This window comes from Mercenaria mercenaria, chromosome 16 (assembly GCF_021730395.1).
Source record: "Mercenaria mercenaria strain notata chromosome 16, MADL_Memer_1, whole genome shotgun sequence".
Classification (NCBI taxonomy): domain Eukaryota; kingdom Metazoa; phylum Mollusca; class Bivalvia; order Venerida; family Veneridae; genus Mercenaria; species Mercenaria mercenaria.
Genome location: NC_069376.1, coordinates 25,704,477 through 25,776,565, shown reverse-complemented (window position 1 = coordinate 25,776,565; position 72,089 = coordinate 25,704,477). Strand labels below are relative to the sequence as shown.

General features: G+C 33.9%; 3 protein-coding genes across 3 annotated transcripts; 1 reads left to right on the top strand and 2 right to left on the bottom strand.

Annotated features, from left to right (window-relative positions):
- Positions 1-17,172: 17,172 nt before the first annotated feature.
- Positions 17,173-20,415, top strand: LOC123540791 (putative methyltransferase-like protein 7A). Its single transcript, XM_045326075.2, has 2 exons — positions 17,173-17,761; positions 18,514-20,415. The coding sequence occupies exons 1-2, from the start codon at positions 17,258-17,260 to the stop codon at positions 18,751-18,753; spliced, it is 744 nt and encodes a 247-aa protein (XP_045182010.2). The 5' UTR covers positions 17,173-17,257; the 3' UTR covers positions 18,754-20,415.
- Positions 20,416-28,107: 7,692 nt separating this feature from the next.
- On the bottom strand, positions 28,108-41,036 carry LOC123540823 (extracellular serine/threonine protein kinase FAM20C-like). The gene is made up of 9 exons (XM_045326138.2): positions 39,225-41,036; positions 38,707-38,834; positions 35,338-35,416; positions 32,942-33,034; positions 30,774-30,886; positions 30,223-30,385; positions 29,221-29,348; positions 28,767-28,848; positions 28,108-28,390 (listed from the first exon to the last, which is right to left on the bottom strand). The coding sequence occupies exons 1-9, from the start codon at positions 39,662-39,664 to the stop codon at positions 28,108-28,110; spliced, it is 1,509 nt and encodes a 502-aa protein (XP_045182073.2). The 5' UTR covers positions 39,665-41,036.
- A 1,573-nt stretch (positions 41,037-42,609) lies between these two features.
- On the bottom strand, positions 42,610-61,172 carry LOC128549538 (uncharacterized). The gene is made up of 14 exons (XM_053526440.1): positions 61,021-61,172; positions 54,371-54,450; positions 53,923-53,988; positions 53,243-53,272; positions 52,860-52,892; positions 51,999-52,028; positions 51,615-51,647; positions 48,790-48,822; positions 48,440-48,472; positions 47,341-47,358; positions 46,768-46,854; positions 45,388-45,480; positions 43,656-43,786; positions 42,610-42,999 (listed from the first exon to the last, which is right to left on the bottom strand). Exons 2-14 carry the CDS (start codon positions 54,423-54,425, stop codon positions 42,703-42,705), a joined length of 939 nt encoding a protein of 312 aa, XP_053382415.1. The 5' UTR covers positions 54,426-54,450; positions 61,021-61,172; the 3' UTR covers positions 42,610-42,702.
- Between the last annotated feature and the right edge of the window lie 10,917 nt (positions 61,173-72,089).

The following is a 72,089-nucleotide window of genomic DNA, read 5'->3' as shown; positions in this document are numbered from 1 at the left end:
AAATATTACAGTTATGCGATTTTTTTTTTCAAGATAAACGATTTCAATATAGGTTCCGGACGCTAACTTGTGAGTTTACACGGCTCAGATAGAACACTTAGTGAGATGGTCGTAAAGCGTTTGATTATTTTCTAGAAGGAAGCTAGATGTAAAATGGTTGGGAAAAAGTATCGACCGTCATTATGGAATCGATTGTTTCATTATTTTAAGTAACAATTACTCATTCATGGGAATGCTTACTAAAAGTTAAAATACTTTTATCTTCATACATAATCAATTGAATATAAATGCCTCTAAAATGCACCTGCTTAATCAGAAAATTCCTTCTATTCAGAAAACATACCCAGGTGACAAAACAAATTACAATGCGAAACTGTCCCTTGACACCCGTTTCGAGTGCTTCGTTCCATATCTTTACAAAGAATCGGATCCTTTCACATGTTCATGTTTTTATAACCTCTTTATGCAAAGTATTTAGATACCAGTGCTTCTGTAAAAATTTTTCATCGTTGAAATCTCACCTTATAACGAGTTTTTACATCTTATTAATTATCCGCATCTCTTATGACTTAGCAAGTGGTTTCCAACCAGAATGCATTCAATTAAGGGTTCCACCCTGTGGAGCGATTCAAATAATTATGCTATTAAAGATATAATATAACATAAAACAGTGGTTTGGAATCATTATTTGGAGTTCAGAAGAGAAGGAATTATGAATATAATAACACGACAATGATTTTATTAAGAGCAAATCGCTGTTTGAGAACAATTTCGATTTTAACAAGTTATCGTATTATGTTCGTCTTCGGCGGCATGCATCAAATCCTTGAGTATTCTGTGTAGGTTATTTTATGTGTTCCGCCCTGACATTTGACGCTATGACGTAATAAACATGACCTACAGACAGTGAATTGTTCTATAATAACAAACACACTTTGAGTCTTCTTTGTTTAACAGGAAACAAAATCCGGTCGTGTTAGAATGATTGATAATCAAATTGATTCTATTTTCATCCTTGCATGCTGCATCATTAAACAGAACGACTTTGATATATGATCATTATTTAGTCATGTACTAACCTTTATTGATACATTTATTCTTCATTTTAAGCATATAAAATTCCTTTTTTAAGGTGTTGTTCTGCTATCGTAAACATTATCTCTACTAAATATATCAATAATGGAATCATAACTTCGTTTTAAAAAGAGGATGTTGCAACCACTAATTATTCAGCAGTCAATAATATTCTGCTGTTCTTTTTCTGGACAGCAAAACATTTTTTTCATTCGCGTGACTGAAAAGATACGTGGAAAATCACGATAACTTACTTATATCTAAAACATGGTATCCTTCTCTTTATTTCTAACTAGTTTTCTCACCGCGGACGGTATCGAAAAAAAACCAACCTTGAAGTAGATATTGAGAAAGTTAATAAATAGCCCTTTTAGTTAGAAAATGATTTTGAAGCATAGGCACGAACTGTTAGAGTAAAAATCGTCACTTTGATTTCAAATGTTACATAATTATGACATCAAAAGCCTAAAATTGACAATTCACAGTAAAATACTGCTGACTGAGACTTTTCTTTATTCATAATTAATAATTGTATTCTTTATGTATAAAAATAGAATATAAAGATATATAATTACCAGCTCGTTCAAAATACAGTGATGGAGATGACGCAGACAAGAAGTCAGTCTCGTTTTTAGTTGAACATCCAACACATAGCTGTGCTTCCGGCTGATAAAACACTCCGAGACACGAAGGATATGAGTGACAGATCCTTGTGCAGTGTAAAGTACTCAGACTTTTCTCGAGCTCGAAAACAACGTAACTCTCAGAGCACGTGTGTGCTTTTAGCAACATTATTCCGTTAAACTGCGACGCAACAGAATTTGTAAATATTTCTTGAATTGTACTGTAAATAATGAAAAACCATAGTGCAAAGAATGTACGTGACATCCTATTGTTGAGTATGCGTGCTACCTGAACTATAGTCAGCTCAGTATCCGGTATACTGAGATGTTAATACCTAATTCAAGTCATCATTAGAATTGACCATACATTGTATTACAATGACATACTGCATTATTGATAAGTTTAAGTCATACTGTATTCAACGGAATAATGGTACTGCAGCTGTAACATCTATTTGTATTGTTTAATGACAAAAGTTCGATATTATGCATGAGTACTCAAACCATGTAAAGATTAGACGAGTCACGGGGGTATTCTCTGCTATTTTTAGAAATGGCGTTTATGCATGATCAAGTTTTCAGTCAGTTCTTTACTTCTTCCAATTATACCATTTTTAACAGACTAACTAAAACGACATTTTACCATTGTAAATAGGTACAAAGAAAAAACACACTTATAGGAATGTTTTGAAGGTCCCTTGTACAGATAATAGTTGTTGTTATTAGTGTCAAGGTCTTCGGGGTCATAGTTTTATGTCACTGACAACCACAATTCTAGCATGGATTTTTACCGAATAATTCCCCTTTTGGATTTAGAAAATTCCTAGTTAAGGTTTTGCGTGAAAGTTCGATCTCCATAACTACTGAATGTATTCACTTGAAACTTTATACGAATCTTCGGGATCATAATAGTACACCACAGACCAAGACCCATAACTCTAGCATGGATTGTAAGGGGCAATACATGTTTTTGTTTTGTCAAACTCCTCGAAAATGAATGGAAAGGCCATTAATCTTTTCTAAATGATGTGAAATGGTGACAAATGCTAAAACCTCTTTAATTTCTTGTATTTTTGGAACTTAGATCCAATTTTTGACCAGGTGGCTCTATTTTGGTCCGTTTTAGACCTCCTAAATGCATTTTCTCGCATTTTAGCACTACAGTTGTCTAAATATCATTGAAATTAGCATTTTTCTGAATGAAAATGACAAACATCGTAACGATTAAATGGATCTTGAATGAAAATTCCACGAACAAGGTAGAACAAATTGAAATAATGGTTGCACAGGGCTAAATTTCTCGTATTTTTGGGGACCGGGGTGACCTGTAATGAATTGTCATTTCTCTAAGTTTTCTTAATATTTTGCAACAAAAATAAGCAGAATCATTGTATAATAGGTGTACCTTGAGAATGAATGCAAATTCACGGAAAAATCAAACATTTTTTTTTCTTATAGGATGATCACTACTAAATAGAAAGTAAGCTTCCGCGGTCTAATCACAAGTAGTCCAAATATAAATAGTACTAATCTTTCTTCCTTTCCTAGTGCCTCTTCTCAACAGCAACGTGCTTACTTTACCCTACCGCGTTTCAGGATGTATCACTTTGCATTCTATCGAAATCGGCATGTTCCTGCCGCATTCTATGTAAAAATGACGGCGTAAGAATCTAATGTTTTGAAAAGAGAAATTGGAATTAGCGAAAAGGAGTAAATTTAGCGGATTGTATTTAGCGAACTGTAGTTTTTTATTAAAAGTTAACATCGCTTTAGTCTGTTTCTTTCTTCTAAAGTACGCATTATACGTTCTTTATAGATATAAGTTCTGAAAATTGATTCTGAAAATCGAAACTTATGTGAGTGAATTTTATTTAGATCCCGGATAAGTGTGTTCAGCTAAAGCTACAATTTATTTCAATGAGTGTTAAACATGTACTTGACTAAATTATATTTACATGTCACATTAATTTGTATTTAAGTATAAGTCAATATCACTAGTATTTTCAATTCATTACTGAACAAAATGACATGACTAATGGTTTTTTTAAATGACACAAAACTAATCTATGATTGCATGGAATGTTATCATACATCTCAATAATTTACGTAGAATATTGTAATTACTTGCAAATGACCGTAAGCGTTTTCGCGTATGCCTCATATATGTTACACTGCTTCAACTTAAAGACTAAATAATAATAATGTATTACTAAATTGTGTAAATCCTGCAATTTAGAAATTTACTACCGATCTCAGAACTGTTAGAAAAATACATAGGAACTAAAACTTTTTACTGTTACACACGGAATACTATGGACATGTAGTTTATAAAATTCGGATATTAAACATAGCCCTTATTTTAATCAAATATTTGTAAAATTGGTAAAATTGGTTAAAAAAGTCATCAGTAGACGAATCGATACGAAAATCGTGAAGCACAGTGCATGTTTAGTGATTGACCCCTCTACAGTTAATTGCTATGCTTTCCTATTTGATGGTGCGATGAATAAAGTGTAGGACTCCATGATGCTTTTCTCCTAAATCTTAAATACAACGGACGGAGGGAGTTGATGTTTGTCTTACGGTTTTCTTAGTCGTGCCCTTAAAAGTTAGGCTCTTGTTGCTCTGACTTTAGACAAGTTGTTGAGTATATTGGTGTAAATATACTTTAGATTTACCTTAATTTTATGTTTTGCTTTATTTATCTGTTATTTTAGCACTAATGTTAGAGCCTATCTCAGCCGGGATTTTATTTACATTGTGTTATTTAACTTGTTGAAAATAGGGTAAGTACGAGGTTGGCATACCCTAAACGCGTTTAAACCCCTAGTTTCCTTTATATAGGTTACTGACCGTTCCAAGGCGGTTCCCCTATTTTCAACTGTTTGTTTTGTCTGTTGCGTATTGTCTGTTGCGTATGTTTTCTTGCTTGTTGTAAGCGTTTTTCTTCCTCTTTACTCCCCCTATTGCCCCCTCCTATCCCTTGCATTTATGCTACTTTTTGAATCCCCTCCCCCTTTTCTTTGAGTAAGTTTTCATGACTCCCCCTTGTTTTGGCAGCCGGAATCCTTAGACGGTACTTGATTGGTTTTTCCTACTTGTGTTGGTGAGTTTGTATGTTTTTGAGTCTATAACGGTGCCCTACTGTTTTATTTTGTGTTGTTTGTTCGTTTTTCTATGTTATTCAGTTGATCGTAGTTGTGTGTTTATCTTTGGTACATGAGTATCTGCGTTATTGTGGTTTACGTTGTAGTGTGACTGTTATTAAAGAACATGACATGCCCTTGTATATTCGTCCTTGTTCAACTTTCCCCTTCGGGTTCCTCACCCCACCCCCTACCATTTTCTTCCCCTCCATCTATATTTAGCATAAATTAATATATACTTGTTGGATGTTTGAAGCAACCCGTCTGAAATATTTTTCCATTACAGCTTCCTTTTGTTATGGGAATACTATGGAAATCCGTGGCTCTGGGGCTGTGTTTTTAGTGCTCTGTGCTTCCGAGAAATTTACCCTTACCTATTATCTTTTGCACATTTACTGGTCTTTGCGTTTTATCCCTTAGTCGGTGCCTCATCAATCGATTACCAACAGATTGTCCGCTAATCTGTAGTATCTTATCGATCACATGAACAACTGTATCCAGTAGAGTATAAGTATGGAAAGGTTTCAGGTCTAGATTCTTGAGGACGTTTTTCAACTGACACAGTGACAACAAATCACGTGTCGTAACAGCAAAAAACAAAGAATTTCCTTGTATTTAAACCTTTGATTGAAATATTCAACAATGAGTGAGGTCCTCCCATTATTTGAAGATGCTGTAGGAAAATAAGTCGGCACCACACCAACAACCTTTTCCAGCTGTGTCAACGTGAGAAATTTAACGCACCTCTTCATTTCGATTGTCTGTTGTTAACTTATCTGTAATAGAAAAAGATTCAGACTTTAAATGATATGTTCAATCATGTGATTTTACTTGCACGTGAAAGTACTACAAAGCCACACAGACATGTGACGTATCAGAACATAGCATACTACAATGGGATTGAATTGGGAGTAAGCACCAGCATTTCTCATCTACTGACGAAAAACACAAATCTGCGCATGCCAAAAATAATTACATGTATGTGGAAACTGACTAGATTAAAATGACTTTAAATACAAGAAATAGTTTTCATTGATTAGCTAGCATTATACACTTTGAATATTAAGGTATACCAAACATCTGTCAATGCGTTTCAATCATTAACAATGCAGTTTTGCAAAATGAGCAAAACTACTAACCTTTTAGAGATCTTTGTCAACGTCAGCCATCTTCCACGCACGTTCTCGAAATGCGCGCCAATATTACACCAAAGATACAGGTCATAAGTCACAAGTCAAAAGTCATAAGTCGCAAGTCAAAAGTCTTAAGTCATTAGTCGCAAGTCAAAATTGCCCTCCAGGGCTTCCATAGTACACCTTCAATATTGTTTTTTTTTTTTAACAGACGGCGTTGTGGGGTTTTTGCCTTTGTTGTTCATCTTCGAGTTTATCTGTTTTTTTGTCATGGGGGCAACCGCTTTCAAAATTTTTTCATGCATTCATGCAAGTTAAAAGCCACACTCGTAAATGGGAATGATGGGAGAAAAAATAAAGATTAAAACTTTGGATGTGTATTGGTTTTATTTGTAATGTACCAAAAAATGGTGCATATACGTTAAAAGTGCTTGCTGCTATGCTTTATCCCGAAAGTCAAGATAAATTGAAATTTACAATGCATATCATCGATGTATCGTTCAAATAAGAAACTGTGTTATTGAAATTAATGACAAAATTATTGAGTGACTTCATAAGTCAACTATGCAAGCATCAACAATAGAAGGAGACGAATCATTTTGCTATATTAACGGGTGAAAAATAATCCGCTATTCGAAAATATTAGGGTTCATAGATGTGTGAACGCCATGACTAAAGTCAATCGCGAATTCAAACTATTCGTGTTTATTCATTAGAGGCGACTATTCAAAAATAGTCGGTCATTCCAGTATACTAGGAATTTATATGTGTGAATGTCTTGGCTACACCAATAAGATTGCTTAGATTAGTAGATACTTGAATTATATGCAAGTGAATGTATGCCATATGGCAATTATACTCAACTACAACTTGCATTATTCTTGAAGCTACTCTTGAGTCCGCTTCCTGGAAAAGCGTATGTAATATGAGAAGACGTGGTCGCGACCCCAATCGGGCTCGAACACGCGACCTTCGTGTTGAGCGGCCGACACCTTAACCACTAGAGCATCGCTCCCCTTTAGCAGGTCTTGGGTTCAATCCCTGGCTACTTAATGCTAAAGATGTAAGAATGGTACCAGAAATTCCCTTGCTTTGCGCTCAGCATTAAAACGGAAATAGGCTTCCCCTCTCTCGTACACTCACGGCGGTGGATATCATCAGGAAAGAGGTGTCGAGGATGATTTATCTAAGTTGAAAGAACTTGTTTTACGATAGATTTAAAATAAATGAGTATGAATCAGATCAAAATCAAGACCGGAAATGTTGGAAATGTTCGTGATTTCACCGAATGTCGTGTTTCTCAAGCACATGAACTTGTATCAAGTCCCTGAAATACTTCCAGTGTCGAGATCCTAATGGCATATGTTTCAAATACGCAAGCTTTTAAAGACACTGATTCTGGTATGCAAGTTGTGTGGCCTATGGTCTGCGTATTGGCAGTAAGAGCCAATATACAAGACTGGACGATTGATAGACTTGCTTCTGTTTATCATATTAAGCTACTGTATAACTACTGTGCAGTACATAGATTGCATGTGATATTTTTCACCTTTATAGCAAACCAGTTCTCATTTTTATAACGAGTTTAGAAAGCCTGATTAAATTGGGACTAAACAATCTAAGTGATAAAATACAATAACATAATTATCTATTTTTCAATTAACCAAGCTTTATAAACAATTATATCTCATTATTGCTTGATTTTTATATAAAAAAGAAATAATAAAGAAAGAAAATGCATTTAGGCACATTTTTAAAAATAATGAATAATTTATCTATTAATAAATCATGTGTATTTTGAACAATGATATTTGTTTATTGCTGGATTTCATCATGAAGGTCCATATTTTTTTCATTTACTGAGCGCTTCTTTAATTCCTAATAAAATCCAGCAATATTCAATTTTTCTGTTTTTATTTTGTTACTTAGATAAAAGGATCATAATTAATTAATAACTGGAGAAAAAGTTTGTCATTTCTCTTATTGAGTTTTAAATAATTATTTCATTTTTTTTTCATTAAATAAAGGTGAGAGTTTCCTAAAATGGTGAAAATCGTCTTGATGTAAGAATTGTATTTAATTGGTCAGGACATTACTCAACAAGAATGAGTCATTACAATTAGTATATTATCAATTAAAATCATTTTTTGCATAATCTGAAAAAAAGCTGCATTTCAATCAGTGAAATGTGTAGCACTGGAAATAACCAATTAGCTTTACATATCAAAAAAAATTTATGATCCTCTGACATGGACTACATGTCAAGTCTACAGGGGTTTTATGGACCCTTATCAGACTGGACCAGACAGAATCCTGTTTATTGGGGATTAAAGTGTCCGGCATTTAGGGGGTGGGGGTCACTTATATAGGAGATTGTCTTTGTCTTTAAGTGCCCAACTGGTTCAGTTATCCAAAGTTTCCCCAACTGTTAAGCTCATTTCTGCAATAAGGGAGATGCGATTGATGCAATATTCTACTTGCGATAGACTGGCCCTTTAAGTGTCATTTCAAGAGCTCTCTATGACCGCATACTTATAGGGGCAATATGGTTTTTCTACGCCATCTTTCGATTGGTCACTTTTCATAAACAAACCACCATGATATTTGTTAGGTTGCTGGCTTGCTCTTTGTAATTGAATGAAAAAGCAGGGCGCCAGGCATTGGAGATGTTAGGCGTATAAGATAGTTTTAATAGTAAAATCCTATCGTGATACTGGCTCACTTGGAGGTCAAATAAAAACAGGGTAAGTGAAGTACCCATTGAATATATGAATATATCAATGGAACTCCATTTACCTAGCATTTGTACCCCATAATTGGTCAGCAACAGGACTAACTCCGTGAGCAAACTTTGTGACGTTACAAATACTTACATGTTAATAAATACATGTAGAAACCTATGCCTTGCTTCTAAGAGGCATCAAAATAGGAATGATTGTTTTTCTGTTGTGAAGCCGACACACTGTACAGAAAATTTTCAGCTACAATTCTGAAAGAAAAAACATCAGGCTTCTTCATAAGCTATTTCAGTGTCGTGCAAGTAATATATATCATATACTGGATTCTAACCTGTAGTAGTTTTGAGGGACAAGTACTTTGCAATCAATGAGAGGACACCCTCACGACAATAATCAGCTCTCAAAGATATTTATAGCATTATACTGCTCCTGCGCACAATTTGCATAATCACTACACACGCGCCTCGCTTTAATATCATAACCATGCATGCAATGAATGCAAACACGTTTTGTTTGTTTGTTTTGGGTTTAACGCCGTTTTTCAACAGTATTTCAGTCATGTAACGGCGGGCAGTTAACCTAACCAGTATTCCTGGATTCTGAACCAGTACAAACCTGTTCTCCACAAGTAACTGCCAACTTCCCCACATGATTAGTCAGAGGTGGAGGACTCATGATTTCAGACACAATGTCGTTTATCAAATAGTCACGGAGAACATACGCCCCGCCCGAGGATCGAACTCACGACCCAAACACGTACATAATACGAACGATAGTATAACAACGTTAACTGTGTCCAGCGGATACTGTTGACATAGCTTAGGAGTAAACGTATTTTAAACTAGACAATGGAAACTGAAGAAATTCACAGTTTTCCTTTCTGCAAAACATGTACTGAGATGCATGTACTAAATATAAAAGTAAAACCGTAAAATGGTCTTGCTTGGTTCTTTATGAAACCCGCTTGGTTTTCATGTAATATTTAAGAAATTATAAATATGTCTCTATATTTGATCAGTTAATATAATATGGGCAGGAGTTCGGATGCGTAATAATTAAATCACGAGCGCGTAGCACGAATGAGCAAGCATGAGAAAGGATCAAGCTGCAAGACAAACTGTGGAAGATAGGGCCTATGAATCTAATTATGCAGTGACATTAATTATAAATGCTAAACGAAACGTGGCAAAAACAAATTTAAACAAGATCAAAGCGGAAAAGACTAGACTTTTAATTGTTAATATTTACATTCACCCTATTCTTTTCCATTTAAACAAGGTTCTGTCCTAGGACCGAAAAACTACATCATGTACACAAAGCCCGTTGGTTCAATCTGCAGAAGCCATGGACTGAATCATCACTTTTATGCCGATTACTCACAACTATACTTAGCGTTTAAGCCATAAAATATTTCCCACCAACACGAAGCCCTATCTCGAATTGAAATCTGTTTCAATGACATAGTCTCTTGGATGCATGAGAACATGCTGGAGCTCAATACTGACAAAACTGAGGTCATTTTGTTTCACACAAGTCACACAAAAATACCCGAAGGTATCTGCGTGAAAGTAGGAGCCTGTCAGATTAAACCATCAATTTTGTGTGAAGAATCTCGGTGCTAGAATGGATTAAAACATGGTCATGACACAGCATGTTTACACTCTTTGTATAGCTAGTTACTGGCCACATTAGGCAGTACATCACAGCTGATGCTACAAGGTCTCTTGTGAACTCTCTGGTTACATCGAAAGCAGACTACTGTAACTCGCTGCTGTATGGAATTTCCAAAGACTCGCTGCAAAAACTTCAATGTGTACAATCTTCAATATGTAAAACACATCATAACCAGGACTCCAAGATACAAACACATCACGCCGGTCTTGAAGGAGTTGCATTGGCTTCCGGTTTAGCACCGCATTGAGTTCAAAATCTTGACACTTACTTACAAATAGAGAAATGTGGAAACTTTACAGGTCGCTCAACACGACAAAAACGAAAATGTTGCAGGCTCGGTTTGATTGAGCCTGTTCGTGGACGGTAGTGGAAATGCATGCTACCGTCCACGCCCTCCAGCCCCGGGTTGAGCATAACTCAACATTTACACATGCTAAAAGTACAAAAAGCAATTTAGAGACATCCGCAGATGTATTCAAACGGCGGTGAACATGGAACCTTCAATGATACACGTGTTGAGGCGTGTAATTCCATGAAGAGCGGCGCTTGATCCAAGAAAAAAAAACGGGGTTTGCCCCAAACGAGAAAACAATGGACAGAACTAAACAAACTGGAATTTAGGAAGGGGATCTTAGGTTATTGAGTCTGCCTGCACAATAATTCTCCCAAGTACATTGTCGATATGCTGGACATGTACGAGCCTCATAGAGACTTAAGGTCGACAAATGGCCCGGTGTATTTGGTTGTACCGAGGAGTCAAACGGTAAAGTATGGTGAGAGAAGTTTCAAGCATGCAGCTCCAAAGCTTTGGAATGTCCTCCCAGCAAGCATCAGGGATTCAAGCTCACTGTCCGTATTTAAAAAATCTTTGAAAACGCATCTCTTTCACACATGTTATAAAAAATAACAATATCTGAAATACTGTTGGAAATGGCGTTAAACTAAAAACAAACATGAAAGGTTTGTTTCGAATTGAGAAAAGGATTGGTCTCGTAATGTAATTTAACGTTGAACATAATTTATGGATGATTTTGCTTTAGTTATTAATCATTTTGATTTTTTACCAATATATTTTCATGTATGTATGTGTATGTATGTGTTCCTTATGCTTTTGTAAAGCACTTTTGAACGTACATATTTTGTATGAAAAGAGTGCTATATAGGTGTAGTATAATAATAATAATAAAATGTCAGCGATTCAACCGAATGTCAAGTGTTTTTCAGGTACATGAAAAATGTATCCAGTCTTTGAAATATTTCCAATGTTGAGATCATAATGGCATTTGTTTCAAATACGCAAGCTTCTAGGTGCTCAATTGGCTCAGTTACCCAAAGTTTCCCTAACTTTTAAGATTATTTCTGCAATAACTGTGATGTGATTGATGAAACATTCTCCTTGCGACAGATTAATCCTTTGCGTGTCATTGAGCTCTATATGAATAGGGGCAATATGCTTTTTGTAAGCCAGCTTTCGATTGATCACATTGCATAAACAAACCTTCATATTTTTAGGTTGCTGGCTTTCTCTTTGTAATGAAATAGTAGGCGGGAGCCAGGAATCGGAGATGTAAGACGCATAAGGTAGTTTTCAAAGCAAAATCCTTCTGTAATACTGCCTCGCCCAGGCGAGTCAGCAAAATGCAATTTATTCTTAAGTCAGACTGTCACTCACTATTGTACAAACATATAGCGAAAAAATCGTGCTATTGGTGGGAAAAGCATCAAACTTGTCAGAAAGACAGGATATGATGTCCTTAATTCAAAAGTGAAAGGAAGTTCGAAAAAATCAAAATGGCCGAAATTATTCAAAATTACCGCCATTTATAAAAATAATATGAAGAAATGTAAGGATCAAACACAGCCAATAATTTTGTTTAGCCAGTAAATCTGTGTTTTATTCATTTTTATGCAAATGGTGATTATAGACACTTTTATGAATAGATTTCATTTATTATCTGTTTTTCTTTACTATATAATTACAGAAATTGAGTTACTTCCCTTTTTTGCAGTTTCGCTATTTATACCACATACAGCTTGATCTGTTAAAATTCTTTGCAGAATATTAAGAATTCTAAAAGATCGATAGGAATAATAGTCTGAATCCAAAGTACAAAATAAATTTTAAGAAAGATATTATCCGAACATTTTCTGATGCATACTGTAGAGAATACAACTTAATATTCGGACTAAAGTGATTGATGTGTGTTGTCATCTAGTTTGTTTTCGCAACATAATTTGAAATAAACACCTTTTCTTATATATTCCAAAGATAAAGACTAGTTTTCTATCATGTAGTAATATTTCCATAGAACGTATCATGTGTGTTAATTAATTTATAATTTCAAAGATGTGGGACATCAAAGTGATCAAATTGCCTTATCAAGGAATGAGTCATTCAACTTCTGTAAACTATTTAAGAAAATAGATAGAATAATTTGAATATAATCTATATATTGCTTTTAACAGACATGTAGATACAAATGTATTAAGAAAGTACTGTCAAAATACATTAACATGACTCAGATTTACTTCATCAAACTACACCCAAGCCCTAAACGTGATAAAATTCAAATAGGAAAGGTCACAGTAAAAGAATGCAGCCACCCATACACCATTCAAACATTGCCTTGATCTACTTTTAATATTAAAAATGTGTTATGTACAAAGAATAGATATAATAAAACCTTTCAGTGTCCAACTTCGATAAAAAAAATATACCGCCAAACAAACTTAACCAAAGTTCCGTTTTCAATGAGTTTTGGTCAGTGAGATTCAGATGATTGTTCCTGTTGTCATACATCAAGGTTGAAGAATGACACAGTGTCTTTTGATCTTGTGTCCCTGTTCTACCCATAAACTTCTATCACGTTGTAAATAATAAGACTGAGGAAGACTGAGTAGAAACTTTCAGGTTTGAGTATGTATTTTGTATTGTACTACATATTTTGTATTTCGCTGCAAGCCAAATGGGTCTCCTTATACACAGGGGTAATCTGACTATGCTCTATGTTTAATCGTGATAATGCGAGCTGCTGTATTCTGTACATGTTGTTGTTTGTGTAATACGGTGCCACGAATTCCATGAAACAATGCATTGCGATAGTCAAATGCGAGGTAGAAAAGCAATTCGTAAAGGCGTTGATTGCATCACAGGTTAGGTACCGTCTGATCTGACCTATTATGTGCAATTGTTGATATACAGCCTTGCATGCAAAGTTGGACATGTTAAAGTCTAACATTACCTGAGATTCATTATTCCTCACATACAAAATTGAAGAGTCACTGGTCTTCCTCAACATGTTAACACTGTACCTGGAATTATGCAATTATGCTTTGATATCAACACTATTATTTTTGTTTTATCAGCATTGAGTTTGGGCATGTTACAGTATGTGGGAATACCAAACTGTAGTTTTTATCGGCTTAAGGGAAAAAAGAAAAGAACAACTGAGAGGCGTTGGTGTAGTAACAACAATTAATTCCATAGCATCTCCATTTTTCACCAACGGTTAATACATGTAACTTTTTGGATTTAGTTTGTGACCTGTAGATACACTGTATTTCGTCAACATAGGTGTCGGTAACTCTCCATCTGATAATGATTGCTTAGGTAAATGACACCCAACCTTCAAAATGGTGGTGCTCAAGTCAGTGCAACACAGTCAGATTGTCAGTGGTCATGGTTCTAGTAGCTTGTAACATAAATGTTGTTTGGTGAAGAGGCTGAATATTGTCGTTCAGGAACTTTGTTATGTCAACCTGGGGTTTCATTTACGCATATTCAGATAAATGTTTTTTTCTTTTTATTACATGTCTCTATTCTATTGTTTCTCTGATTAGCTGAAAACGATTCAAAAAGTAATGAGTACATATCATATCAACTTATCTTGGGCTATAAATAGTACGATGATAAAAATAGATTAAAGTAGGTTCTTGGAGAACCAATATCAACCTGATTTGGTCTAAATTTATTTCTTATCTCTTTATTAAAGATACAAATGTAATAACAAGACTGACTAAACATTTATTCATGTAATAAAACAATTATTGACTTTTTCATAGGTTGATATCAAGATTTATCAACCCTCAAAAAGTTATATCCACCTCGCCTTCGGCTCGGTGAATATAACTCTTTTCGGGTTGATAAATCCTGATATCAACCTATGAAAAAGTCAATAATTGTATAATGTAGACTGCAGTGTTCTATTCTGGATGTTGTTCTTACTGGATATCAGCTATTGTCTCCAAAACCTTAACAATGAGTGGGAGACGGGATACAAGCATGTAGTTTTTGTGGCTGTTGGTTCTAGCCTAGGTTTCCTTAACATAGATCTTATTCGCACATGCTTAAATATATTTTGCTATAATTTATGATAAGAGTTCCTCAAGGAATTTCTTAAAATGTCATATCTGCATCTTCTGTTGCACGAGTTGAATCAACAAAACAGTTTGTTTTATCAAGACGTTTTATAACATTTAGAATCTAACCGATTTGATCTTAGTGATATGGCTTGTGTAAGTGTATAGCATTCCGTATGTTTTCAGATTAACTGATACAAAAGTCGATGTCGAAATTCTATTCAGTGCAAGTTCCTTAGCGGGTACTCAAAGGAAATAGCAAGATGAAGATCACAACTGTTTGTTTGTTTGTTTGTTTTGGGATTAACGCCGTTTTCAACAGTATTTCAGTTATATAACTGCGGGCAGTGAAGCAGTTAACCGAACCAGTGTTCCTGGATTTTGTACCACTACAAACCTGTTCTCTGCAGGTAACTGTCAAACTTCCCCACATGAGATGAGTCAGATGTGAAGCACGAATGATTTCTGACACAATGATTTTTTATTTTATAAAAAAAGTCGTCGGGATTGAACTCACAACCCCGCGATCGTAGATCTGCGCTCTCCCTATTGAGCTAAGCGGGCGTGCTAGATGACTACTGTCTACCTACAGATTTTTAACGTGTTGGAAAAGACCTATGCAGAATACTTATCTGTTCTATTCTGATATTACCCATCACTCTATATTTTATTATTCTTTGTGCTTTTGAGTGTACGGTTCAAGTTTGCTTTTTACAAGTAAGTGAAAGTCGTTTTTAGTTAGATGCAACTTGGTCGGAATACTACTATTTTAAGCGGACAAGTGAATGCTATCTATCAACTGTTAGCACTAGCTGTTTAAATACATATACACCCACTAGCTAATCAACATGAGGCTGTGCATTGCACATGCATATAATTAGAGGGTAGTTTTGTTTTCAAAACAGTCATATGACATGTTGATAGTTTGATAACAAAGACTAGGATAATTAGCTGCATACACACTGAAAACACACCTGTAATTATAATAGTTTGTGATCAACCCCTATGTGGACTTGCCTAAAGAAAACAATAGATTTGGCTAGACACTTGATGAAGATGAGTACGGTTTAATATTTAATATCTTTGTTTTTCAGAAATGCTCTTGAAAAGACAAATATTACCTCATCTGCAAAAGCAGTAATGCTATGTATAGCTATTTGCCGATGTGGTGGTAATTATGACAACGGCTGATAAACTTATAAACTTGGATAATAAACATAATACTCTTTGCATTTTCAAGGTACATTGTACATAGATAAAATTAATTTGGTAGGAATCAGCTGCGTAAAATGGTTTTGTGTCTTTATAATCTTTCCCATATAGATATGATAAGATTTGTTTTTATTTATTTCTACATAAAATTCATATTCATGATCAATTTTTAATTAACAGTAAAATGATCGTTCGGTTCAAGAAATAAATCACGACTTAATAATCATATTTTGGCGGCCATTTTACTTTTGTTGGCCATTTTGATATTTTGATAACACAGTAACATCCAATAAAATTTAATGTCAACAAATATAGTATGCAGCCATAAATATCACACTGTGTAAATATTGAGTATTCTTTTCGGTTTTTTTTTTTTTTGTGTTTTTTTTTTTTTTTTTTTTTTTGGAAACATTTTTTTAAATAGCCGACTAGTCTATCATCTTGGACATTACAGCAACTTCCTTTCGTTTTCTTATATAGATAATACCCAGTAACATTTGTACCAAGTTTGATGCTTTTCCAACAAATGGCACGATTTTATGAAATCATGCCACCATATGGCTGCACTACTAGGAGGTAAACAGGGTAAGTGAAGTTCCCAGTCAATGTATCTATCAAGTGAACTCGATTTAACTAGCACTTTTAACCCCTTAATTGGTCAAGCATAGGACTCAACTCCATAGCTCTAAAATGTTTCGCATTAAGCCCGTTATTCTTCAATCTCTCAAGAGATGTTCACTCTATTTGCTGCACATATTCACTGAAATGAAACAATAAGCGTGTGCATGACCAAATCCAGTAGCTCCAAGTTCCAATAATATCTGAGGAGACTTTGTGTTGTTAAAAGTACTTACATGTTAATAAATACATGTAGAAACATATACCTTGCTTCTAAAACACGATTAGTATGAGGCGATTTTAATACGAACGATTGTTTCTGCTGTGAAGCCGACACAATGTACAGAAACAGTAAGCTGAAATAAAAAAAAAAAATCAGACTCCTTCATTATTTGTTTTAGAGTCGTGCAAGTAAAATATCACAATTTGGATTCTAACCTAAAGTAGCTTTGAGGGACAAGTACCTTGAAATAGATGAGAGGAAACCCTCGCTCTCAAAGATATTTATAGCATTAATCAGCTCTTATGCACAATTTACATAATCACTACATACGCGCCTCGCTTTAATACCATATTCATGCATGAAAGATCTCATAGTACATATTTTATAACAACTGGGTCGGGCGGGTAGTGTGTAGACATAGTTTAGTAGTTAATAGTTGAAAATTTGAAACCAAACGATGGAAACCGAAGAAAGTTTTCCTTTCTACAAAACCGCTTTCGTACTTGTGGTTTTAGCAATAATCTGGTTTTTTCGCGAAACAATTATTTATAATAGCTATAAGAAATACTTTGCATGGATTTCAAATAAAATCACCGAAAATGTTAAAGAAGGATTAAAAGACGAGAAGACCCGGCTGTTTCAGGTTCTACATGATTATAAAGATCAACAGGAGAAAAACCTGACGATACTTGAGGTTGGATCTGGCGCAGCTCCTAATTTGTCCTTCTACCCAGCAAATACTAAGGTGGTTTGCCTGGAACCAAACCAGCACAATGATAGTTACGCAAATGAAAACATCAAAAAAGAAGGAAATTCGATCTCCGTAGATTTTGTACATGGATATGCAGAGGCTTTGCCATTCGAAAATGAAACTTTTGACATTGTAGTGTGCACATTAGTGTTGTGTTCTGTTGAAGATATGAAGAAGTGTCTGCAAGAAATCAAACGAGTCCTGCGACAGGTATTGATTTTAACTTTTAACTTATTAATGCTTACAAACACTTTAGCATGTATGCTATGTTGCCTTGACAAAATCATTAATTTGGTGTGTGGGTGTGTGCGTGCGTTCGTGCGTGCGTGCGTGTCTTTTTCAACAATGTTTCAGTCATATAAACGATGGTGTCTTCTTGTAGCACAATGCCCAACTTTATAGTGCTGCTTCACTGGACTATCACGCCGTAGACACGTGACATGATACCCCACCTATTCCCATTGTACTGACTACTGGCTGACCAGTCCTAGCGCTGAGCGCCAAGCAAGGAAGCTACTAGTACCATTTATGACGCTCATTATTTTGGAGGGAGTCTGCTCTTACAGTTTAAAAACCTACCCACTCCGTCCCCTCCCCAACCCCCAAAAAGAGATAGTAACAATATGTTTGTTCAGTTGCACGTACATATATCTTTTGCAAGTTATGTATACAGCGCACTCCAGCCAGATAAGAAATATCATTACATACTTTACGCGTGCGCGTTTAAAAGAAGCAGTTAATGTATATACAGTTCGTTTTCAAATAGTGTTCAGTCTTTGATAAGCCAGTTTGTTTGTTGTTGTTTTTTTTTTCTTCGTTTTTTTTTTTTTTTTTTTTTTTTTTTTTTTTTTTTTTTTTTTTTTTTTTTTTTTTTTTTTTGCTATTGGAAAAATCAAATTAAGAGTTCAATCATTTTAATATTTGCTTTAAATTAGAAAGTAACAATATAACGTATTTTGTAGGGCGGGAAGTACGTCTTCTTGGAGCATGTGGGATACGAGAACAAGAAATCCTGGGCGTGGACGTTACAGTGTGTAATGAATCCACTACACCGGGTGTTGTTCGATGGCTGTGAGACACACCGCGACACAGAAACCTACATTATGGCTGCTGGATTCTCAGATTTCAGTGTAAACCGGTTTACACACAAGCCGTTTCCGAGTTGGATCAGACCATGCATCAGTGGATTTGCTACAAAATAAATGAAAAGGAATGATGGAAACTTACTTTCTGTAATGTATATAGATTGTGAAATAAGAATTTAAACTGTTGGACCCGTCATATAAATTAGATTTGGTATTTTCTACTGTATTGTCCATTTCTTTGCTTATGTTCTGTGTACCAAGAGGGCGAGGGACGAACTTCAATTATAATTCACATGTTATTGCATTATGTGACAGCAAATGGATTGCCTTTTAGTTGTGGTTTTGATTTCGGCCAGAACTCAGAACAAGTTATTAAGGTGTAAAAGTTTTGATTTACACGTATTTCACTTTGACCAGTGTTCTTTACATGATGAAGCCATTCGAATGAGCGTTCACTAACATGATTTAGTTTACAAAAGTATTTATACGAATAATCTGGAACTAAATTGCTGATTGATGTCAAGTTCATTAATACCTGAGTATATAAAATTCAGCACAGTTTAATCATGTTATTTCATTGAGCATGTTACACAGAAACGTGATTTATTTTCCTACGAATCTGAACTCTGTGGTAAATCAGACAATAATCTACGTGAAGAACTTGATAAACTCGTGTTAAAATAAGTTTATGTCGTCTGCATATCATAACCTTAAGTATTGCATGCTTGGTTATCGAAATAATCGTTTTGATTAACTGGGTCTTCTTTTACTAACGTAACCTTGCAGGAGTTTTAACTTAACATTATATTTTAAAAAATGCGCTCGGTTGAGCGCTCTTCTGTGAGATAAGGCGAATAAATCAACAGCTGTCCTGTACAATAACTTAAAGCATCTTGCTCATAGTTTAAATGGGAAACTTTGAGACAAGCATATATTTGTTATTGAGGTGAAAATTGCTACGAACATGTTTAAAAACTCTGTATTTATGTATAATGTTGAACGCATACCTAAATCATACCTGTTTGTGTTACATGATAGATACATGCTCTATAAAAACTTCGGCGATATAGGACCATTTTGTGTCGATTCGCCGTAAAACGCAATTCACTCACTCACTATCAAAATATCTATAAATTTGATGCAGGTTAGATATAAATTGTGTAAATTGCTCTACGCCTGTACAAGAGTAAAGGCACAATGTAATTACAGAACTAAGTGTCGACTTTTATACTCGTAGAAAGTTAAATTGTTAAATGTTGCATTCATAACATTTGTCATACCTTTTGACAACATAAAGGTACTGATTTACAGATAGGAAGCGCCGACTAAGATCCCCGCTTGCGACTCATTAAAATGGTTGCACGCTTAATCATGTATTATTAACGTATTAACCATGTGTTGTTAAAGTATTAACCATGTATTATTAAAATAGGAAACGTCCATCGCAGAAAAATTCGCCTTGTTAAAATGTCTAAATTGTCAAAATTGTTTCATCTATCGTCAGTTATAATATCTTTTTGGTCATCTGAGTTGAGAAATTTGGTGTCGAATTTCATTATTTTGTTTTAAAACATATCAGTGTCAGATAGACAGGAAAACCTTATCACCTAAATTAAGTAACTCATTTCAATGGAACATGAAACTTTAATTTTGTGGCTGGCGTTTTGAAAGTATGAACGGAAAGATTCAAACTGTGTGTACTGTATGTTGCAAGGAGAACAAACAAATATCATTTGAAAGAAAAGGGGCTTAAAACAAATAAAATGATTATTGCTTTAACAGTCTCGAAGTTGTTGTTGTTTCCAGTTTAGTAGAAATACATAGGACATGAAATAGTTATTGTCAAAATTAATAAAGGTAGCAAGAATAGAAAAGAGAGTTGAAAAGTACAAATTAAAAATTGATGAAATGCAATTAATAGGAAAAATGATGAGGGGCATGTAAAGTTATAGGACGTTTTTTTAACATAAACCTTTGCCACATTTCACATAGATAAACATGAACAATATTTTACAAACTTAAAACTTATCCCTTGTAAGGTCTAAAAAAACATTTGGAAAATAGAAAACAATCAAACAAAATAAGCAGCACCATGAGAAAACCAACATAGTGCGTTTGCGACCGGCATGGATCCAAACCAGTCTGAACATCCTCGCAGCCTGGTCAGGATCCATGGTGTTCGATTTCAAAGACTACTGCAATTAAAGAAACCGTTAGCGAACATCATGGATCCTGACCAGACTGCGCGGATGCGCAAGCTGGTCAGGATCCATGCTGGTCGCAAACGCACTATGTTGGTTTTCTCATGGCACGGCTCAATTTATTGGAGACTTGGATTGACTGATTTATTCTTTTCATAAGAGGAAATGGGACGTGCAACACCCTACACGAAGCGGAATTCTATCAAAAAGATATTGAATGGACTTCATGATATCTAAGCAAATCATGTTCCTAAAACTAATTGTCACTTGATCTAAAAATCAGTTTAAAGCCTTTGCGGCTACTCCGTTCCGTCAAGTACTGGAGAAGTGAACTTTTCTGACCAAATATTCCAGGTAATTCTTAATGATGACAGCTTAGACTTAACCTAGTAAAAAAGACCGATGTACATACTGGGCAGTACGTACCATTGTGAAAATATAATAATTATATTTAACTGTTATGTATTTAATTATGTTACTATAAAATACCCTTACAAAATATCTACATGTATAAAGATTGGATGTTTTACTTTATCAAAGAAAAAACAAGAAAACATTCAACGCAGCTTTCACGTTTAAGCAGGAAATGGTTTGTCGTGGCAATGAATACGAAGTTTCTTTGACAGTTGGATTATCACTGTTAAGATGTACATATACTTACCACAAAGATGTATTTCATATACAGGGTGTACATTACATATATTTAGGAGATAGAGCAAAAATGTTTAATCACAAAAGACTAAAGAAAATTGAGCCTGTTCTTATAGCTATACAAATTGACATTTGTCTCCTTATGTGACTATAGTGACATCGCAATATTATAAATTAAGTTTCGCAATTCATTGGATTTATATTAACATATACACATATTATATGCAGTTCAAAATGGATTTAAAAATTAAGAGGACTCTGAGCGGGCCCCCTCAAAATTCATTTGGGGGATATTTTCGTTAGTCTCGTTTTACAAACCGTGTTTTTACATAGACGCTATATTTTATACATGATATGTTTAAACCAGACGAAGTGAAACATGATATCACCCGTCATATATGCATTGTATTTTAACGCCATTCTTACAGTCAATATAAAATATAGCCGGGGAGATAAACTATACTGTTCGTGTATTGTCATTTAAAGAACGCCTTTAAATAACTTTAATGATATCTTTGCTAACGTGTCACGAACAGCTGTTAATACTATGCAACTAAGTATTGTATGATAAGGCCTAAAAAATCTTTGTTTCCGGTAACATGCTAAAAAAAACAGGGTAGGTAGGTCGTTTTTTTTTTTTTTTTTTTTTTTTTTTTTTTTTTTGAATTAAGGGAGACTTTACGGAAATTATTTTTGTTTAAAAAAATAATATACATACCTTTAGAGCACCAGTAAGTTGATTTTAAAGTCACTGGCCATGTTTGAATCATAAAAAGTGCAGTTTTGCAACTTTTTGTTAAAAAGTTGAGAAAAAAAAATTCTCCAAGGCCATAAAAAAATTTAGGATAGGTCGGGATACCGGAAACAAACATATTTTTTTCACGCCTAATGTTTGATTTCTACATTTAAGAAAAGGTAGCTCAGATGTTTTATGTACCAAGTTGATACGTATATAATCACAGATGAGAATACTTATTTCAAATATCGAGGGCTCAGAGCGAAACTAGTCTAAGTGTATATAGAAATAGAAGGAGATAGACTAGTTTCGCTCTGAGCCCTCGATATACGATATGATTTATTACGATACTTAACTTGACAATAGTTGTTCGTAATGTAACTAATAGGAGTTTGGGCAAATATATTGATACAGTAAAGCAAAAGGAAGGTACATGTAAATCCATTCATAAAGATACAAAAGAACTGAAGGAGATTAGTATTATGGTTTTCCTTGCCACAATATGAAATTGACTATTTACATGGTGAAAATAAAGGGACTGCTTTTAAGCAAGCTAAGTCAGCTGTATTACAAAAACAGCATAGGAGATAGCAAAACGTAATCGGATCTTTCTGAAGTAGTTCCTCTTCACAACCCCCGAAAAATGTATATTTCGTCGTAGTCGGATATCAAAAGCAAAACGGTTGTTTTTTTTTTATCAAATGTATGGAATGATCATGTTATGGGTTTCAACGAACGCTCAATTAAAAGGTTTAACAAATTTACATTAATTTATCTACATTGTAAGATATTTTTGAACTGTGTTAGCAGCTGGAATAGTGAACTTACAAGACTATACATTTAACCTCTTACTATTTTGTGATTCCGTTATAATAGTCAGATTGTCATGTACGAAAACAAAATAGTATGTGGTAGGTTATTGCGTTCAACTGACAGACATTTTACTTGTTTACATTGAGTAAATTCCCGTCAAGCGCACCTGCTTATACTCCGTTTCAAGATCTTTAAATTCGATTTTTATTTATTTGAACAATCATCATCTTAACTTACCGATGACAATGTTTAGAAATCTCATCATGTTGTTGCAGATAGCGTGCTCGCTAACTTTAATGGTTATGTGTCTAACAAAACGTACATATATGCATTATGCCTGACAAAATATTGTGTCAATGAATTCACATGTCACTATTTTTACCGACCAATGATTTTCAGGTCGCCATTTATACAAAACTAGCGTTTTCTGACATTGATATTGTAAACTCGTTCAAAGTGCTATGATCGCAACATTTATTTAACACTGTTTTCGCCAATAATTGATTGCATAATTTGAGCCGCGCCATGAGAAAACCAACATAGTGGGTTTGCGACCAGCATGGATCCAGACCAGCCTGCGCATTCGCGCAGTCTGGTCAGGATCCATGATGTTCGATTTCAAAGCCTGCTGCAATTAAAGAAACCGTTAGCGAACAGCATGGATCCTGACCAGACTGCGCGGTTGCACAGTCTGGTCTGAATCCATGCCCTTAGCAAACCCACTATGTTGGTTTTCCCATGACACGGCTCAATTTTAAAATCTTAAACGCTATCTATCAGTTTTTCAAACAGTTTTGAATGCTTGCTGAATTCAGTAATACCATTTATTATGTTACAATGTACGTCATTTATACACCATTGTGCTTGTGCACAAATGCAGAACAGCTGTTCCAGTTTTAACAAATAAATAACCCTACATAAATGTTGGCATATCTTTTGCAAACTTGATACTCCTGAGTCAGCGCAAATAAATTGTTTTTAAGTATTTAAAGCGGCTCGTTCAAAAGATTTCTTTTCAAAACATTCTTCCACAAAGATTTGGTACAAAATTGGATAACGTACATGTTGTATTTAATGTTAGAGAACCGCATGGTTTCGCAAGACTTTTAGACCAGTGCAGATCAAGATCACCGTGCACTCCGTGCAAGCTGACCATGGTCTGCAATATTCGCTATTCAATCTGTCAATTTTCAGTAAAGATCACTTTGAATTAGAGATGGTACTGTCCAAATTGAATGATGAACATTTTAGAATTTTGGCAAGGTTAATGTTTAAAGATGTAGTATGCTCATCTTCCATTTTAAAGCTTTATAAAAAATATTGACTTTTCTTATCATAAAGATACTCATTATACTGCTAGTAAAAATTCATATTTAATTAATCATATTTTATTGCTTCTGAACACATAATACATAGCACATATACATAATAAGTAACAAAAGCAAATGGGTTGGGCTACAAGTTATTGCAACATTAGAAGTCAGCCCTTCCCAAGTGCGTAACATTAATAGCAAATGAAAAATGAACGAGTGTATTAGTTTAACTAAGCATTCCTTATACAAAGATATATGATAGTGTTAATAACTACAAAGATAAAAAGATGAAGTAGAAGAAAAAGAAGAAGAAGAAGGAAAATATTATGATGATGATATCAATGTAGTAACAAGCTGATAACAATAATAGTATTTATGATAATAATTACACGATGATGTAGTAACAAAATGATAACAATAATAGTATTTATGATAATAATTACACGATGATGTAGTAACAAAATGATAACAATAATAGTATTTATGATAATAATTACACAATGATAATTAATAAATTTTAGTATTAGTCAAGTAATGGTTGTAATCATTATAGATGAGCTAGAGAAGAAAAGAAAAAAGAAATATATGCTGCTCTATATCCCCGAGTGTCTACCCAAATTCATATGTTCAGTGGTTTTATAGTTTTATTCTGTATACTTTACATTCCTCAAGAGTTGGGTGTCAATCTCCTATTCTACGTACTGGTTTTCCTTTTACAGTAAGTTCTATATTGTATGGTTGTAGAATAGGCCAGATGTTCCTCTTCATATTGTGTAACTCTCGCCTTGTGAAACCTTTTTTTTTGCGTTTTGCGGTGCTGCTTGCCAGTAAAGAGGAACGCCCTTTAATGATTTTAAGAACGCTATATGCTTTCAAGTTTGTGTCTGAATTGCAAAATAAAATGATAGTGACGTATTTCCTGATAGTCAGGGAACTTGCAAGCCTATATTGTATAAACGTCCTGCTCCAACACATACAGACGTAAATACTGTCTTAAAGATCCTCCGATCTGAAAGTTTTGGCAACATTTTTAAAGGCTTAATTGAGCCGCACCACGAGAAAACCAACATAGTGGGTTTTGCATCCGCGCAGTCTGGTCAGGATCTCTCAAAGCCTATTGCAATTAGAGAAACCGTTAACGAATAGCATGGATCCTGACTGGATGAGCAGGCTGGTCTGAATCCATGCTGGTCGCAAACCCACTATGTTGGTACCCGCAAGGCGCGGCTCAATTTATACAAGAAAACTGGCAGTGGACGTGTAAAACCTAAATAAAACCATATATATTTTTGAAATAAAATACGATAGGCCACAAGCTTGTTCTTTCTTTGAGTTATAAGTAAGTACATGTATCAACAATTCTTACCTTTCCCAACCATGAGCCCCGAATTATTGTCAGGCCTACCTTTTCCTAGGAGGAACTAATCCTACGGATGATGAGCATGTTCAACTTTTAACCGCTGGCATTGAAAAACGCATGCAGAATTACTGCAGACGGAGTGCCTTTCTCTAGGCAATATAGACATTTTCAGTACCGAAGTTTGTAGACACACAAATGACTTTTTATTTGTTTCTTTAGAAAATTAACGTAAGATTTCAAAGTTCAAAACATGTTTATCAAGCTTCTGATGGAGTGTCTATATAGCATGCCTCCTGTTTTCAACAAATTCTTGGAAATATGAGAAATAAAAAAGAATAATTAAGACGACTAATCATGGCTTGTATTATCATTTTTGCAAGAAATAAACAGAGATTACTTTCCCATTGTTTGGCTGGGAAAAAAACTTAATATTTATTAAACAGGTTCAGCCAATCAAATTTCTTGAATTAGAGATATTGGAATTAATAGTTCCACTGCAGTTTTTAGGTTTAAGATTTTATAATAAAAAAAGCATTATTGATGATTACACTTGACATGATGTAAAACGGCGAACCTCGATTCTAAGATTTTTTTCTGCCGTGGAAAAATATGTGACAAATGTGCTTGCATTTCATAAAAAAATGACATGAGACAAATGTGTTTTCTTGTCCCTTAAAAACTTGATCGAAGCACATTTGTCACACAAATGTGTTTTTTTTTTTTTTTTTTTTTTTTTTTTTTTTTTTTTTTTTTTTTGTTTTGTTTGTGTTTTTTTTTTTTTTTTTTTGTTTTTTTTTTTTTTTTTTTTTTGTTAGACATTTGAGGTCCCATATGTCTTATGTAGACAAATGCGACCGCATCGGTCTTACGTAAGACAAATGTGCTCCGAGACAAATGTTCTTCTACACCTGTAAGGGCGGGCTAAAATACCTATGTAGAACCCAACACCGGAAAGTTTATGAAATTTCGATTGTAGATAAGCTGTCCAGCCATACTTTCTGTATGATATGATCCGTTCATATTAAACGAAACAATCAATACTAAAGGGAAATAACCATGTTCATACTGTTCAATAGAATGACAATTGTCGATTGATCACCTTTCAATTGCGTGTAAAGGTAGTTTTTGTGCGCGCTATTTAAAGAACTGTGTCATGTTATGCATAGTAACTGGAAGTAGTCCGCCAGCATGTAATACAAAAGGACTGTGGTAATTCCTGTTCGTATTTACTTGTAAAATACAAGCCGTTTTTTTGACAGAATTTATTCAGGTATATGCAGTTGACGAATAAAATATCCGAATATGAACGTAGATGAACGTTTTACGCAATGTTTCTAAATTAAATCGTGTCGTCCGTCAGATTATTGAGAAATGTAAGAATAGAATAAGGTTAATTTTCATCAGTATCCTATAGAATTCGGGATATATCTTGACTTGAACCTGTCCGAAAAGTATATTGGACTAACTTATCGGCTCGTCAGCTTTGTTTCTTCGAATTAGCATTCGTCCGTAATTTATGGACCAATTTTAAATAACCTAATAATAGTAATTCAATGGTTTACTAATCACGGTGACACCTTCGTCTTTAATTCGATTATACTTATCAATAGTTGTATAAACAATGATAATTGTGATAGGTATTATATACATGACGTTTCTATCTTGTTTATAGATTTTACATTTGTATGTACCTTGGTGAAAAACAGACAGACAAGCAGCCAAATTGTTGTTGAGTCTTGCTAAATGAAATCGTTACAAAAGACAAAAGGTAAGAGTAGATTTTTTGAAAGCACTGAGCCATAGAGCTTTGCACTGCAAAGTAGGTCCAGCCCGCCCGCTTAGCTCAGTAGGTAAGAGCGTTGGTCTACGGATCGCGAGTTCGATCCTCGGGCGGGGCGTATGTTCTCCATGACTATTTGATAAACGACATTGTGTCTGAAATCATTAGTCCTCCACCTCTGATAATTCATGTGGGGAAGTTGGCAGTTACTTGCGGAGAACAGCTTTGTACTGGTACAGAATCCAGGAACACTGGTTAGGTTAACTGCCCGCCGTTACATGACTGAAATACTGTTGAAAAACGGCGTTAAACCCAAAACAAACAAACAAACAAAGCAAAGTAGGTCCACAACAAAAAGAACGGAAAAATATTGTAGACGAGTAGCTTCAAAAACCATAAAAATAAAAAACAAGTACATCATACATATATGCAAAATACAGATAAATGGGGGTGAGTGGTAAGGGGTAGACAAAAAGATCGTGGGGGGACCTGGCTGTTTTGTTTGTAGAAATTTCTTTCTTCTCGGCAAAAACCTTGTGATTACCAAGTGCTGACGACCTGTTAATATCCAGGTGTTCCAAAACCACTATGGCATTTTCAGTGGGGAGGTAACTGTATCAGAAGTCATCTGATACTATGACGTCATCAAAAGCATAAGTAGCTAAGCAAAGTTCAACAGCTTGTAGAATTTTCACCAGTCGCCTATCTAGGGCATTTAAATGTCCTTGAATGAGTACGGGCGCTAAAGGGTCAGATTCAAGAGCCTTTTCCATCAAAGAACTGAGTCTCTCCGGTCCCATATACAGTTTTATATACTTTAGGAGTGTAGATTTCCGTATCAGACAACATTGCCTTAACGGTGCCAGGATGGACATGGCATCATATGTTTGTCGTCCAAATCTGAAAATAACATGTAAACATTCACAATATTGGGATATCATTATCTAACCATTTACATTCAAAATTGACGACTTTCAGTGAACAGATGTACAAAATTGCGAGGCCGTAAAATGGGATGAATTAAAAGATTGCTTTAGTTAATGTTATTGAAATTTATAGCATTAACAATAAATTTGTCTGAACGTATTCCGAATTTCAGAAATGTGCTCCAGGGAACATACTGGCACTATACTGCTGCGATTGTTAAAAGATTTATAAATCTTAAATACAAAATATTTTATAATATCTTTTAAGGAAGATTGATTTTTTTCTCATGAACAAATTTATGACTCCCAAAATAAATCTTATTCAAACCAATCAACCAAACATTACTTACCCTCTGCCATTATCATACAAGATTGGAAATGAATAATCACCAAATTCCTCAAATATTGCAATGTTGTGGCGATCTTTGTTTCCTGTTTTGAGGAGAAAGACAACAGCAAAAAGTCGCCAACAATAACAATAGCAGCATAGTTATTCATCACGTGTACGTACAAGGTTTGTCCGAAATATTAACACTACAATGTTTTCCAAAGAATGTTTAGAATCGTTTTCATCTCCTTAACCTTTAGCCTGTTGGCGGCAAGTGATCCTGCCTTTGCGACCAGTAGGCTGATCATGGTCTGCACTGTTCGCATTTAGTTAGTAAATTTTCAGTAAAACACCCCTTCAAATAATAAATGGTACTGCCCAAATTGAATGATGGACCAGTCCATTTTAGAAATTTAGCAGGCTAAAGGTTAAACGATTAAGAAAGAGGGTTTCAGCTTAATTATTTTTGAACTCACCTGTCAAAAAGTCAAAGGTATGGACGTCTATGATATCTTTCAGAAGTTTGCTATTATTGTACGGAGTCTCATTACGGATAAACTGACACATATCATCGTTGGTTTCCCAGTAAGCTTTTCTTTTTTTACTGACAGCAAAAAGTAGAAATTTTGGTAGAAACAGTAAGTAACAATCAAATCAACCACAAGTATAAATAATAATTATGATTCCTAATGAATTTTAAATTTTAATCCAACGCCCCATTTGAGTCTTTGTTTGTTAATTCCTGTTATCGACGATGTAAATTAAATACAAGTAATTAGTTTTATCATATACTTTACTATAAAAGGTATCAAATGTACGTTTAAAATTCCACATCTGACACATTGTGCAAAATAACCTGCAATTGGTACACTTGTGCAAAATAACGTGCTATTGGTACACTTGTGCAAAAAAACGTGTTATTGGCACAGTGTGCAAAATAGCGTGTTACTGGCACATAGTGCAAAACAGTGTGTTACTGACATGCAGCGCAGAATTTATAGGTTATTAACTTTGTATGTGGATATATGCACGAGTTCTGCAATGGTAATATTGCGCGACTTCAGGAGCGCTATTGCGCGACTTCAGAAGCGCAATATTATCCGCGGAAGAACGAGTGCATATATCCACATACAAAGTTGATAACATTTTTATTACATTACTACTATCAAATAATTAATTTATGTCTAAATTGTCGTTTTGTATCGAAACAGGAAAATACGGAAAAAATTTCTCCGAAAATGTAATAAACAAATCAATGCGTTCTGACGTCTACGTCATAGAGTATCATATATGAAAAGACCAATAAACGGCTGGTGGTAATGGTGCACATATATTACAGTGATTCCGGCCACCATTACAGTGTGTGTGATACTGTGACCAAAAGACACACCGCAGTTTTATATTAAACTTACTGTCTTTGGCGATGTAGTATGACAAACTTATATTAACGAACCTGATTTTAGTTACTGTAAAAATACCTGTACGATCGTCTCCAAGGTTGACTCCATGATTTTCTGCGCGCAGTGTTTTCAGGTGGTAGAAAACTCTGAAGTGAAATCTCAATAGTGTCCGGATGGCCACAGAACGCATGCGCATGGTCACAAAACTTCTTACATTTGCCATAGAAACAAAGATTTCCGGCTGGTATCAAAAATGAGTTACATCTAAGTCAGTACATTCAATGTATCATAATCCATAATTAATTAATATACATTGTTGTTTTAAATGAGATGATAAGATAATTGTCGGTGTAAGTGGATTAATTTCTTAAAAAGTCTTGAGAAGTTCTTACAATGGTTTTAGCCCTGACAGCCCCTTAGTTCATTTAAAAAGAAAATAACAGTGGTCTATGCAAATAATTATGTTTGAGAATAATTTCTAGTGAACAATTTGTAAAGTTAAAATGCCATCACACCAACCCACGGCTTGAATGATCTGAGCTAAGAAAAATATATCAATTTTATGTATTAAATGCTTAATTTGACGTCATCAGATTTTATTTTCGGTGTGATGCGGTCCTATTATCTACCTGGTGAAGTAAATATGGTGTCCGTTACTGAGGTGGGGGAGATTGGTTTTAGTTCACTTGTAATGTTGATTCTTCTTCCAACTGTTGGTGGAACTCTATAAAACCCTAACAGTCTGAAATATCACATATAATAGAGATTTTATGTAACACTTATGTATTACTGTTATCGCCCGTTTTTAACCTTTTTAGAGAATCAAAAATACACACATATCGATATACACTTATAATGCAGTTGACAATTATTAAACAGTTCAAGGTCCTTCCTTAGTTTTTGTGTACAAACATACATTTGTAAGCTAACAATAAATCTCAATCTTATTGAAAAAATGGTACCTTTACCCTGAATTTTTTTTTATAATGGACTGGTCCATCTTTTAATTTGGGCAGTACCATTTATTATTTGAAGGGGTTATTACTGAAAATGTATTGACTGAATAGCGATCAGTGCAGACCATGATCAACCTGCACATCAGTGAGCTTGGTCTGCACTGGTCGCAAAGACTGAATCACTTGCCGCCAGCAGGCTAAAGGTTACTGGTTGATGTCTCCTAAAGGTTATTGTAATAACAACAAAGCAAAGTGACTGTTTCTCACTTTTCTCGTGCATAACATGTCTTATATAGAAACACATTATGGCACATTTTTTGTTTGGTCCTGCATCTTTACAGCTACATTTTTTTAAAGTGTAAAAATCCATCATATATACCCAGAATTTCAGGACAAAAATAGTGTCTAATGTTGATAATAACATGTGAAGTGAAAGTCAGTATAAATAGACGCTATGCTCTTTCCAAACATTGATCTATGCTTTACGCGGATCCTTTGCGAAAATCCGCCAGCAACTGTTTATCGAAGGTAGCATTGTCAAATACTATTATACCAAATTGTGAGAAGAACTTTGTAAGCCCCAAACTACTCAGATATGAATATTTATACCAGCTGCTAATATATGAATGATATTTTACACGGATAGCTAACAAATGAATATTTATTTACACGAATTACTAGTATATGAATATTTATACAAAATGCAAATATATGAATATTTATACGAACTGCTTATATATTATGAATATTTATATGAATTCACTCTTTGTGTAATTTAATGCCATGAGTAGCATTCATTGACGTATTATAAAACATACTATAACACGTACTTTTCTAATTATTGTGAAATCAAAGAATGAGGCAAATAACGTATTTCGTATTCAGCATTATTTAATTTATATGTTTTAAAAATAACCTAAATTTCATTGGCCAAACCCGCTCATCATCTTTCAAAATATATTTCATGTATGGTAAGTGGGTTTTCCCCATTAAACATAACTTTGAAAAATAGAAAGTAACAGTTATTATTACTTTCAAACATTATATATATCGCAACAAATATTTGTTACTTATTCATAAACCTTAACCTATATAGTAAAACAGTTATTGACTCTTGAGCCATTTGCTATGATGTGATATTCACCGGAAGAGGGCAATATTGACCGAGGCGATGTGATATTCACCGGAAGAGGTCAATATTACATCATATCCAATGGCTCACGAGTCAATAATTGTATAACGTTTTAAGAATCTATGCATGAATCTTGCAGGAAATTCAGTAAAACTGCAACAGAAACGAAGCTGAAGCTGAGGCTAAATGAATATCAAGATTTATTAATGAGTACTACTGCTGTTTCATAACGCAAGTCAACAGAACTATTCTCACCTGAATATGTAGTTTGTAACACCAAAACATTTCTGAAGTTTAACCTAAAGCTGTTTGTTTAGTTGAGCATTTGAACGGATTTTCTATAAGTTAAATTGACCTTATTGTTCTCAAAATGCCTAAGAAAATAACTGTAATTGGCGGATGTCATCATGGACCCATTACCTTAATATACGAACTTTTGAGATTTCGTATTTGTACGAGTACGCGTACGTTTAACACAGGACTATATAGTTCAACAAATTCAAAGTTAAACAATTCAAAGCATTGCTGTTTTTACCATTTTTGCATGTATACATATTCGTAAAACGGTTTGATATTCAAGCCCGTATTGCAGTAATGTGTAGCGGAGCCACTCGATTTATTTATAGTAAAATCATTATTATGTAGAAACATTCTATACATTCGCGTACAGGAATTGAAATCTAGATCTTTTTATAATGATATAAGTTACTTGTCTAGTTGAAATGCTGCTATCTCGGCAACGTGCCTTTCCATGTCATCAAAAATATAACGATTTTCGTCGGCTTCCACTTCCCTAGAGTACCTGAAAAATATATATGTCAATTTAAGGAACATGTCTTCAGATGTACATTGCACTATCATTTAAATTTTGCAGTAAAATGTCCTCAGTTTTACCAAACCTCTGTAATGCGTAACTAACGCGATTGATAGCTGTTATTTAAAGTATTCGGTTTCCACATGCGGGAATATTTAAGAAATGACATATCTCATCCAGTGATTTGTCGTTGAATAAATCATTGTTTGGAGTTCAGATGCGAAGGGAATTATATTACGAGGGCGCAGCCCGAGTGATATAATAATACGCATCTGAACGACAAACAATGATTTATTCAAGAGCAAATCACTAAATGAGATATATTATTATTAATTTTCGATTCTAACACGTTACCAAGAATTTTTAAGTACATATTTGACGATATTCATTAAATATTTCCCCCTTTTTAATCGGTTTCTTTTCCAGCGCGCCACAATGCCGTTTGACGCCATGACGTAATAATTGTGGCGTTAGAACAGTGATTTGTTGTATAATAGCGAGCTCGAAGAGCAGGCCCGAAGGGCCTGCTCGAGAATCGAGCTTTACGGTAACGCAAGTATACTTTCACACTTGGTGATGGATTTGAAAAGTTTCGTCGGAAGTTTTAAAAAAGCGCACCCTAGCGGACTGGTGCTCACAGGAAGTACTTCTTTCCGGAGTGAATACAGAACTTCATTCAATTGCTAAAAATTATTCATCACTCAACAATAATGAAAGAATAATTTCCAGTTGTTTGAAAAAAATATCATTTGCATTTAAAAGATCAAGAATCGGCCAGAAAATGGAAAAAATGTCATGCAGAAAGAAACGGGAACGCGGTAATGACGTCACCGTGACACAGGCTTCCCATAAATTTTGCAACGTATGGTATTCACTGTTATAGGCATGGTGACACTAAATGTAGACTTTTTCAAGTGAATAGGTTCTCCTGAATTCTTGTGACTAGTGAATAGTTTCTTTGTGACAAATAAATGATGTATAATATTTTTAGATAAATCCGATTTCTTTGAGCTCGCTTTGAGGCTTTGCCTTAGTTCATATTAATTCACTGTTTTCTGCCTTCTTTGTTTAATAGGAAAATGAATCGGATCGTGTTAGAATAGCTTTTATTTAACGTATTCGGTTTCCACATATGGGAATATTAATAGGGGATGAAAATCCCCGAGACGGTAACGTCCGTATATAGTTATTCGTCTTTGTTGTCTGCATATACTAAGGCAATTTTTTCGATGTTTTCCGGTTCCGGTTTATATACACACCGCAGACTGGTTGTCTGCATGAACATCCGAGCACCCCGAATCAGTCATGGAATTCGTAAACCGCGCTATCATGATTATTTTACATCTTTTTCGTAATGAAAACTGTACATGCAACTGAAAAACACTTTTAAAACAGTAAGGAAGTGTAAAGGCCGTCAAGTTTCTGCGTGGAGTGCAAACAAACAAAAAAATCCTAAAGCCAGTGTGAGAACGCTGAATGACGTCACCGTCACGGCTTCCCGTAAATTTTGCAAAGTATGATATTCGCTGTAAGAGGTATGATGACACTAAATGTAAACTACAGTTTAGAGCGAAGTTTCACTTTCTTGAGCGTTGAATATTTCTTTCTAAGCAGATATATAAAAGATAAATCCCCATGCTAGGCGGTGCCTTAATTCATATTAATTCTAACACGATGCGATTCATTTTCCTATTCAACAATTCACTGTTCTTACGTCACAATAATTACGTCATAGCGTCAACCGACATAGCGGCGCACTGGAAAAGAAACCGGTTGAAAACGGGCAAATATTTAATTTACACCGTCAAGGATGTACTTTATAATCCTTGGTAACGTGTTAGAATAGAAATAATATATCTCATTTAGTGATTTGCTCTTGAATAAATCATTGTTTGTCGTTCAGATGCGTATTATTATATCACTCGGGTTCTGCCCTCGTGATATAAATCCTTCGCATCTGAACTCCAAACAATGATTTATTCTGCGACAAATCACTAAATGAGATATATTATTTCTTAAATATTACCCAGAACTTACCGAGACTCTTGCATTTGTGTACAGAAACATTTACTATTTTCTTTTTCTATAGAATATTTACATAACAAGGCATTTATAAAAGAGATATGCTTCAATTAATAGAACAATTTCAGTTTCAGTGCGTTCTTCAATATTTTATCATTTCTTTAAATAACTTCATATATATTTGGTAAAAATTCAACAAAAGTAAAAAAAAAATGAATGAAAAGCATAAAATTTTAAAGAGGAATTTCTATAACTAAAATCCCCAATACCTCATAGGTTTCATCATGGCTTGTCCACCATTGGAAAATTTGAAAATCAATTTAAATTCTGTCCCACTTTTAGTCGTTTCTGAAAGTAATTAGGTGAGTACATAATTATATTTTTAAGGTAAATAAATGGATTGAAAGTTATCAAACAATTTTCATCTTATGCTACGAAAGGCAACTTCTGCATGATCTTTTCATGTAACATCTGAGTTCAAAAACAATTCATAAACTTTGTTTTAGAAAAAAAAGGTATGCATTTTGTTTGTAACAACCATTTCAGCTAATTTATTTCGACAGTGTTTACTTTGCTAAGAGAGGAACTGCGAATTCATAAGTGTATGTGTAATTAATCCCTATACATATATATGCTAAAAAAGGGGGTCTGAAACAAGTAAAAATTAATTCAGAAATACTAAATTTACTTCTTTTACTGACGTTGTGATGTAGATGTTTTAACACTGATTTTTTTTTAAAAGTATTTTGAGTATAGTCAATGAATTTGACAAATCGCTTGCAGCAAAATGTAAATATTCATTGAACACTTTTCATCACGTCAATTTTCCGGCAGATTACGACAAGGGTTTGTTTACAAGGCGTTGAAAAGAGTATCGCCATTTTAAGATCACATGGTTTCACATAATCACGTGCAGTTTCTGCGTGGCAGTAACAAACGACTAAATATATATTTTTTTCATTTTGTTGCCATTACTGTAATGATAATTTTAAGACAACTGGTACCTGTCAAATTTAATTAGTAACAAAGTTTGTAGAAAATATACGCCAAGAGACCTCCTTGGCCGAGAAGTTAATGTCACTGACTTTGAATCAGTTGCCCCTCACCGTTATGGGTTCGGCTCTCACTCGGGGCGTCGAATTCTTCATGTGAGGAAGCCATCCAGCTGGCTTACGTGAGATCGATGGTTCTACCCAGGTGCTCGCCCATAATGAAATAATGCACGGAGAGGCCCCTTGGGTCTTCCCCCACCATCAAAGCTGGAAAGTCGTCATACGACCTATAATTGTGTCGATGCGACCTTAAAACCGTACAAAATAACAGGTGTAGCACATGGTATACAGTAATTTGATTTCATCCCGTTCTAATAATTGTGATTCATACGATAGAAGTATTGTTAAGGTCGCATTCACTGTTTTGGTCTTTTTCATTAAATAGGCTGTACAGTAGTAAATAAATTTGCTATATGTTCTATATAAAACAATCTTCTTAGAGCTGTAACACATAGCCAGGCCCACTTTTAAAACGATTTACTGGCTTTATGTTCTTAAATGACCTATAAACTACCAAAAACCACCAAGGAAACTAGAGCCCATTTATCTTCTAGGGGAGATTTTTTGTCTGACAGGTCAACACTATGAAATATCTTCCAAACTGACAGCTAAGATGTGGGTATGAACACATGAGTAATAAGGTTTGTTTACATTTCTATAAATGCAAAAACATGTCCTTTAGAAAGCTGCCAAAAATCAAGTATAGGTCCACAATGAAATAAAAAATAGGAACTGGCTAACAATGGGGAAAAATGAGGAATTTACTTTCCGCCATTAGTAAAAAAATCGGTACTAAATACATTATCCCGAATGCTGTTTGATTATGTATTTATTACTATTATACATTTATGATATTGGCATATATCGTTTGTCGATAAAATTAAGAAATAATAAGTTCCCAAGTGTGGTTTATCGTAGAATAGCCCGTGTTTTTGAGTTCTTATGCGTAGGAATATATCACGAAGGCCGTAGGCCTGAGTGATATATTGTTTCGCATAAGAACGAAAACCCAGGGTTATTCCACGATAAATCATACTTGGGAACTTGTTATTTCGATTCTAACACGACATACTAGTATCAACAGTGTTAGAAATAATGGTAACTACTTTTTACGACCGTGCTACGCACCTGGATCGGATGACGTCATTGCACGCGAGTGGTTTATTGCAGAATAACCCGAGCAAGATTTTGCTCTACATGTATGTAGGTTATTCGCTGGTCGTGTTAGAATCATATTATAATTATCCACTGGATAGACTGGAAAGTTCTGACACTATTCACTGTACTGTTGTTAATTAACTACCATATTTATGTTAAATTATATGAGCCGCGCCATGAAAAAACCAACAAAGTGCGTTTGCAACCAGCATGGATCCAGACCAGCCTGCGCATCTGCGCAGTCTGTTCAGGATCCATGCTGTTCGCTTTCAACGCCTATAGCAATTAAAGAAACTGTTAGCGAACAGCGTGGCTCCTGACCAGACTGCGCGGATGTGCAGGTTGGTCTTGATCCATGCTGGTCGCAAACGCAAGTTATGTCGGTTTTCTATTATTACAGTGAAAAATATCATTATAGCTTTTACCGATAATTTTAGTTAAAACACGAAAAATAAAGAAAGTTTGTTTTACATGTATGATCAAATTGTCACATACAACACTAGTAAAATACAAGCTGCCAATTTTATTAAATGGCTTCATAATGTATGCCACATGTACTATCATGTTTTACTGATAAGATGTTATTAGGCATGGAATGGTATACAAAGGCTGATCGAAATGTTTTTTATGCTTATAGAAAAAAATATTTCAACCTACTAACACAATGAAAGAATTCCTAACATGAGGGATTTTTTTATCTGATACTAGGAGAGAAAACCTATTACTGAAGCCAAGAGAATAAACTCTTTCCTAGTGATATGAGAGAAAACTATATATTGCTTAAGTTAGTTAACCCTTACCCTGCTAAATTTCTATAATAATCTTGTCCATCTTTCAATCTGGACAGTACCAACCGTTTTAAATAGGTGCAAAAAGATACTGACTGAATAGAGGACAGTACAAGTCATGATCAGATCATGATCTGTTCTGGTCGCAAAGGCAGAATCAATCGTGTACAGCATAATAAGGGTAAACAAAGCAAAGTGTTTGTAAGAATAATTTGAGCCGCACCTTGAGAAAACCAACATGATAGTGCGTTTGCGACCAGCATGGATCCAGACATGCCTGCATATCCGCGCAGTCTGGTCAGGATCCATGCTGTTCGCGAACAGTTTCTCTAATTGCAATATAGGCTTTGAAAGCGAACAGCATGGATCCGACCAGATTGCGCAGATGCGCAGGCTGGTCTGGATCCATACTGGTCGCAAACGCACTATGTAGGTTTTCTGATGGTGCGGTCAAAATTTTGATATAAGCCCTTTTACCGATTTCTCCGTTTACCAAGGTTACGAGTTTCAAAAACACAGAGAAAAGATGTTACAGATTCTATGAGAAAACAAAATCACCATGGGTATTAGATAAAGCTGTCATAGAAATCCATTCTGTGTGCAATGACAGAATATATAAAAACCGGAAGTGCTGTTATACCTGCCGAAATTATTCGAAGGTTTGCCATATCGCGCAGCGTGATTTCAACACTGGGGTCATCAGGGTCATACAGGGAGTACTGGCGGATATTCATGTGTAGTAATTTCCAGGATGGCAAATTGTTCTTGCTGAGAAATCAATTGATAGATATTAATAAAAAGAAACACCACTAATAGATACTACGGCTCACAGGTTACCGGCTGTCCATTAATGAAGTCAAATAATTTTCAACCCTCACAAAACATATTACTAACTTTTCTTCAGATTATAAGAGCGAATAGACCAATTTTAGAGGAAACATTTGTCGAAGGAACAATGCTAACATTTATTTCGAATAGGATTCAAATTTAATATTCAACCCTTGGCTGATTTCTGTCAATATTCCTTTATCTAAGTGAAAAAAAATATCAAGTTAATTCTGTATACAAATGCATTTGCATCAAAATTATATTTCAGAAGCATTCTTCTTTCAATTTAAGATAGAACGAGCTTAGTAATACAATGCAAAATTAACTTACTTTGTGTAATTGGCATACCCAGTCAAGGTTTTTGCCGTTCTTCTTGTTCTGCCGCCTAATTGTCTGGTCAGCTGAGTCAAGCTAGTATTCCAAAACGTTGGAGGGTAAAAATTTTCAAATCGTAATCTTTCAATCATCTTGTCTATCTTTTCAACTCGCATTTGTTCATTAATTTCATTCTTGGGTGAAATACTTATCTGAGATTTTAAAGTTGTCAACGCTACCGATCCATCTCTTTCGTGAGACTGTTTGGGCAGTGCCCTGTCTTTCTCATATGCAGTGTTATTCTTGTAACGTCCAGTTAAAATATGATTTTCACGTATTAACTCCCACAGTGTGATTGGAGATAACTTTTTTGTAAAGAGAATAAAAGCCAGGAAGCAGCCAATCAGTACGACACTTCTCAGCAGCTTCTTCAAACTCCTCGACCATGTCCACATGTTGAACTCACAGAATGTCCGGAAAACAACGATGTTGCATTTAATAATATCATGTAACAAATGTTGATGATGTAGACATTTTACAAATTATGAGAATTTGAATCGTCTGTGTAACCACTCGAATAACTATGTCTATGAAAAAGAAATGTTAAGCTTTAGTGTCCTGTTATGTCCGTTTGTCTTCGTTTAGTATTTCACAAACTGTAAGAATAACTAGTTTCGGTTATACACTTTTTTATTCGTTTTTTTTCTAATATAATTACAATAACACATGTCTTGCTAATAACAAAATCTTAACATAATTGTTTTTGCTACTATACGTTTAAGTAACAGCTGCTGACTGAGTGAATTCATAAGAAAGAGACAGATACAAAACGTGTCACTTAATATTCAATTCACATGTGCCCGAAGGAATATGTACATTCAAAACCTATCTATCATCTCAGAAAACGCAAATAGCTAGACTTAAAGTCGTTACAGATCTTATCTGCGTGAACATTTACTCTACAAAAATCAAAAGTATATGATCACGTATCAATACAATCAGAGAACTATCATAAGTAAATAATATACAGGTTGCGTTTTGCAGATGTGCACTTGAACGTGTGATAAAAACCTACACATAACAATAAGCTTCTGCAAAAATTGTCCCATAACCTTAATCGAATCTCTCGTTACAACGCATCGAATCACTCATTAAAAGAAATCGAATCGTTTGTCGCTCGCTACTAATAATCGAATCGCTCGCTGCACATAACTCTATACATTTTAGATGTATCAGTTTGCTTCTAATTTACAGATACGAATTTAACATCTTAGGAAGCCATTCTCTAAATAATAACACGTCAGGCGATTGCTGCTTATTGAAAAGAAAAAAATCTAATCCGTTGGCTGCCCATACACGTAAGAAATGGATAGATCTCTACTGCTAAATATAGTAAGCAGTTATTATCGATGAATCGGAGCAAATTTTTGATACAAATGTATGGTAAAAGTTTTTCGCAAACTCCCTAGAATAACATGCACAGTAGTCAACAAAAGTCCATTGATCATTTCTAAATATCTAAAACAGTGATCCCTTTCTTTAAATTTATATACATCCAGATCAGTTTTAAAAATCTTAATTACATCTCCGGTTTATTTTGTTTTAAATGAACATTTTGTCCTTTGCGGAGTCGATGGTAAAACCTTCAATGTAATTTTCATCTCAGAATGATTGCACACATAATTCATGACTTAAATCACATTTTAAAATGCAAATTGCCGATAACAGTCAATGCTTCTGAGCATAGCAAAACTGAGGGAAAATATAGTAACAGTAATAGTATATATAGTAACTGGAGGCATTACGCACTTATAGGCTACTCAAGCCATTGCCCAGTTAGTTGTTTATAACATGTGGTCAGAAATAAACTGTTTTCATATTTTTCGAAGTTTTAACAGCAAAATTTAGTCTATAGACAGTTCAATAGCACAAACTATGGACTGAAAATTTATATAAGCAATCAGGTCATAAGTAATAACAAGAAGTATGACACCGGGTTTGCATATATTTCCGATCAAAATGATTGTCGTCGAGAAAACTTTGTCCATTTTCTGCTGTTATAACCAGTTGATGTAATATATTCAGAAGGGGTCACGTAAACGTTACAACTACATTTTAATATTCATTTTCTATTACACACATTGATTTTATTTAACAAGGTAAAAATTATAGACATCAAAAATAAAACAAACGTAACAGGAACAAAGTCGGCATCACACTAGAAAGGCCAAATATGAAAACGCCATTAGGAAATAAAATCTGTAAAAAGATCCTTTGGAAGCAAAGAATGCAACCAAGCCTCGGTTTGATTGAGTTTGTTCATGAGAAATAATGATATGTGCAACACCTCTCACGCCCCCTAGCACCGGTTTAAGCGGAACTCTTTTAGACATCTATTGAATGGACTCTATGATCCCAAAGGACCAGAAAATATAACAACTCTGAATCCAAGAAGGAAGTTTAAATCGGTAATTGATACACCGAACACTATCTCTCATTTCCAAACATTGTTCTAAAATAAAGGGCAATTTAAATAAAAAGGTATCCCCGCCGGACCGAACAATAAACATACGTGTCTTAAAATAGTCTGATCACAGACACTTCTACAAGTTAAAGCATACCAAAAGTTCCTTCTAGGGCACATCTATATAAATATAAAATGACCATCTCGTAAAATTTTGGTTGCAATGTCTGTTTTATACTGCCAAAAATATCAGGTAAGTATTTATGCAAGTTATTTAACATAAATTGTTAAATCACAGTAGATTAAATACGGCAATAGCACATGGTATCACTAGGTCACACTCAATGCGGTCATCCCTATTATTAGTAACAAACACTCCTGGCAGAGAGATTTTCCATCCGATGTGTAAATTTGTTGCCATACTTAGAGGGTCGCAATGGGGTTTGTTTTCACATATTAACCATGCATTTGAAGGTAACGATAATATTTGGTTGTTTATATTTAAATTTGCTGATATATGTCTATCTGGTGAATATACATGTGTTATGTTCAGGAGGAAATAAAAGAATCAATTAATCATCCTCGGGTTTAGTATTGTGTAATGCATGGAGTCGCCTCAATTGAGAAAGAATAGTTTAACGTCAAAGGTTATTTCTAAGGTCACGGAGTTTAGTTGGCCAGATTGTAATTACAACAGCTTTCGGCATCAGTAGCTCAGTCAAGTGTGACTTATTAAACTGTAATATTCCTTCTCAAGAGAAGGAATAATAAGCACATACCAAAATCTGTAAACAAACACCCGAACTACACATACTTTCAATGTAATTATGTTCTTTTTTCTAATGCGAATGATGACATCATACTATGATTTCCGTTTTGATTGGGGAAACACATTGTAACCTTTTATATTTTCACAGGGGTTTAGTTAAAAGAATGTTAAAGATATTATCAGCGTTTTCTTTTTTCAATTGTTTTATTTCACGTAAAGTAATTCATTCAACAATTCCAAGTAAAATATCTCTTTTCGTTCTATTTCGGTTTTTCTTGTTTTATCATGGTATCAAATTGTTTTTTGTTCCAGTCCATTCTTGTCTTAATACCTGGTATCCCCAGTTTGTCCGCATTCTTATATTGGTTATGGTCAAGGTATTCCTTTCCAACTTCTTTCCACTTCCCTTGCTTTATCAAGTTTGTAGCTTTTGGTCCTAGATCACCTCTGTACACTGCATTCACCACCGCTGCTTTAACATTGGACGGCAACTTGTCGTAAACATCTTTTCCCACTTTATTTCTTGCTCTTGGTTCGTATATGTTATCGACATCATGCTGGAATATATTCATTGTGCGATATTTGCATTGCAGATTTTGTCATAACATGATTCATTTTTTGTTTTATCGAAAACAAGAGTTATTATGAATTATGTAGTCTTAACACTGGAATATAGCATGCCGAAGTTGTTTCAGTACAGTATTAAGTTTGGTATTAACTATGACTAAACTGTTCCTGTAAACAATTAAGATTGGATTTTAACGTGCAAAAACTGTTTGAGTAAAGTAATATGACTGGTATTATAGCATGCAAAAACTGTTGCAGTAAGTATTAAAACTAGTGTATAGCATGCAAGACCTGTAGGTATTAAAACAGCTTTATATCAAGCTGAACTGTTTTAGTAGGTATAAAAATAAAAACTGGTGAAATCAATAAAGTACCGATCCATTATTAAAGTTATCTTAAATTATAATTAATGGTATCATTAAGTACACTACATCGTAAGATATCACAATGTACATTTAATGATATAATACAATGAGTAATGGATATCACAAAATAATTTATGGCATCACAAGATTGTGGATAAATAGTAAAACGGCTTCCCATAACTTTCAGTCTTCCACTGAATTCAACATTTTTTTAATATATCCTTTATATTATTAGACTGTATGTTATATTTAGCAAATGACATATACATTATTTGACTTACATTAAACAGAGCACGGGCTTGTTTATCTGTTATTGTTTGCTTTCCAGACTTTACTTTGTTAAAATCAACCCCTGGCACGACCTTCTTGAACGTTTTCTCTGCATCAGGTCGGTTTAAGTTAAATCCAATTCCTGAAAAAAAAATTATGTTCATTCATTTTTTTCTGCAACTTTCTAAAATTGCTGCCATTGGTGATTGTTTATTTTAATTGAACAGAAGTTATTATCATATGTGTTATACTAATCAGGTAGAAATTTAAATAGAATTCGAATTTTTTATCTGTGTAAGAAATGGCATCGAATCGCAAATTTTGATATTAGAATATTGCATTGATACTAGTAATGATATCGATTATGTTTTAAAAGTAAAGTTTTAGTAAAATTAATGATCAGCATATCGGCCAGTTGTATTTTCAAATGGTAAGGGACAAACTCTTTACATTCTTCCAAAAATCTAGGAGCTGCATTGGATCAAAGTTTGTGTAGAGAAGCTATCATCTCTGTAATTACGAAAGCTAAAGTCCGGTCAAATGTACTGTTATCTATACAAAGAAATTATTATTTGCGGTTATCCGTCAATGTCATTTTGACTGTGCATATCTATTCGGCATGATGGTCTTAGTCAGAAGTTCTAAAATTTTAATTGGTGACCTGTTCAGAAAATAATGGATCAAATAACATTCTGTCACATTTTCTAAATCAAAAGTCTTGAAGTGCCTGATTATATGAATGAACATTTTATTCCACAAGATTCTTTTCTGTAAAGCCGTACTCGGTGATTATGGATCTTTCCAAAATCAACAAAGTCAAAAGTTTTTGTTTCAGTAGATTTTCTTTTCTAGGCTGTAGTCTGTGGAACAAATTACCTTCTTCAAATAGGGTCATTAGCAAATTAAGTACCTTTAAAATATCAGTTTACATGTTTTATCTAAGATTTTTAAATATCACATACATGACTTAATCTAATGTGATTGTCTTACGATTTTAAAAATTCACATTTTTGTTGTGATTCCATTTTATCTTGACATGCCTCTCTATATCACGTCACCTTTAATCACCTTTTAAGGATCACAATAGAATTAAGAGATTTGTTCCATCCTGTATGTAATATATATATGGTTGGCATGGGTCTTTTATTATGCATCTATTTTTCAGATACAATTTTCATTTAAATTGATAAATTAATTAATGGACTAAATAATTTGTCTTTTATTTACTTGTTGTTTTACGCATGAATGCATTTATGTTATAATGACAACGGTAATGTTCTTATCTATCTATCTATCTATCAGCACAAGAGAGTTGGAAATAAGTTCAAATACAATATCAAAGTAAACTGACCTGACAAATCTAACAACCAGGAGAAAACATACTTCATTATTTGAGCTACAATTGTAAATTGTAATATTAGTACAGTAAAAATTTTCCGATTTTGGCTTTTGCTGACCATGTCACTTCTGAAATAAAGTGACAAAATCAATTGCTACTGCTGTTACGGCCGTCTTCTGCACTTCGGATGAATTAGCTCCCTTTAAGGGATTATTAAGAAAAGTTTGCAAAATACCTTCTGTTCGGCGGTCGTCTGTGGCTATTACAGGAAGAAAATGTAACAGTCAAGTAATTGAGACAAAGGTTCTCAACATTGATAGTCACTTAATAGTGTAGTGTATGCGGATTTCGTTGCGGACAAATGTTCGTAAGACTGCCTTACCCGAGGTAAACTGCATACATACCTATGGTAGTATCATGAACTTTCGGATTTTTTGGCTGGGCATCGTATGCTTTTCGTTCGATACCTTCATATCTTTCTATCACTTTCTTTATATCTAGATGGAAATATATAATACATAAATATTTTCTAACTTTCTTTCTGTTTTGTCATTGAGATTGTACTGTCATATTTCATTTTTAAAATCAGATGTTTACTATCACAACCTATTTTAAGAGCTATATGAAGGGTAAGAATAGATACTGACCTAGGACTCCGCATTTACATTTTTGTAACTTTCAATTTCTGTAAGTAATAGCATATTGACGTTCTAAATCAAAATTTCTTAGACATTATAGTTCACTGACTTAAATTAACAATTTATTTGAAGTTTCAACACATTGAAGTTCTAAATTAAAAATTTTTTTTAAAGTTAAAGTACATTTGCGTTCAAAATTATTAATTTCTAAGACATTGTAGTACATTGGCATTCTAAATTAAAAATTTCATTGACATTATTGTGCACTGACGTACTAAATTAACAATTTCTTAGAAATTATAGTACATCGGAATTCTAAATTAACAATTTCTTTGAAATAATACTACTCTGACGTTTGATGTTCTGAGTTTGAGCCGCGCCATGGGAAAACCAACATAGTGCATTTGCGACCAGCATGGATCCAGACAAGCCTGCGCATCCGCGCAGTCTTGTCAGGATCCATGCTGTTCGCTAACGGTTTCTCTAATTGCAATAGGCTTTGAAAGCGAACAGCATGGATCCTGACAAGACTGCGCGAATACGCAGGTTGGTCTGGATCCGTGCTGGTCGCAAACGCACTATGTTGCTTTTCTCATGATGCGGCTCATTTGTCCAAAACAAAATTGACATAGATCTGGAGGCTGCCGATTTCAAAGTTTTTTAATGTGCTTACAAAATGCGAGTACACTAAGTTAAGAAAAGCTGGAAAACTTCATTATATATTTAAGAAATAATTTATAGCAAAGAGTGTTTTAACACTTTTTTATGCACGATGGGCGGTATTAAGTCGGGCGTAATAATTCACGAGGGCGCAGCCCGAGTGAAATTATTTGAACGACGTAGGTCTATTACCGCCCGAGTGTATAAATAGTGTTAAAATACGGTTTTGTATAAATTATTTCGATTCTAATATGCCCTTAATTTAAAAACAGTAGATAATATATAGTAGCGCTCTTTCTTGGCCGCAACAAAAACTTTGACGTCACTGCACGTTAATGTGACGTCATTCTAGTGTAAGAGTGTTTTAACAGAGAAAAGTATATAAGAATAATTCTTTGATCAACCTGCTTTTCAATTTAATACAGATATTCTTTTAATATTACGATTAAACACAATAGAAAGACTTTTTAATTTCCAAACACTTACCTGTTTCAGGTTTCGTGTTTTGTTTTGACTTTGGGGCCGATTTTGGTTTCGATGATGGCGGTGTCTTTGGTACAGAGTTCGGCTTAGCTGTAATTCAAATATATGTACAGTAGGAGTGTTTATTATAAGGAATCAACCAGTAGAGACACAGAAAGTTAAGTACCACATTTTTTACGATACAGAACGATAAATTTGAATAATGCATATATAACTACTAAACTGGGTAGGTAAATATTTTTGGATGTTTTTGTTTAAAAAAAAAATAACCAAAGAAACTGCATTAATGATAAATTACTTAACGTGTTCATTGTCTTTCTCTTTATATTTTATTTTGTATAGAATTTTATCTGATGTCAAATGTAAACATGTTAGTAACTGAATAATGTTTCTGTTAGAATGGATTTTTCGTTGCAGCGAGAACACACAAAAACGAGAGGTACTGTGGCGGTCTCATGTGAGTAAAAAGGTTGCTTACGTTTTGGTTCATTCTACTTAAGTATGGATAAGAGGTTAAACAACATTTCTACCTTTAACAAATTTCTCTTAAGCTTAATGCATTTATAAACAACTCACCTGACAACCATCCTGATCCTGAAATAGAGCAAATGAATATCATACTATTACACCACATAATATATGTAAAATGAGCGGAACAAAACAAGAAAATAAAATTTAGGGTGAACTTGAGGGAAAGTAATATTTGACAGGAAACAAAAGGAGTGGTGAATGATCTAAAGTTTAAGCACGCTCAATCTTAGGTTGTGGTTTGCGCTATATTGCTTCCAAACGTACGATGGCAAGGATCAACGCATATTTTCGGGCGTACAATGCTCTCTGAGTCTCTATATAAGCATCGCGTACACCAGATAATGAAAGGGAAACAAATGAGCCTGGTTACATGGCTGATCTGAAGCAAACAAATCTGGAAGCTTTGAACGTGTAAACCCACTACCGATATTTGACATTTATATGTATGATGCACGGACTGTGGACTCATGTGGTTTTGTTTGATAACAGTAGAATAAACTTTCGTTTGTTAAAAATGTTTTCGAAATCAGTTTAAAAAAACAACATTTTTAATGAATTACACCAGACGTGATGAGTATAATATAAATAACATTATGAACAAAAAGTATGCTAAATCATTTTGAAGATCAAGAGCATGTGATTCAATTCATTATGAACTAAACACGTAAATCATGGCACACCATATCCTTAACTAAGAGCTGTAAATAACAAGTCAATTACTGTACAAGTAATATCCATAAACCTGCTTTTTTCTCTCAATTTCTGAAATAGGACGAAATCCCTGCATAAGTATGAAAATGTTTTGTTCATTAGTATGCATACTGAAGATATTATATGGCTGTTAAGCTTTAGCCTGCTGGCGGCAAGTGGTTTTCCCTTTGCGACCAGTGCAGACTAATCATGGTCTGCACTGGTCGCTTTTCAGTCAGTAAATTTTCAGCAAACACCCCTTCAAATAATAAATGGTATTGCCCAAATTGAATGATGGACCAGTCCATTTTAGAAATTTAGCAGGCTAAAGGTTAAGCTTTAAATGTACTTGATTCATTCATGTAATCATTTACACATACATTAAAGTGGGAGAACAATTCATAATTGAAAAACTGCAATTATGAAAACAACAATACATTTAAAAAAATCTGACCTTTGGATTTCGTTGGGACATTTCTGTTTTTACCTGTAAGTACAATAAAACAGACATGAAAGATGTGCTGCAATTTAATTCATGATACTTACCAATCGTTTTAAAACGGTTCTAGAAGTTCACGGCTCATTCAGGTATCGGTGTATTTTAAGACAGATAGACATATTTCATATCAAAAATAGTTTGAGAGGGTATATCGTGGTTCGGTTTATGTTAGTGTTTTCACTTTGCAATGCTTATTGAATAAAGTATTAACTTTTTCTGTCATGAACCCAAAACAAATGCAATATTGGAATGAATGCATGATTTTACTACTGACATAATACAGTTAACGTAACATAAAAACTTACCGCCCCACCATCCAGATTTACGTTTTCCAGAATCTGAAAGGGAAACACATTTAGAATTTAACAGGTTCAGAAAACAAATGGAAAATTGTGTTTTCATTTGTTTTAGATCAAAGAATTGAATTGCCAAACAAAAATTCAAAAAATCTTGAGGTGATTTCTGAATCAGAGAAATACAATTAACTTTGTCTTGTTCTATTGCCAAAATTCATATCTGGCTTTGACGGGAGGCGTTGTACTTTTCCTTCTTTAACAGGAAAAAAGGTTTGTCAGTCATCTCTTTCTCCCATAAAACTTTAAAACTGCATGCCTCCAGATTAATGTCATTTGTTTAAAAACGTAGAAAGTGAAATGATTTTATTACTTAGAAATTACAATGAAAGCCAATGTTAAGTTATCAGAAGGTTTGTCTAAAAATATTCATTTAATCAAAAACATGTGCAAAAAAACTCTTAAAAGCGTCAGTCGCGCTATAGAAATTTGATATAAGATAAGAAGAATTTAGTTGGAATTTAGGTACACTTTATATCGTATAAATTAAAATATCTACTTCAACAACATGTAATTTTAAAACCCTTGATAAATGGACCAGACAAGAAACAGACAATGTTAACCTTTGACTTCTAAGTGTGATCTTGGCCTTGGAGCTAGGGTTCTGGGTCTTGCGCATGACACGTCATCTCATTATAGGAAAAAACCGTATAAGATGAAATCATATGTTTTTGACCAAACTCCGTAATTTTCACAGAGCAGTAAAAATACCCGTTATACGTTATGCCAAATAATTTCAAAATCCCTTGAATAACAGAGTTATGAACCGGACACGAAACAGATCCTGATAACATCTGACTTCTAAAGAGCTAGTGGTCAGGGTTTTGCGAATGACACATTGTCTATGATTAACATTTATACCAAGATATTTCAATTCCCTTCATGGATGGCAGAGTAATGGACCGAACACGAAATATACCCTGTTATTAATTTTTGACCTCTAAGTGTGACCTTGACTTTGGAGCTAAGGGTCTGAATGTTGTGCATGACACGTGGTCTTATTATGGTGAACATTTATGCCAAGTTATTATTCTAAATCCCTTTATGGATGGCAGAGTTACAGCCCGGACAAGAATTTACACAGACACGCGCTAGGACAGGGCGATTTTTATATGCCCACATTCAGGGGCATATAAAAATGAAATGTTGATGTCCATTTGTAGGCATGTCCCTTTAAATGATATTGTACGAAAAGTGTTTTGTAAACACGATAATTGTTCTTTAATAATAATGTGTTTATAAAAGATTGTATAACATAATTATATGTTTTTTTTTATCAGATTCAGGCAAGGTTTTCTGTACCTTAGAAACAATCTAGAGTCAAGAAATTATATTTACATTTAAATTCTCGTTTCTGACGTCAAATTAGCCTAACACAGTTGTCTTTATAAAGGCTTCGGAGTTATTGAAATATGTTATAAATGCGAGTAAATAAATGAGAGAAAAATACCGGCAGGTTTGGGGTTTGGTTTGGGTTTGGGTGCAGGTGGCTTTGGTTTTGGCCTTGGTTGTTGCCTTGTTGGAAGTAAAAAGAAGTTACATTTAAATATAAGAAGGTTTAGATAGGTGCGCTCTTGTATATGGTTTTAATTTATTTCACTAAGTCATTGTAGTGGCAAAACATTGCCAGTAAAACAAAGTTTGAACTATTCAGAAAATGAGAAAATACTATTTAAAAACTATTACAACAGGATGAAACCTAGCATTTACACGATTTTATAACATGATGGTTTTCGAAATTAAATTTCCATGACTGTGATTTGCACGAGAAGTAATCTTAAGCTTAAATAAATCTGATGTCTCAAGGCTTCAGGGTTATTTAAATAATAAATACGAGCAAAATAAATGAGAAAACAAATACCTATGGGTCTGGGTTTCGGTGCAGGCGGTTTTGGTTTTGGCCTTGGTTGTGGCTTTGATGTAAATAGGAAGAATTTACATTTAGATTAAAGAAACTGCGCGAGTACGCTTTGTACAAGGTTTAGAGTTATTTCCCAATATTGCCAGTGTGATAAACTTTGAACTATTCTAGAAATTAGACAATATCTATTAGTATTATTGCAACAGGATGAAATCTACGATTTAACAATATTTTGTAACATGATATTGATAATCGAAATAAAGCGATGACGTCGACGTCGTTTATAGTATAGGAGACGTTGGTCAAATTGACTTGTTTATATAGTAAAAGAAAGGAAAATTCTTGATGTTTCGACAGGAAAGGCTAACATGTGATAAAAAGAATATTACATCTGTGGCTCTCCACACTGAATTTATTAAACTCGCATTTTATTATTTCATTCAACTTTTTTAATAAAATCAATATAAAAAGACACTCATATAATATCCTCTGTGTAGATAACGGTTAGAAATAAATGAGCTGACATAATTTTGTATTTCTTTTATTTCAAGCTACAAATATTCGTTCAAAGTTGGCTTGAATCATTTTATTTTCTCAAACCTCTACATAAGATGTGCATTTAAAATGATAACAAAATTATTGAAAATATGTATAAATCGTCACCTTAGCGCATAAAGTGAATAAGTCCTTCTTTAAGTCAATGCAGTTATCCACTTTATGCGTTGAGGTGACGAAATATTGTTTCAAAAACGTCACAGACGTTCTAATTCATTTCTAACATCGATTAAGAATGCTTTGCAAAATTCATATCTCAACAGCAGCGTTTACAAACTTCAGACTTTAACAAAGCTTATCAGGATATGGCCCAAAACGCAGGAACGTGTCGCTATAAAATAAACTATAGAAGAAAACTTACGAGCAGGTTTAGACTGTCTATTTCTGCCTCCGCCTGGAAATACCAAAACCAGATAACGTGATCTCCTTTTTTGTTAAAATTTGCAATAGTTATTCTTAAAGTCAGTATTTATATGTATATCGCCTACTGATGTCCGTTATTGCAACTGATGTTTGCAAGTCAGTATGACAGATGAGGCCTTTCAAATCAAATTCAGCCCGAGAATCAACAAAAATTAATGGATACCGGTATGTGTAATGGTGGTTAATTTTCATAAAGTTTAAGCTTTTCTGAAACGTTTTAACAAGCAAAAATCATTTTAATTCGTTTTAAAGTACTACGATAATTAAAATAATAAACACTGGTATACTAATGTGTCTCAATGAAACATGAATGCATGCTTACCCCACCATCCAGAACCGCGTCTGCTTGAGCCTGAAATAGTAACATAATATTATTAAGAGATCACAAACTTTTTAATACATAATTAATATAAATGTTTTGCTTTAACTACACAATACCACCTCTCCAGAAAGGCCCTCTCTTAAGCAAAATCCTCTCTATAACAAAATCAACAAAATTTCCCTAAGCTGAACTATACTATCAAATTCGATTCTCCGAAACAATAACCTATACATAACAGTCAACAGTTGTATCTCCCAAAGGGTGTTGCTCTACAGAGGTTGCATTGTATATTAATTAATGACCAGATTAAACAAGATATGGATGGACTGAAGCGGAATAGCAAAGGCTTGGTAGGCTCATGGTAGGATATATCTTCGTAGGGCGGAATAGAATATAACTCAGTAGAAGCCCCATGCAATATGACTTAGTAAGAGAATTATACCATATCACTTGGTACACGCAAGAAGTAACTTTGCACGGGGCTTGGGAGAAGTACCATTACACAGGGCTTTGTAGAAGTACCATTGCATAGGGTTTGGGAGAAGTACCGTTGCACAGGGCTTGAGAGAAGTACCATTGCACAGGGCTTGGTAAAAGTATCATTCTAAAATAGTTTAATAGAAGCTCCAAGAAGACATCATGGCTTGACAGAATACATTTTAAAATGGATACAGCTTACCTGATCTATTGCTGCTACTTTCATCGCTGATTTCCCATTTCTAACATCGATTAAGAATGCTTTGCAAAATTCATATCTCAACAGCAGCGTTTACAAACTTCAGACTTTAACAAAGCTTATCAGGATATGGCCCAAAACGCAGGAACGTGTCGCTATAAAATAAACTATAGAAGAAAACTTACGAGCAGGTTTAGACTGTCTATTTCTGCCTCCGCCTGGAAATACAAAACCAGATAACGTGATCTCCTTTTTTGTTAAAATTTGAAATAGTTATTCTTAAAGTCAGTATTTATATGTATATCGCCTACTGATGTCCGTTATTGCAACTGATGTTTGCAAGTCAGTATGGCAGATGAGGCCTTTCAAATCAAATTCAGCCCGAGAATCAACAAAATTTAATGGATACCGGTATGTGTAATGGTGGTTAATTTTCATAAAGTTTAAGCTTTTCTGAAACGTTTTAACAAGCTAAAATCATTTTAATTCGTTTTAAAATACTACGATAATTAAAATAATAAACACTGGTATATTAATGTGTATCAATGAAACATGAATGCATGCATACCCCACCATCCAGAGCCGCGTCTGCTTGAGCCTGAAATAGTAACATAATATTATTAAGAGATCACAAACTTTTTAATACATAATTAATATAAATGTTTTGCTTTAACTACACAATACCACCTCTCCAGAGAGGCCCTCTCTTAAGCAAAATCCTCTCTATAACAAAATCAACAAAATTTCCCTAAGCTGAAATATACTATCAAATTCGCCTCTCCGAAACAACAACCTATACATAACAGTCAACAGTTGTATCTCCCAAAGGGTGTTGCTCTACAGAGGTTGCATTGTATATTAATTAATGACCAGATTAAATAAGATATGGATGGACTAAAGTGGAATAGCAAAGGCTTGGTAGGCTCATGGTAGGATATATCTTGGTAGGTGCACAAAAGAATATAACTCAGTAGAAGCCCCATGCAATATGACTTAGTAAGAGAATTATACCATATCACTTGGTACACGCAAGAAGTAACTTTGCACGGGACTTGGGAGAAGTACCATTACACAGGGCTTTGTAGAAGTACCATTGCATAGGGTTTGGGAGAAGTACCGTTGCACAGGGCTTGAGAGAAGTACCATTGCACAGGGCTTGGTAAAAGTATCATTCTAAAATAGTTTAATAGAAGCTCCAAGAAGACATCATGGCTTGACAGAATACATTTTAAAATGGATACAGCTTACCTGATCTATTGCTGCTACTTTCATCGCTGATTTCCCTACTCGATGATTTAGCATTATACAACATGCCTTCAAAAAAAAACTAAAATCAGTATTATTTTATAAAACAACCACAAAGTCTACAAAATAAAAAGTTAATAAATACCGTTGGAGTATGATAAAGATACAGCTAATGTCTTCTACTTAAAATTAAATTCCTTCAGCGTATCTAATGCAGTAGATTGCTGTTTACTTATTTTACATTATGCATTATATTATTGTAGATAAGTAAATACTGTGTAGAACTTACTGAATCTTAAATATTTTTTCGACAATCACTATGAAAATAAAACATATTCTTTTTAAATTTGAAATTCGAAAATATGACATAAGTCTGGAAGCTTGCCACTTTAAATGATACTTGCTAAGTTATATATTTAGATTTGATATGTTTCAAATCCATAAAAATTACCTTGATTTATAACGCAGAATAATACTACGACACGTACAAGTTTATAAATGTCCATTTTCTATCTGTTCTTCTGTATGGTCCTGTAATAAATCATTTTTACAACTTCATCTGCCAACTTATTCAGTCAATCTCTTTTCAGAATAGATATACTTTTAATATCATAGATGAATAAATATATTACCCTGAAGAAAAAAACAAAAGGCGTGGTCTAAACACATCTTTTTACATCAAACACTGTGCTTAATTATTATTATACTGACATATCTCTATTAGACTCTAATCTTGCACCGGACTGTTTGTTTGATTTATAAAGTCCTTTTATTTAAAATATAATTCCAGGCCGAGCCAAACCCCTCCCCACCACCACGCCCAGTTACCTGAGAAGTGTCCTATATTCATCAAAGATGCACCTTACTATTTTGGCAAAGGAATAATATAATATTTTCTAAAAAATTAGACCCTGAAACGCACAACAGGCCACCATTCCATACCTTTATTTCATAATTTTCAAGGGGGAAAGACCCCTGACTCCCCCTCCCCCCACCCCTCATCAAGAGGGTACTAACCTACTGACCCCTGCATTACCTCAAAATGTCGGACCTAAAAATGCACCAATGGTCACCATTTCATATCTGTATGTCAAACGTTTCCAGTGGGGGAGCCCCCTGACCCCCAGTAAAAGTTTTAACAATTAAAGAATGAAATAAACTATAAAAATGACAAATTGTTGCAACAGGCGCAGTGTGTTGAAGAATACGCCCCCCTGCACGCACACACCCCAATGCGTCACTGGCTTCGATATTTTGTGGCCAAAAACAATGAGGGCCAGTGGAAAGCCTGACTGTCATTATCAGAATGATTTTTACGACGTTCATTTGGGAGGAAATCCCAAGGTTTTAGTGGGACATTAAAAATGTTATTTCCATATCGATTATAATTGATAATATTCTTAAATATTGTAATTATAATTTCTTTTTAAAAAAATGATATCTAACATTGTCTGTTTTCGATTGTAAAAGCCCGTGACAACATGGTTTTCAAAAAAAAATATGACTATGACTATTTAAGTTATCTTCCAGAATCTCGTTTTCACTTGTCTTTTGCATTGCTTTTTTTTCTGTTAGTGAACTTACGACTTGAACCACTGGTTGGTTTACTTTCATATATATATATATTTTAAATGAAATGTCATCAGATATAAAGCTAGAGATAATTAACTTCCTCCAAAATTTACGTCACGCATTCTAATCCATCTAGTGGGCAAGTAACGGTGTTTTAAATAAAGAAATGTATAGGTCATATACTGAATGTCATTAAAGAGGTAGGATACCTTGTTACATTAATTTTTATTTTGCTCAAATACATTTACTGTATGTAATAAAAATGAAAGCCATAGATTCTTAAATTTGAAATTCACCCAACGATCTTGCTTTGGTTATGTGTAAACCAATGGTAATATAAACAGTATGTGGTGCCTTTTCTTTTGTTTCCTTTTTTCTAAGCTTTTGGTAACTTTCAATTTACGCATCTTCTGTAATAGATTACATTAATCATTACACATATCATTTTCAACTAACCTATATCATATTCATTGTTGTTTGAAAGAAAACAAGGTGTGTATGTACATAAAGAAAACGTCCACGTATTATAGAACCAATATAAATTGTTATTCTAGCATTGTTTTTGTCCTTTTTAAAGATTGTGTAAACGTGTGTTAACAGAACAGAGAGATTCTCGCACTAAAGCGCTGAAAACACTACTTTTTATATATGCGCTTTCCACGACAGCGCCTAAACCTGTAACGGAAAATTGAAAAGGAAATGACTCCAACGTGATCAACCAATTGCTCACCTTTCCACGCATTTCATGAATATTAATGACGTTGAAATACAATTTCGTTTTTGCTAGAATAGCTTTTAATACTTGTTTTGGGGGATTTGTGTGTGTGTGTGTGTGTGTGTGTGTGTGTGTGTGTGTGTGTTATAACATCTGTAAATGCCGAGGGATTGGTCATAAAAATTTAAGGTCCACACTGGGCTTAATATGTTTACGCCACTTTTGCGTGATGCGCGTGGGGGTGTGGGAGCCTGAAGGGGTTCCCTATCTATTTTACATTAGAAAAAATAGTAAATTGTGATATTCTAGCTATATGTAGGGTCTTTTAAATGATAGTATATTTACATATATGTGATTAAATTGTAGATTATATTTAGAGTATATTTTTCAGTCTCACCGAATCAGTGCCAGAGCAAAAAAAACTGTGTGCATTTCATATTAAAGCAATTATTGTTTGAGAAAGATTTTTAGAAAATAAAGAAAAACAAAATTACCATTTAATTTAATACCTTTGGTTCGGTGAACTTTCGGTTTAGTTTACTGATGTAAAATATTTAAAGTTCTTATCAATTCTCTTGGTATCAATCACACTACTAGCTACTGCTTGCAGATCAAATTGCCCTTTCGGATCGGATGCTACCTTTACGTAACAAAAGCGGCGATGCTGGAGCTATTTTTGGACCTCGTCTATACAAGTTACTCCGCCCTTTTAGTAAACGTTTTTTTTCCGATACGGGGTAAGATTAATTTAGGCATACACTGAATGAACTTAGTTTAAACATATTTTTATTCCGTAAAGCATGAAATATTTACAATACAGCATTCCAGGAATTGGACAGAAAGCTATATTAGCTTACAGTTGTCCTCTCCTTATTACATAAAATTACATGTTCATTCATGGCACAATTATTTACCAGTTAATACAGTATTATATATAATACATGAAAAGATGCCACATTGCAATAAACCAAAAAGTGCTTTTGTAAAGTACAATTAGAGTTTAAATATGAAAACATATTTCAGACTATAGCAATGAATTTGAATAGTAGAATTCAGAAACACTTGATATGAAATAACAAGCAAATCTCGTTTAAAGAGATATTTGATACTGATTTAAATGGTAAGTGTAAAATGTAAATTAAACACCAAACTAAATTTAGAGTAGTAAAAAACTTAAACACGTAAAAGAAAAAAGGATAAACGGATGAACGATAAGGATAAAATGTGAAGAAAATAGCTGAATCAATCAAATAATCAACATGTTTAGATAATGATAATGTTTAGATATGACGTATATACATATATAGATGCAACTGTATTTTATGCAACATTACATCTTAACTAGCTATTGCTAAAATCGTTTTGTTTCTCTAATGTATTTTTGAACGGCATTAAAAATTGTTATATTGGAATCGAGAGATAATGAAATATCACCGTTTAAGATAACATTAATAGAGGGGTTACAATGTTGGGAGATCGTAGTAAGTAGTACATTTGGTAGGTCGTTATTTAGCATTCGCTTGAATGATGCAACCGTTGGAGCATTTTGTGTCTGAAGTGGGAGCGCATTGAAATCTCTGATAACAGAAGGCAAAAATGATTTGTAATAAAAGTCAGTATGTGTGAGGATGTTTTGCGTGTCGTTTGCATTCCTGAGTGGATAGCGATGCTCACTGCCAACTGACGAAGGGACAAGATCTGAAAGATACTGTGGGGTAAGATTGTTTTTCATTTCAAAGAAAAGAATAAGTTTGTGTTTGTATCGCCGTTTCTCCAAGGATTCTAAACCAACCTCTGTCATGAGTTTATCAATGGATACAAGTTTTGTTGTTCCAGTAATTATTCTTGCTGCTTCCTGTTGAATTTGCTCAAGCTCTCGTTTTTCATTTTGTGTACAGTTATCAAATAAAACATCTCCATACTCTAGAATTGGTCTTATAAAAGATATATATGACTTCAAGTGATTTTCTATCAAGCTGAAATTTTAGTTTTTTCATAATATTGATTCTTTTCCAAGCCTTACTTTTAATGTATTCTATGTGTGTGGACCACCGCAGATCATGCGAGAGATTGATACCCAAGTGTTTATGATTACGGACTTCGTTTATTTGTATGCCTTGCATTCTGATTGGCTGATGATTAATATTTCTGTGAGTTTTACGTGATATCAGTAAGAATTCAGTTTTCGAAGGATTGAATTTTACCAACCATTTTTCTGCCCATGAAGTTATATTCTGCAGGTCCGAGTTTAAAATAGTTGAAGCAGTAATAGGATCTTCTACTACAATGAAAAGGTTAGTATCATCAGCGAAGAGCCTAATATTCGCTTGGATATCTAGTACTATATCGTTTATATATATAAGAAAAAGTAAAGGCCCGAGAATTGACCCTTGTGGAACACCAGCTGTAATGAACTTTTCAGACGATTTACAACCAGGAAGAACAACTCTTTGTTTTCTATTATTAAGGTAAGAAGAGAACCAAGAAGAAACACGTCCGGAAATACCTACAGAATTCAGTTTGAAAATAAGTCCTTTGTGCCAGACACGATTGAAGGCCTTACTTATGTCACAAAATACAGCTCTGACCTCTTTACCGGAGTCAATAGCCTGTGCAAATAAGTTATAGATATATGTTAGTTGGTTGACAGTAGAGTCACCAGGAACAAAACCGGATTGCAAAGGAGTAAGAATATCATGTTCTCGAAGAAAGTTGAAAGTCTGTTTGAATACAATTCTTTCAAATACTTTATTGACAGTACTGATAAGGGATATAGGGCGATAGTTACTAACTAATGAAGGGTCGCCAGATTTGAAAAGAGGTGAAACATTTGCCTCCTTCCATGTGTCAGGAACCTGAGAGATCTGAATTGAATAGTTGAAGAGAGAGCTGAGAAGACTACTCAGTTCATGTGAAAGTTCACGAAGTATACGATTGTTAATTCCGTCTGGACCAGCTGCTTTCCCTAAAGGAAGTGACTTTAGTACCAATTCCACCTCGCTGGGAGTAATAGTAATGTCATCCAGAGTTTGGTCAGAAATATCAGGCAAATCAGGGAGAATGGGGGCTCGTCTTTCATCAATTCGAGTCTGGGCAACGAAAAAGTCATTTAAGAGATTTGCCTTATCAGTGTCATTGAATATAATGTTATCGCCAGAGGAAAGTGGGGGTATAGAGACTGATGAAGGAGGTTCAATGAAGGATTTAAGACAGGTCCACCAACTCTTAGTGTTCCGATTTTCTTGTTTTAACTTCGCGGCTAGGTTGTCAATGTGCTGCTTTTTTTTGCCTCGCGAATTTTAGAGGTAATTTGGTTTTTCAAATTTCGAAATCTTTCCCAGTGAAATGGTGAATTGGTGTGCTTTGCTTTTCGATAAAGACGTTTTCCTTTTCTAATAAGCAATCGCAATTCATTTTTAAACCAAGGTGGTTCATTTTCTCGTATTAGAACTCTTCTATTTGGAATACATTGTTTTGCTATGTTTGTAATTTCACTCGTTATATTGTTAGCATAAACATTAATATCATCATCTTTTTTAGATTCCCAATCAGTTTCTGAGGCTAATTGTCTGAGAAGACCATAATTCCGCTTTTCAAAAATCCAAACGTGAAGATAAAAACATAACTTCTTTGGCTTTTTTAAGTTGAATAAGCAATAGATAGGACAATGGTAACGTACATCTTGAGGAAGAAAAGGATCGCCAACACCACTAGAATGGATAAGGTGTTTGCTTGAGGTGAAAATGAGGTCGATTATAGAGGTAGATGACTCGGTATAATGCGCAGGCGAATCTATAACCTGATACAGAGACAGTTGAGAACATATATCATGTACCTTTCTCAAGGCAGCAGTATTCATTACGTTCAAGTTAAAATCGCCCATAATTAAGATATTGTCAATCCCCGTATCAATGGCTAGATGCATAGAATCAACAATCAAGGCGTGATGAACAGGGTCAGTATTAGGTGGTCTGTAAAAAAGTCCAAATAGAATATGCTTGTTGGAAAGTACAATTTCATCCAGATACATTCAGTACCATTAATTTCAAGATCATGACGCCTTGAATGAACTTGTTTACGTTGGCCATATGACCGAAACTTTTACAAGATAAAAGGTTGATTAACGGTTGTATCACCGAAAAGCAAAAGATAATAATCGTCATTTAAAAACTTAATTGAACCCACACTACATCAGGGACATAAATTATGTCCCTGGCTACATTTAGGTCGCACGGATGTGAAAATAAAAACGAAACCCTCTAATACATTATAGGCATTGTCCTGCCTAAATTTCGGTGCCTTTTGCTGCAGATAATGTATCTCGTGTAACGCAGCTGTAACATATCATTGACAAAAGGTCTTTAGTTGAATAACTCGGCAAGGACAAATGCAAAGCAGATTAAGCAACATTCACGCAGTCGCCCATAGAACAATCCAATGTTCAAATTTATATACGTTCACAGCCGAGCACATTAACACAAACGAATGCAATTATAACAGAGAACCTTGTTTTATTTCTTTCACGACGTTTTTATGATATTTGGTTACTATTAAACTTTTTAGAAACGTAAACTATACAGTATTTTGTATCTTACAACAGTTGTAAGGTATTTGCAGATTATTGCATCGCAAAATAAAATGTCAAACAGCGTCTTTTAAAATAAATGTTCCTTAAACGTCAGTTTTATCCATTAAAATGAACAAAACACCCAAAACTGTTAAATCTTAAAACCGTCTGTACTTGTAAAATATGAATCCATTAATAAAGTAAAATGTCCAGCATCAAACAATAATAATAATATGTTTTCACTTACCAGGTGAATGACTGAGGTGATCTGTGTGTTGGTATTCACATTTCTAACATTTATATACCAACTCCGTACATGAGCCTGGCCTAGCAAGGAGACATCATCAAATAATATTTCGAAATATATACAAAAACTTTATTAGGCTTTTCCACGAAACTAAGAAAACACGAAAAATGTTTACCATTAATGAATAAATGGTTTTGTCGATTTTTTTTAATTGAAATATATTGTTATTCGGTGAAAACCCGAAACTGTATAAAACTTAGAAGACGGATGTTTTGATACGTTAATGTCATAATTTGTATTCTTTATACGTAAATGATGATTAATTAATGTGTACTTCATTAAACGCAGTCCATCGCAAACTTTTTTGTGCAGTTTTGTTTACAATTCATTTTACAAGATGTAAAACCACATGCACTGTATTAAATAAAAAATTGACCAAAACAAAAGATAAGAACAACAGTCAAAAAATATAAATTCTCAGAAGGTATTATTTCTACAGCGGATCTTTAATGGATCAGTCAAGTCGTAAGAAGCCCCGACAAAAAAGCAAAAGACCGCGAGTTCGAACCTATTCTTAATATAAAGTTGCCTGTTGATTTGAAAAATGTAAGACATGATTTTGAAAGAATGATGACCAAGGGACCTTTTATCTTTGGTACTAATGAAATTATATCAAACTTTCATCAATATTGAAACTTAAAAAAAGTAGTATTTCAGGCACAGACTCTACATTGCCTAGATATGTAAAAATGTAGTTATACTCCCGCTATAAGACTGAGTTCTTACTCATTTTCAACACCCAAAATGCAACACCTCTCACCGGCGTTAGAGAGATTATATTACACATAAGAAATTAAATTGACTCGGCAAGAATGAACAACACTGAGTGGAAGTAAGGAGAAACATTTCTTAAGTTAAATGGCGACAAAACCTATGACTAAATTTTTGTTATTTGCTTGACAAATTTATTTTCAAACGGTTTATTTGACTTCTTCTAATAAAATGTAAAATTCAATATGTTAGTAAATAGCCTATAGATTATTTTAATGAATCCATCACTCCCCAATCTGATGACAGTTTGTTCAAAGTCGTTAGTATTTTGGCCAATACATTTAACTATTTTTTTCTTCTTTTTTTTTTTTTTTTTTTTTTTTTGCTATACGACAATCCTTATAAACAAGTCTTTTTTAAAAATAGGAAGTCCTGATTTAATGTAGAAACTCCTCCTCTTTTAATTATCTATAACACCGAAATAATTGTTATGTGTCTGTTGGGTTTTGTTTTACAAACATACACCTCTGGTGATACGGCGGGTTTCCAGCATTTGAGTGGCCCACAAAGCATTATTGTACACGGGGTAAATGTTCAAAAACAAATTTCTCTATTGCAAAATTGGAAACAAAAATAAAAGCACTTAATTGTTTATGAATCTAACCATTGAAGTGCACGTTTGAAAATTTTTATGGCAGTATAGCAAATCCGAGGTAAAACCACACGTCTATTGACATTACATGAAATGTTTTAGTACAAAAAGCCTAGGGTTTATTCCAAGGTCAGTGTTTTACGTTGTGACATTTTCCGTTTGTGTTTAAGGGTCCCCAAGTGAAATTTTCTTAGTCCTAGAAATTTGTAAATCCAATATTTTTTTCAAAGCCAAAGCAATGCCAATGTAATTCTTACGTGACCTTGTATTCAGCAAATTATTCAGTTCTTAGTTTAGTGGCATAACTTGACCGTATTAAATAGCTGTTTTTAATATTTTCAATTCGTATGAAAACAGCACGAAATCTACTTATATCTGGCTACTGTTCTGGATGGTATTGTCACTGTTACTATTACCGTCTATACAGTTATAAATAATAAATGAAAATATTACGCGATTATTGATCAATTTCATTCATGAAGAAGAACGTAGAAAACCTCTTTGTCATCGATACAACTTAGGTCGTGTACATAAAGGCAGCCTCACTCGGAGGTGTTGAATTATTTATGTGAGGAAACCATACAGCTGGAAGGCTCTATCCAGATGTCCGCCTGTGATTAAATAATGAATAGAGGGGTACCTGTACCATCAAAATCTGGAAAGTCATCATCTTACCTATAATTGTGTTGGTGCGACGTTAAACCCCCAAAAAATACACTTAGTCTATGCTTTCTAATTGTTCACCTATTTTCAAGCGTACGAAAGTAGTCGTATATATACAATAGTGTTATAATGAAAACTGTACAATTCACAAATTTCGAAATGCTAGTACATGTCTCCCAAAAACTTAAATTTATTGTTTACTTGCTATGTGTCAATTTTAAAATGTAAGACAGTGATATTTACCTTTACATAGAATATTTGCGGTACGGTGAGCTGCTAAGCGGAACTTTTCATCAGCATACGTGAAGATTTAGACGTTTTAAATAAATTTACATACAAGTAAACCGATGTAGTAAATTAGATAAGATTAAGCCACCAAATCAAATATATGTAATAAATATATTTCTAACACGATCCGCAGCAATTGCTATATAAACATATAGCGAAATCGCCTATACATGAATCTACGATAAAATATGGTTGGCTGTTACATTTCACCCCCTATGATTGTGACATAAGAGATTCTACTTCAGTTCCATTACATACGAATTATTTCAGGGCCAAACGGTTGAAAACAGCATTTTAAAAACATAAATATGATAAAAATCATACTGACTTATGTGTAGGACTTTTAAACACGTTCTGATCTCTACGAGCAATTCTCTCAATTATGATTCAGCGGTGACGTCATAAAATCTATGACATAAAGTATGACGTCATAATGATGTGACGTCATATAAAAGTTAAGCTCGTCACTCGTAACACAGGGTCAACTCGCCTAATTTGATGATTCTGTTTATAATTAGTTTGCGAGCTGTCAAGGGGGATATTCGATCTACTCCTTACCACCAAAACAAAATGGCGGCCAAAACTGAAAATGTGAGTTTTTCTGACTTTTTACCTTTTTTAAGGATTTCTAGACCATGGCACATGCCTATCAACCTGCTCCACTGTTTTTTCTATCTATCGGTACCTTTAACATTGGAAACAGTGCTGTAGTTTGTCTGGAATGCTGGTCATGGGATTTGAATCGATGGAAAATCCTCCGGTAAACACGGGATAAGGAATAGTGCGATTAACAAAAATGGTCTTTTTTCCTTATAATTCAAATAATTGTGAGCTGTTTTTCTGATTAGAAGAAAAGAATCAATATATATTTCCATCATGGTTAGTCTGGAGCCGATTAAAAGTCGTAATTTTAAATTACACAGTTTTTTGTCTGATGGTAAGGAACAGTGTACGAAAATAAGAGGATAAGGTGCAGTTCACTTCTTCAAACAACTTTTTACTTCGCTCTTTTCAGAGACAATCAAGTAAAATTCTGTTACAATAATATTTTGGTGATCATTTATAACTATCTCTTGCTAAATGTAATAAGATTTAAAAGGTATCCGCCTGTCTATCAGACACGTGATGTACTGAAAGCCAAAAGTTTAGCAAGTATTTAATACAGTATCCCTCGCCAACATTTAACTTAAAGTATTTATAACTTTCTATTTGGTATAGCGCCCAAAGTCATTAATAACAAGCAATTGCCTTACAAAAATGTTGAAATATTATTTTTTTTGTCTTAAAAAAACATTAAAAGTTAAACCTACATAACATACAATGTGTTTTACGAATTTAAGAACATTTAATTATCAAGCCTTTCTTGGAAACATTTATGTCAATCAAAAATAACACATATTAAACTTGTCAAAACATAAAACATGCAACTTTACAATAATACTTTTTAACAACAAATACTGTGGTTATACTTTTGTAGTAAAACCGTTGACATATAATCAGCCTAATCTTATGCATAACATGACTATACAATCTTGGTTACAATCTGATCAGAAATATGCTGATGGTAACGTATGTATCCCAAATTAACGAATAAATTCATTTTCGGGCATCAAAATTTGTGTTCAAGATTGCCATCAAATTGAAGCCGGACATTGTAAATCAAAAGCACAAATACTTATTTATTCAAATTAATTATTTCTTACGATTGTCAAATTAATTATTCGTATTTTCAAAGGCGGCGTTGATAATCTCGTTCTCTTGTATATTTGTAAGGTGGCAGTCCTTATAACAAGTGCTTTTGTCATTGAATCCATGAATCAAACAACATTAAGCTGTATATAATGACATGCACAAAGAAAAAGTACTTATTCTAATATTAAAAATTAAATGTAACCACAAGTCACCGTGTCAGAACTTTTCCAAATAATGAAGAAAAGATAATTTTATTTGAGTACAACCACATTCATGAACCAAGCACCAACAAAAACCAACAATTCTACATATAAAATTTCATTCAGGGTTAACAGTTCTATTAAGTCTGTCTTTACTGTAAAGACTTTTTCAAATATATTAACAGTCTTGTAAAAAATACTTCAAGATATATCACGGTTGGAACAAAACTTTATGCCCTTTTACTTGCAGATTTTTACCTTAACAGTAATTAAAGCTAGCTCTTTTACCATTTAGCTATAGAAACGAAAATAAAGTAATATAAGGTGGCATACGTTCTTAGTAAAAACAGTTAAGCCTGCGCCCGAACAACCAAAGCCTATTCAACAAACTAAAAAACAGACTCTCGATACTCCGAAAGAAACATGGTACATTTTCACAGGGAATGTATAATGTCATATTATACATTTCTTGTGAAAAAGTACTTTTTTTCGAAGTCTCGAAGTCCGTTTCTCATTTTGTTTTTCTTATTTTCTCTCCTCCCTTTTCTGTTTGCCCAAGGATTTAATTAGCAGGGAGGTAATAGTTTCACTGTCTGATTCTCTCTTTGTAAAGTAGCGCACTGTCTTTAGCCTTCTCACATTCTCGATACACCTTTCAGATTTTAGCCCTTGATGTTACAATAATGTTAACCTGATGTGCAACCCACCACAAGTCAACAGTGAGTTATTATTACTGATATACGCACACATACACCAATAACCTATGTATTGATACATATGTTACCGATCACTGTGCTATGGGTACCACGGGGTATGCTGTTTCCATTCATTTTGTATTCAAAAAAATGTTAAACATGTATCTTTATGATAAAAACACAATGACATACGACCAATTCTGTAAACAAAACCTTTTTAACAAGAAATTAATATTAAAGCATATATTATCAGATTTTAAAAATAGAATTTGCATGACGTGTTTTAAACAAAAATAGTGATAAAAACAAATTTTTTTAGCAAATTTAAACGCCTGAGCGTATTATCTTGGAACCTTGACTTCAAAAAATAAAAGAAGCCTCATGTTGTATAAAAAGGACTGTCAGTAATATAGCAGGCATGAAAGGATACATACGTTACCATACGTAACGTATGTATCAATAATTTGTACTGTGTTTTTATGGCGTACTCAATATGAGCAACAACATAAATTTAATTGAAACAAAAAAGATATAATTGTCATATAATCCCAAATAGGTTTTACTTTAAGCTTCCTATTTAAACCGAACATTACCAGCGGAGCCCATTGAACATTTTCAGAAAAAGAAAACACGTCTTCAAGGACAAATGTGCGACTTTACCTGTGTGAAATCTGCATCTAACGACGTAGACGATACAAACTGGTGACACTGTCAATTAAAACTGAGTGACACTTTCTTGTTTATGTTATTTTAAATAAGATTGGTAACGTTTGTATCGATCATGTATCATTTTGCCATTTCTTATACCATTTAAATTAAGAAGGACCTCTGCTTCATAATATACAAAAGATAGATGTATTGAAAATGCATACACTGTTTTGGCATGAAAAAACTTCTCTTAGTTCAACATGAACTGCTGTGATTTTCAGTGTCTTAGAATAAAGGTAACGTTTGTATCATAGAAAGTGGAATTTTTACATAAGGAAAGTTTAAGAGAAAAATGTATCACTACTAAGTATATCTTGTATCAAATGTTATAACATGTAGTTGAAACAAAACTAGAAATAACCTTTAAAGACATAAAAACGCTATTCTTTATATGTCAAGCTCATATATTCATAGTAGGATAGATCCATAACCTAAGTACTCCTTCATCGGCGTCATATCTGTTTTATTGTTTAGGAATTGTAATAACACAAACATACATATTATGATGCAGTTATTAATAATTAGGGAACATTTATTCTTTGCATTTACTAAAAAATCCGTCATTAACTATAAAAGCGGTCAAGCGTTGTGAATTTTTGTATAAAACTTGCGCATGGCGTCAGTAACGTATGTATCATTTTAAATTGTCTTTTGTACATTTTTTGGATTATGGATATGATAAATCCAATTGACATTAGGTAACAAGTATAAACACATATTCATTGGAATTATAGTATGTTTAATTTGCTTCTGGAGCCTATTTTTAAACAACCACGATAAGGAACACTTGATTGTTCGTCATTTACGACTTTTAACGATAGGAGGGTTTACACTATGATTCATCTACAATATTAGTGTAGTTTAACAGCTTGGATCACGATTCAGACCTTTTTAATTATTACATGGTAGAGAAATGTCAATTGGTTATCTCAGAAACGATGAGAGAAAACTGTAAAATCCGTTTGAAAAAATTGCACCGCACCTTATCCTCTAATTTTCGCACACTGTTCCTTACCATCGGACAAAAATTGTGTTTTCTTGAAAATACGAACTGTGATCTGCTCAAAACCAACAGTATTAGATAAGTATGTGGAAATATTCCTTCAAATCAGAAAAATAGCTTACAACCTGCGGTATATTAGGTAAAAAGATCATTTTTGCAAGTCGCACTATTCCTTATCCCGTGTTTACCGGAGAATTTTCCATCGATTCGAATTTCATGACCAGCATTCCAGACAAATTAAAGTGCTGTTTCCAAAGTGAAAGGTACCGGTAGATGGAGAAAACAGTGGAGCAGGTTGATAGACATGTGTTATTGTCTAGATATCCTTGAAAAAGCAAAAAAGTAAGAAAAACTCACATTTTCAGTTTTGGCCGCCATTTTTTTTCCATGGTAAGGAGTAGATCGAATAACCCCCTTGAGCTGTTAGATTACTAATTTATAAATACTTCTCAAAATTCTGATAAAAAAGAAACAAATATCTATACGTTCCATTGGCTATGCAACACTTTCTAACCATAGGGGGTAAATTGTAACAGCATATGACCCGAATGACGTATTACGCAGAAAATGTAGTACTGTAAAATGCGAATTATTTGCGTTGTTAGAATCGAAATGATAAATATGTTCCAATAATTTTATCAATTAATAAAACATGGGCAGTCGTTTGGATGCGAATAATTAAATCACTCGTGCTGCGCACTCGTGATTTAATTACTACGTATCCAAACTCCTGCCCATATTTTATTAACTGATAAAATATAGGAACAGATTTAATATTTCTTAAATGAAATGCACACAATAACATGTTAATTTAATATATAAAACTTCGATTAAAATTGATAGTTTTGGACTTGATGCACAAAATTAATGTAACGGGAGTTGTTTTCTTTTTCGTTAATTGGTTTTAATTCTTTATAGTTCTGTTCATATGTCAAAATGTTTATAACTGTTGTTCTTCATAATTTAATCATATCTCAAATTGCTTTTATCTTTGTTCTACATAATTTAGACATACCTAAAGTATTTTAAACAGTTCTTCTTCATACTTTGTCTATTCTCAAAGTATTGATATCGTTGCCCTTCATTGTACATTCATATTTCAAACTGCGTTTGAAATGCATGTAGTAGGAGAGAAAACTAAATATTTTCAATATAGGTATTCCGATTTTTGCCTCTTGTAAAGTACTGCTCGTGGTCTGTTTCGTGGCGGAAGATCTTCAAATATATTTAAACGGTTTGTCAAGGTAGTGTTAGTAAAGACAAATAATGACTTTTGATCAAACTGTATTTGTATTTAGTGATTTTGAAGGTTCTACTTTCAGTTTCGGTCTTGGTTTACCGCATAACTTTCAATCATTTACGGCAAATCTATATTTACAACAACCAAATAAAATACACATTGATGGTACATATAAGTAACTTACGCTCTTCAAATAATTTAATAAAATCACTTAGAATAATATTTTTGCCATTAATTAACACTGTCAGTTTTGGAGGAAAAAAAAAACAATTTAAAGGATAATGAAAAACAAACGTTCCTGAAAAATGTTTTATTAAGATATACAACTAAACAAACGTGTACTATACACTCAAAACAAATCGAAAACATGTAAAGTAAGCATGGTTGACATCGCCTTGCGAAATGACTTTTTGTTAGATAACAGTCCACCGAAAGTAAGCCAGCATTACATCCGTCTGATGACATGAAGCGTCAAAACAACTAAATCATATCCCACTTCTGATACAAAATGCCACCAAAACTGCTTCATATCCCATATATGATATAAAGTTTTTATAAAAACTGTATTGTATCCCACTTCTGATACAAAATGCCATCAAAATTGCTCCATATCCCATGTATGATATAAAGTTTTTATAAAAACTGTCTTGTATCCCACTTCTGATACAAAATGCCATCAAAATTGCTTCAAATCCCAAGTATGATATAAAGTTTTTATAAAACTGTATTGTATCCCACTTCTGATACTAAATGCCATCAAAATTGCTCCATATACCAAGTATGAAATAAAGTTTTTTATAAAAAAAAATGTTTTGTTTCCCACTTCTGATAATAAATGCCATCAAAATTGCTTTATATCCCATGTATGACATAAAGTTTTTATAAAAACTGTATTGTATCCCACTTCTGATACTAAATGCCATCAAAATTGCTCCATATACCATGTATGATATAAAGTTTTTATAAAAACTGTATCATATCCCACTTCTGATACTAAATGCCATCAAAATTGCTTTATATCCCATGTATGATATAAAGTTTTTATAAAAACTGTAATGTATCCCACTTCTGATACTAAATGCCATCAAAATTGCTTTATATCCCATGTATGATATAAAGTTTTTATAAAAACTGTAATGTATCCCACTTCTGATACAAAATGCCATCAAAACTGCTTCATATCCCATGTATGATAAAAAGTTTTTATAAAAGCAGTCTTGTATCCCACGTCTGATACTAAATGCCATCAAAATTACTCCATATCCCATGTATGATTTAAAGTTTTTATAAAAACTGTATTGTATCCCACTTCTGATACTAAATGCCATCAAAATTGCTCAATATACCATGTATGATATAAAGCTTTTATAAAAACTGTATTGTATCCCACTTCTGTAACTAAATGCCATCAAAATTGCTTCATATTCATGTATGATAGTTATAAAGTTTAATGAAAAAAAAGGTGTGTCATATCCCACTTCTAATACAAAATGTCATCAAAACGGCGACAAATCACATGTATGATATGAAGTTGTATAAAAAATAAAACTGTATCATATCTCACCTCTGATACTTATAGTCATCAAAACTGCGCCATATCCCATGCATGAGGTGAAGTTTCATAAAAAGTATATCATGTCCCATTCATATCGTAAAGTGTCATACAAACAGTGCAGTATCTCTCTAATGATAGATTAAAACTTCGTAAAAACTACATCATAGCAATTAGTGATAATAAATGTCATAAAGAAAGTTTTATGTATTTTATATATACACAAGAAAAATAAATAGAAACAAAATCATATACACCAAACAATTCTCACTCCGTACATACAAAACATATTCATGTAGAATAAATAATGCGTATTTCAAACTTTAACAAAATGCTAGAATTTTAAACTTTAATTATGTTTCAAATAAGGTAGCTTCAAGCAGGACAAATAGATATCACAGTATTACTTAATGGGCTACTTAAACTCTTAAAATCATCTTTAAAAACTAGAAATTACACACAGTGACACAACAGAATGCAAAGACCATTAAAAAGTAGAATAAAACAACAGACTCAGTAAAGCATGAAAAGTTCGTAAGAAAGGAAATTACTGACCCGCCGATCAGAATAAAACGTATCGAAATCGAAAACATGTCATGAAATATTTCTCCAACCAGTATGACCATATTACTATCAAAGCAATAAGAAATGGGAGACTTTGGCCAATAACCTCTCATTCATACTCATAAAATAAGTAGGTTCTTTCATTTTTTTCATTTGGAATACTCTGTTGTTATCGTTATGATATTTGTAACAAAATGATGTAAATGAAGCTAAGTTATTGATCATCATGACTGTTGATTTAAAAATGCTTCAACTAAATATTCTATAAACACTAATGTGTCTAATTTTGACATTCAAGATATTTAATTTAACAAAAATGAAAGATATCTCATACCTTAGAACTGAGATGTCTCATAGGCAAAACAGCGATAAATTCAAAGGATTCCAAATGATGGGACCTACTTACAATGTTCTTATCTTGGACATAATCCAGTAAGGGAGACAATTTGAAACTCACCAAAGTACCTCATTGACACGCACTGTAGTACTGAGCCATAAGTTTATAATTACGCAATAAGAATTTGATAAAAACATCCAGATCGGGGAGCTCAAAATGTAATCCACGGGGAAATCTCTAAGCTTGATAACTTAGATTTGTAAAAATCAGTGTTCAACAACTTTTTCTAAAACAAAAGATAGTGGGTGGGTGTGTATTGCCTTGAATCCAGTTTACAAAATGGACAGCTTGTCAAAATGATAAAGGTTTAATTTTGATTAATCTTAAACTGTGTAAATTTAAACATCGTATCAAGCCTACACATGGAACAGCAGCAGAAGTTATATGTAACTGACCCTTTGTAGCATAAGAAAGAAAAATCCAGATGTGGAGATAAGTATCAGTGCGAAGAAGACGATGAATATTGTCGTGTCCAACTTTTCCAGAAACATCCACCACGTGTAAGTTTCTCCGATGTCATCGTCATCTACATCAACTATGCCTACTTCAGGGTCCTTGTCAGTATCACCTTTCGTCGGATCAAATGGCATTACCTTATTCTTGGAAGGACTTTTAGGATGAGGACGAAGGCATCTGATGGTACA

Coding starts and splice junctions, on each gene's coding strand:
- LOC123540791 (XM_045326075.2), top strand. CDS start 17,258: ATGGAAACCGAAGAAAGTTTTCCTTTCTACAAAACCGCTTTCGTACTT. Junction 17,762..18,513: donor TCAAACGAGTCCTGCGACAG/GTATTGATTTTA, acceptor CGTATTTTGTAG/GGCGGGAAGTACGTCTTCTT.
- LOC123540823 (XM_045326138.2), bottom strand. CDS start 39,664: ATGTGGACATGGTCGAGGAGTTTGAAGAAGCTGCTGAGAAGTGTCGTA. Junction 38,835..39,224: donor GGGTATGCCAATTACACAAA/GTAAGTTAATTT, acceptor TTGATTTCTCAG/CAAGAACAATTTGCCATCCT. Junction 33,035..35,337: donor GCCATGATGAAACCTATGAG/GTATTGGGGATT, acceptor TATATTTTTCAG/GTACTCTAGGGAAGTGGAAG.
- LOC128549538 (XM_053526440.1), bottom strand. CDS start 54,425: ATGGACATTTATAAACTTGTACGTGTCGTAGTATTATTCTGCGTTATA. Junction 51,648..51,998: donor ACGCGGTTCTGGATGGTGGG/GTAAGCATGCAT, acceptor TGGTATTTCCAG/GCGGAGGCAGAAATAGACAG. Junction 45,481..46,767: donor AAACACGAAACCTGAAACAG/GTAAGTGTTTGG, acceptor ATTTCCATCTAG/ATATAAAGAAAGTGATAGAA.